General features: G+C 49.2%; 8 protein-coding genes across 11 annotated transcripts in view; 5 read left to right on the top strand and 3 right to left on the bottom strand.

The window, feature by feature from the left end:
• The window catches only part of LOC112897183 (patatin-like protein 2), a 2,681-nt gene extending 935 nt beyond the window's left edge, over nt 1-1,746 (top strand). The window contains exons 4-6 of the mRNA XM_025965425.1: nt 608-769; nt 860-1,159; nt 1,269-1,746. Coding sequence (XP_025821210.1) covers nt 608-769; nt 860-1,159; nt 1,269-1,499 — 693 coding nt within the window. The 3' untranslated portion in view covers nt 1,500-1,746. The remainder of the gene's footprint in view (nt 1-607; nt 770-859; nt 1,160-1,268) is intronic.
• A 12,877-nt stretch (nt 1,747-14,623) lies between these two features.
• Nucleotides 14,624-17,306, top strand: LOC112897522 (patatin-like protein 2). Its single transcript, XM_025965830.1, has 6 exons — nt 14,624-14,772; nt 14,861-15,039; nt 15,139-15,328; nt 16,246-16,407; nt 16,513-16,812; nt 16,906-17,306. Exons 1-6 carry the CDS (start codon nt 14,629-14,631, stop codon nt 17,167-17,169), a joined length of 1,239 nt encoding a protein of 412 aa, XP_025821615.1. The 5' UTR covers nt 14,624-14,628; the 3' UTR covers nt 17,170-17,306.
• A 2,946-nt stretch (nt 17,307-20,252) lies between these two features.
• LOC112897303 (patatin-like protein 2) lies at nt 20,253-22,545 on the top strand. The gene is made up of 4 exons (XM_025965579.1): nt 20,253-20,883; nt 20,985-21,165; nt 21,269-21,430; nt 21,743-22,545. The coding sequence occupies exons 1-4, from the start codon at nt 20,471-20,473 to the stop codon at nt 22,286-22,288; spliced, it is 1,302 nt and encodes a 433-aa protein (XP_025821364.1). The 5' UTR covers nt 20,253-20,470; the 3' UTR covers nt 22,289-22,545.
• A 4,470-nt stretch (nt 22,546-27,015) lies between these two features.
• On the top strand, nt 27,016-29,191 carry LOC112897352 (patatin-like protein 2). Its single transcript, XM_025965634.1, has 4 exons — nt 27,016-27,634; nt 27,730-27,907; nt 28,020-28,181; nt 28,461-29,191. The coding sequence occupies exons 1-4, from the start codon at nt 27,228-27,230 to the stop codon at nt 29,010-29,012; spliced, it is 1,299 nt and encodes a 432-aa protein (XP_025821419.1). The 5' UTR covers nt 27,016-27,227; the 3' UTR covers nt 29,013-29,191.
• Nucleotides 29,192-37,886: 8,695 nt separating this feature from the next.
• On the bottom strand, nt 37,887-38,654 carry LOC112898619 (protein MIZU-KUSSEI 1-like). The gene has a single exon (XM_025966974.1). The coding sequence runs from the start codon at nt 38,652-38,654 to the stop codon at nt 37,887-37,889; it is 768 nt and encodes a 255-aa protein (XP_025822759.1).
• Nucleotides 38,655-40,189: 1,535 nt separating this feature from the next.
• On the top strand, nt 40,190-43,821 carry LOC112897327 (phosphoglycerate mutase-like protein 4). The gene is made up of 6 exons (XM_025965604.1): nt 40,190-40,536; nt 42,068-42,118; nt 42,192-42,302; nt 42,447-42,578; nt 43,123-43,198; nt 43,405-43,821. Exons 1-6 carry the CDS (start codon nt 40,240-40,242, stop codon nt 43,635-43,637), a joined length of 900 nt encoding a protein of 299 aa, XP_025821389.1. The 5' UTR covers nt 40,190-40,239; the 3' UTR covers nt 43,638-43,821.
• Nucleotides 43,822-44,291: 470 nt separating this feature from the next.
• On the bottom strand, nt 44,292-48,146 carry LOC112897328 (uncharacterized oxidoreductase YoxD). The gene is made up of 5 exons (XM_025965605.1): nt 47,517-48,146; nt 47,119-47,396; nt 46,925-47,018; nt 46,732-46,843; nt 44,292-44,985 (listed from the first exon to the last, which is right to left on the bottom strand). Exons 1-5 carry the CDS (start codon nt 47,653-47,655, stop codon nt 44,784-44,786), a joined length of 825 nt encoding a protein of 274 aa, XP_025821390.1. The 5' UTR covers nt 47,656-48,146; the 3' UTR covers nt 44,292-44,783.
• A 1,470-nt stretch (nt 48,147-49,616) lies between these two features.
• On the bottom strand, nt 49,617-54,209 carry LOC112898548. 4 transcript variants are annotated; one of them, XM_025966882.1, is made up of 10 exons: nt 53,788-54,209; nt 53,116-53,259; nt 52,916-53,032; nt 52,383-52,817; nt 51,921-52,291; nt 51,669-51,768; nt 51,077-51,136; nt 50,866-50,949; nt 50,643-50,753; nt 49,617-50,006 (listed from the first exon to the last, which is right to left on the bottom strand). In XM_025966882.1, the coding sequence occupies exons 1-10, from the start codon at nt 53,878-53,880 to the stop codon at nt 49,722-49,724; spliced, it is 1,800 nt and encodes a 599-aa protein (XP_025822667.1). In that variant the 5' UTR covers nt 53,881-54,209; the 3' UTR covers nt 49,617-49,721. The 4 variants fall into 4 exon arrangements, with proteins under 4 accessions (XP_025822667.1, XP_025822670.1, XP_025822669.1 ...); XM_025966885.1 differs by having other exon boundaries at nt 53,784-53,803; XM_025966884.1 differs by lacking the exon at nt 53,788-54,209 and adding an exon at nt 53,636-53,695.
• Between the last annotated feature and the right edge of the window lie 13,093 nt (nt 54,210-67,302).

Here is a 67,302-nt window from a genome sequence, read left to right as displayed (position 1 = left end):
TAATGTGAGGAAAATTCAGTTACCCTAGAGCGATGATAACCCCTAAAAGAGGGCAACAGGGATTGGGAAGGAGATTTAAAGGAACTAGATCTCGAAGAAAACCAGCGTGCAAAAGAGCCGTAGTCTCGTAGAATCATAATAGGATCCCGGAAGAAGCAATTTTCTTTTCAGACTAGCCAAGCCAGTGAATTGTTGAAGCAGTTAGTATATAAAATAAAATAAATATTCATAGTAAGCATGATAGGTTGAACCTCCTTCCCCCTGATCTAAACTACACATTTTGTTGGTTGCCCATTTATGTGAATTCGTAGAAACTATCGCACGTATATCACTGTCTGCTACTGTATGCAATTGGGTTATTCTGTCTCTCCAGTCTCTGTAGCTTGCCCTTTTGGAAAATCCAAGACATGGTTTGATGGGTTATTAACCAACTAACTAGTATTTTTCTACATACCTTGGTCAGCCCTTATGATCGGATCACCGTCATTAACAGCTAATGCTTATCATCTATAGTCGCAATAGTGTCAATGGAGAATCTTTTTTGTTGATTTCTCAATTATTAACTCGTTGCATGTGTGCTGCCTCTGCCCTGGTTTAATTTGATAAGCTGAAGCAACGGCCGGACAAAAATGCACTCCTGTCGGACATCTCAATCGGCACCTCCGCCGCTCCAACCTTCTTCCCGGCACACTACTTCGAGACGAAAGACGCGAACGGCAGTACCAGGGCCTTCAACCTCGTCGACGGAGGCCTCGCCGCTAACAATCCCGTAAGCACCTTGTTCGCCGCAGCATCACACGCGCGCCTCACTCATGTCAATGCCTTCACTGATCTCATGAACTGGCCGGCGTGTGCACAGACGCTGTGTGCGATGAACCAGGTGACAAAGGACATCATCCTTGGGGACGGCGACTTCTTCCCGGTGAAGCCGGTGGACTACGGCAAGTTCATGGTGATCTCCCTCGGCTGCGGATCGAACCGGAAGAGCAGGTACAGCGCCAAGGCCGCGGCCAAGTGGGGCATCTTCAACTGGCTCATCAAGGACGGCACGGCCCCCATCATCGACATGTTCAACGCCGCCAGCGGCGACATGGTCGACATCCACCTCTGCGTCCTCTTCAGGGCCCTGCGCTCCAGCCACAACTACCTGCGCATTCAGGCACGCATTGGAAAGATCCTTTTTTTTCATTTTGTTCTCCACATGCTGTGAGCATGTGTGACTAATAAAGAATGTAAGTTCTGACAATTTGTCGTGTAAATGGTTGCAGTATGATCAGTTGACGGGCAGCGCGGGCTCCATCGACGACTGCTCCAAGGAGAACGTGGACAAGCTGGTGAAGATCGGGAAGGACCTTCTCAACAAGACCGTCTCCCGGGTGGACCTGGAGACCGGCTGGAACGTGGACGTTCCCGGCGAGGGCACCAACGCCGAGAAGCTCGCCAAGTTCGCGAAGCAGCTCTCCGCCGAGCGACGCCGGCGCCAGAAGCTTCCAAAGTAGAATTAAATCTGATGGCACAGTTGACTGTGTTTTCAACGTTATCTAGCTAGCCGCACGCGTTTCCATGATTTGTCGTCATTTGCATTCCATTCCATTCATTTCCCCGTGTTGTCGTCACGTACCAGTTTGATGTGTATTGTAAATAAGCTAATAACGGGTTTATTTTATTTTACTTGTAATAAAGCAATTCTGGACGAACGTCTCGAATGTTGTTTTGAAAGATCTCATCATGCTTGTATTTTTCAAATCTGTGTTCGTTCCGTCCAATACTAATAAACTCTGGAATGGTGAGATTCTGAAATGGCAGTTCCCAGAGCTTTTTTCATTTGTTAAAACCCCTCTATCCCACTTAAGCTTGCAAAAAAAAAAAACTCAAATGGGCCGGCAGATCTTTTTCACTTGGCATTTACAACTGAAACCTTCCAGCAGTATCAGGTGATAGCTCAAAGGTTAAATGACTGGCAGCCCACAGAAGAACATGATATCTGGAGTTACATCTAGGGAAATGTCATCTTCTCTACTGCCAAAGCTTATCAGGCACTCATAGGATTCATCCCATCTTCAAATGGCTTTGGAAAGCAAAAGCCCAAATGAAACATAAGGTTTTCTTCTGGCTGCTCCTCAAGGACAGGATTAACACAAGAGATCTACTGCAGAGAAAAGGAATAACCTTGGATTCGGTTACCTACGACCTTTGTATCTTACAAAGAAGAGAGACTTCTGTCTATCTCATCCTCAGGTGTAATTTCGCCAAAGCTTGCTGGACCTCAATTGGGGTGTCAATTACATTACCACTAGACCCCTTCCTCAGATTTTTGTGAGAATAAGAAGAAGCCTGGATGTTCCTTTTGCGTTGGAGATCATCATTCTTATGTCCTGGTGTATTTGGACAACTAGGAACGATTGAGATTTTGATGACTTGCACCCAACAGTACAGGCATAAAAAACAAAATTCACCAAGAAGTTCAAGCTCATTCTGTTAAAGGCCAAACAAAGCAGAGTAGAAGAGATGGAGTCGTGGCTTGAGGCGAGGCTTCCCTAGTTGGTGTTCAAGATCTTTTTGTTTGTTTGTTGTTTTTGTCCCTTTGCTTTGACTTTTCTTACATTGTCTGCCTTTCATTAACCTTGTTTAACTTTCTTTTATTAATATAATCAGTAGGGGCTTGCCCCTCCTGTTACATAAAAAAGATACTAATAAACTCTCAAATTCCAGCAAATTCCGAGTAGACGACGGCCTGACACGCTCATTCATAGCCGTATTCTTTTCCCACAAGAAATCTCACCCAACGACGTGGCTAGCTCTATTGAGTGTTGACGTTGCCACGTTGTATAACAGTATAAGTTTGAGATAAGGATCTGATTTGGGCTGGCATTAGTTTGGCTTGGGTTGAGAACAGCACAGCAAGCTCATTTCATATTATAAACCATCTCTGTTTAATTTGGAAAGACACGGCACCATCCAGAGTTCCAGACATTAGCAAACTTATTTTAGCCATTTAAGGAATTTTGATTGTAATTTGTAAGGTCGCTTGCACGTACGGTACATAATGTAGCAGTGATGCACACGTATCCAATTAAACAGGCCACAGCCACGTCATTAGGGGAAAGTTGCACATAAGTTGAATAATAGTTACATCTTCTAGTCGTGCAAAAGTTTAAACAAGAGCCATGGAAGAAACCCGGTAATGTGCTCTTGGTGTGGTTGTCATAATGATAATAAAATGGTCGTCATCATCCACGGAAGCTAACACGTTCACGCTATTGATTATATTCTGGAATATGGACTAATAATGCTATTATTACTACTATGCAAACCTTGATCCAGTTGATTACAAGCTGATGTGTGGAAACCTACTCATGTATTATCCAATCTTAATTAATTTGAAGTGGTAGTAGCTGCACAATGCGTGGCAAACTAATTAATCTCAAGAATCAGCCGACTCAGTCTTTATGTGCCTACAGGGGTAGAGTTGCGTGAGTGTATTTATAGGGGTGAGTATGCGTGTGTGTGTATGTGAGCGTTGCGTCTATACTGTATTTCGTAAAGAAAAAACTAAGACACATGATAACTTCCCGCACAAGATTTGGAAAATGTGATAGCTAGAGAAGTCAAATATGAGCAGTGGTAGTATACAAAAAGACACAAGTATAAGCTTCTATGTTACGGAGAATCAATACTCTTTTGTCTTTTCGTTTAATAAAGAGGGAAGATACATATCCGGAACAACAAGCATTTATGTGGCATTGATATTGTATTTTTGGTGTAATAGGGGCAAAAATGACGGTGGATGTTCTTAGTAGCGAATAAGGAAACGGAAATAAACCCCAGAAATAGAAGTTAGGGGAAATAATAGTGCTACAGAATGTGCTTAAAATTATTTCACATTTACTTGAAATTATTTCCTAAATTTTGGTTCAAATTTTTGAATTGCCATGATCCAACGTGCTCGTTAGATGGCATACTAAGCTTATTTGTAATACTGTGACTTATTTGTAATATACGACATAAGTGCATAACGGTGAATGCATCATACTCGTAACGTGTTAGTAGTGATTCCTAATTGCTCAGTTCATACCTCGTGTAAACTGATACGGAATGGAGAATGTAATTTGCATGCTTGGTCCTTATTTCTCCAATTTTTTATGTTTTTATTGGAAGGGGGGGTGCACCTGAATAATTTTCCATTGATACCGGCAAACTCGGGAATGGAGGGCACGAGGCGCCTATAATTAGGGCAGAATCCTGAGGATACAATTCGGGGGGAAGATGAGAGCACGAGGTCCTTATTTCTCCATTTTCTTATGTGATGCTATGTAGCCAGGTTGTGTGCGTGAGAATATTTGAGCATCAAATTTTTTGGAGGGATATTTGAACATTAAGTTTGCGACCGATGGAAAAACCCTCGGCCCCGTGCCACCCCTAAGGGTGTCTCGGGCGGAACCGCGCCGGATAGACCTGAGTCTACAAGATTGTGCACGTAGCATACTTTTTTTTAATAAGGGATGGGATATAGCCCACGTCCTATATCTGTTTAGTTTGGAAAGACACGACACCATCCAGAGTTCCAGACATTAGCAAACTTATTTTAGCCATTTAAGGAATTTTGATTGTAATTTGTAAGGTCGCTTGCACGTACGGTACATAATGTAGCAGTGATGCACACGTATCCAATTAAACAGGCCACAGCCACGTCATTAGGGGAAAGTTGCACATAAGTTGAATAATAGTTACATCTTCTAGTCGTGCAAAAGTTTAAACAAGAGTCATGGAAGAAACCCGGTAATGTGCTCTTGGTGTGGTTGTCATAATGATAATAAAATGGTCGTCATCATCCACGGAAGCTAACACGTTCACGCTATTGATTATATTCTGGAATATGGACTAATAATGCTATTATTACTACTATGCAAACCTTGATCCAGTTGATTACAAGCTGATGTGTGGAAACCTACTCATGTATTATCCAATCTTAATTAATTTGAAGTGGTAGTAGCTGCACAATGCGTGGCAAACTAATTAATCTCAAGAATCAGCCGACTCAGTGTTTACGTGCTTACAGGGGTAGAGTTGCGTGAGTGTATTTATAGGGATGAGTATGCGTGCGTGTATGTGAGCGTTGCGTCTGTACTGTATTACGAAAAAAAACTAAGACACATGATAACTTCCCGCGCAAGATTTGGAAAATGTGATAGCTAGAGAAGTCAAATATGAGCAGTGGTAGTATACAAAAAGACACAAGTATGAGCTTCTATGGTACGGAGAATCAATACTCTTTTGTCTTTTCGTTTAATAAAGAGGGAAGATACATATCCGGAATAACAAGCATTTATGTGGCATTGATATTGTATTTTTTGTGTAATAGGGGCGAAAACGACTGTGGATGTTCTTAGTAGCGAATAAGGAAACGGAAATAAACCCTAGAAATAGAAGTTAGGGGAAATAATAGTGCTACAGAATGTGCTTAAAATTATTTCACATTACTTGAAATTATTTCCTAAATTTTGGTTCAAATTTTTGAATTGCCATGATCCAACGTGCTCGTTAGCTGGCATACTAAGCTTATTTGTAATACTGTGACTTATTTGTAATATACGACATAAGTGCATAATGGTGAATGCATCGTACTCGTAACGTGTTAGTAGTGATTCCTAATTGCTCAGTTCATACCTCGTGTAAACTGATACGTAATGGAGAATGTAATTTGCATGCTTGGTCCTTATTTCTCCAACTTTTTATGTTTTTTTGGAGGGGGGGGCGCACCTGAATAATTTTCCATTGATACCGGCAAACTCGGGAATGGAGGGCGCGAGGCGCCTATAATTAGGGCAGAATCCTGAGGATACAATTCGGGGGGAAGATGAGAGCACGAGGTCCTTATTTCTCCATTTTCTTATGTGATGCTATGTAGCCAGGTTGTGTGCGTGAGAATATTTGAGCATCAAATTTTTTGGAGGGATATTTGAACATTAAGTTTGCGATCGAAGGAAAAACCCTCGGCCCCGTGCCACCCCTAAGGGTGACTCGGGCGGAACCGCACCGCTTATCAGACACGAGTCTACAAGATTGTGCACGTAGCGTACTTTTTTTTAGATAAGGGATGGGATATAGCCCACGCTCTATATCTGTTGTAACTACTTGTAGTGTAGTAGGACTACTCATACTGTATATACATTACAGTAGCGAAACTAGTCGGAGACGATAGGAAACTACCTAAAGAATACTTGGGTAGGACTCCTGTACTTGTACCCGACTAGGATTTCCATGTAATCCTGTCCTCCCAGACTATATAAGAGCGGACAGGAACCCCATCAAACAGGAGATCATCCGATCACCACCTAAGCCAATACAAACCACACAGGACGTATGGTATTACGCTCTCGGCGGCCCGAACCTATCTAAACTTTATGTTGCTTGCACCTTCGAGTTTCTGATCTCGGCGATACTCTACCTACAAACTCACCACCTCAGAGTATCCCTCGGTAGGCATGGCGGTAAAACACCGACACCACCGACACCTACAGCTCTCCCCCTCCTCTGCCCCTCGCCACCGCCGGAAGCCGGTGGCGGTGCCGGTGCCAGGTCGGCGGCGGCGGGGCCTCTCAGCCATTCACCCGCCTCCCTCTCGTTCCCGACTCCCGAATCCTCGCCTAGCTTTGTGCAGTCCTTTGTGGCCGGATCCGGTCTCTGTGGGTCCTGATCTGCCATAAACCGGGAGGCCGTTCCCTCTCTCTCTCTTCCTTATTGCCGGTACCGAGCAGTGCAACCCTGCTCCACTCGGCTGCTGCTTGCCTCAGCTTTGGGGGCTCCTGCTCCGCGCTGGTCGAGCCCGTAGCTGCACGCTGTGGCCTAGGCGGTGAGGCATGCTCGGTGGTGGCCGTCATGGCTGATGCGCACTCCGTGGTGTTCCGGCCAGAGCAGTTCGTGATGGTGTTAGGTCTCGTCTTGCTTCGCCGGGATTCTTGCAGCCGACGACTTGGTGGCAGCTTGCGTTTCCAGTGGCAGCAGGGAGTGCTGCTTCATCTCCGTTCTACTCGGCTTGCGTGTGGCGTGTTGGATTTTGATCAAGCAGCGAAAGCGCCGCGCTCGGTGTGCGGGGAGGAGTTGCACCTCCGCTCAATCCTCCAGCGCTCGATGCCTGTCCTATTTTTGGCTGATGTGCGGCGAAAGCATCACGCTTGGTGCATGGGGAGGTGTTTCACCTTCGCACTGACCTCCGCTCTTGCCGAGCTCTCCCCATTGTCACCGGTGGTTTTCCGTGGAGCCTCCTGCTTTCTTCTCCGTGCGTTCTCTTTTTAGATCCGTTTGGTGTTGGTTGATGGCTATTGCCGTGGTTCAGCTAGTGTTCATCCTCGGCGTCTCTACTCCGTCGGCATTCTCCTTGTTGGTGGTGTATCAAATTAAATGCCGGGTGGTGTTTCTGTTCACCTCTTCTATTATTCCTCTTTAAGGGTTCCTCCCTTTATTTGGGGTTCGATGATAGTACGTGGAGCCTGGATGTGCTGCAAATGATGCTGCCCCCAACTTCAAGGGAGGTCGTCGTGTCCAATGAGCTGTGGTTGGCGCGCCTATCATTACCTTTAGTCCCCATTCCATTGGGTGGATCCTCGGTTGGAGGGCGACAATGGAGCAGCGTAGCTACGAGGGGTGGTGTGGATGCGTTATGATTGTGGTACACCAGGTGAGCATTTTGTTCGGTGGCGACTCTATTCGATGATCGGTGGTTGTTCCACTACAGGAAAATAGGCTATTTTCGTCGGCCAGAAGCCGACGAAAATAGGCCAAATGCCGACGAAAATAGCTATTTTCGTCGGTCCCCCGACGAAAATAGGCCGACGAAATAAAGGCGACGAAAATAGGCTTATTTTCGTCGGCTGCCGACGAAAATACACGTATTTTCGTCGGCCACGTGAGCCGACGAAAATAACACAGTATTTTCGTCGGCCACAACAGCCGACGAAAATAGGTAAATATTTTCGTCGGCAATGAACAGTATTTTCGTCGGCCAGGTGGCCGACGAAAATACTTGGCCTCCTGCAAAAAAAAACAGCATTTATGCTGTTACGAAAGTCACTCATCCATTACAATCTCTGATCTTCCTTCCAGTTGGGATTTAAATGACTGCAAAGACACCTCGATGTCTTTGGGAACAAAGTGAAGAATAACTGGAATGCAGACCATAGGAGTGCAATAGACCATAGGAGTACAAAAGAATTCTCTTATAAATAGGTATATCTTGTGATGTGGATCAAAATCACATGTCTAATGGTTTATACAAATGGCACAATTATCTATCAGTTTAGTTCTAAACACATTTAGAGTAAGACAGATTAATACCCTGTCTTTGTTTGATACAAATACTGCACAAAGATAGCAATATTAGGAGGTCAATTGCAGGAAATGTCAATCATTCGTAGGTATAAACCACTGACGGATTCACCTGGATGGTGTACTAATTGCAGACTTGGTGGTTCTTGAAGATGCCTGCTATCTAAATTTTCCAAGTTCCAGTTGAACTCCTTTATCTTATCAATGTTTTCCCACTGCAGATGACAAAGCCAAGTTATATAAATTTTTAAAAGTAAGGCAAAGTGCACAGTTTAAGCTGTATGCTATGTCCAAGTGCGCACCACTAACATACACAATACAAAATAAAAGGTAGGGATGGGAACAAACCTCAGTCCCGATAGGAAAAGCGGATAACCAAAGATAGCCTGAACAAAGCGACAAATCATTAGTCAAAACGTGCAAAAATCAGAATAACAAGACAATCATACAGGACATTCATGCACAATTCCAATCACAACGTTGCTTCCAGAACTGGTTGAAACAGTTGCTTTTCAAATAGAAAGAACTGCTGCCATAGAGAAGTAAAAAAAAATAGAATTATTGCAAGCTAATTGTAATAATGCATAATCACAACAAGCTCAATTGTTTCTCTGTCAGAATTATTGCAAGAAACAAGATTTTCAATGTAGTCTCAAATATCTGGTGCTCGTGGTTAAAGAAGGTTCAAGATCTTATTTTCGTCGGCCCAGGGTTAATAAGAATCAAAACAGCAGCTTGCGAGCCTTAAACTACTGTGACATTTACATCTCTAGTAAATTAACCACCAATAAACGAATATAGTAATAGCATGTGAGCTAGTTACAGTCTACCATGAACTGAGGCCAACAAATTACATTAGATAAATATGTAACATATTCAGAGAGCTGAATTGGCAGCATCTGTACCTTCATGTTGTTCTCATCAGCAGCAGTGGTATAGTGGATATATAGTTGTATGCGACCCACAAATTCATGCTCAGGTTCCCGATATATTGACCACCAGCGCAGCTTGTCAGCCTACACAAAGAAATTTTGATGTTTTTAGAGGAGAATTAGTTTTATTAAGGCACAAAAGTTATATAACGCATTGAGAACAACAGGGTATGAACACAAACAAGATGACAGGCATACTTAGAAAGAACTGTTGTCATAGAGACACTCGGTTGGATCCTCCGGTACAAATGCAGATGCAGAGGCAGTCAGTCTCATCCAACCATCTTCTGATCTACAAACAAAAGAATAGCAACCAACAAATCAGTGATAAAGACCCCATGCTGTCACAGTTCTACCGATAAGAACACTACGGGGCAGCGGCGGGTGGCCGCGCGGGGCGGCGCAGCGGAGCCGGCGGAGAGGGGCTGCGCGGGGCGGCGGGGGCCCCCGGGGCGGCGGCGGGTGGCCGCGCGGGGCGGCGCCGGCGGAGGGGGGTGCCTCGGGGCCACGGCGCGGCGGCGAGGGCCTCGGGGCGGCCGCGCGGGGCGGCGGCGTGGGCCGCGGGGCCGAGCCGCACGGGGCCGCGCGGGGCGGCGGGGGCCGCGGGGCGGCGCAGCGGGGCCGGCGGAGGGGGGCCGCGCGGGGCGGCGGGGGCCTCGGGGCGGCCGCGCGGGGCAGCGGCGTGGGCCGCGGGGCCGAGCCGCATGGGGCCGCGCGGGGCGGCGCAGCGGGGCCGGCGGAGGGGGGCCGCGCGGGGCGGCGGGGGCCCCCGGGGCGGCGGCGGGGGCCGCGGGGCGGCGCGGGGCGGCGGCGGTGACGGCGGGGCCGCGGCGTGGGGGGTGGGCGGGGGCGGCGGCGCCGGGGGGGGGTGGCGGGGTCTCGCGCGGGGGAGAGTACGCAAGTGATGGCCGGGTCTTAGATCCGATCGAAGGTTGGTTTATTAGGGTTCGTCTATTTTCGTGGGCCAACTGGGCCGACGAAAATAGATATAGTTTCGTCGGTTCAGTGCAGGCCGACGAAAATAGCCTTTTTATTTCGTCGGCCAGCGTCTAGCCGACGAAAATATGGATCGTTTTTCGTCGGTTTTTGACTGGCCGACGAAAATAAGTTCTAATTTCGTCGGCCTGTACTGGCCGACGAAATAAACTATTTATTTTCGTCGGCTTTATTTTAGCCGACGAAATTACATCTGGCCGACGAAATTAAGCTGTTTTGGTGTAGTGTTCCTTAGCCCGTGTCATGTCTTATCTTTAGAGTTGGACGAGCTGTGTTTTTATTTCTTTGTGTTGAGTTCTACCTTCCTGCTTTGGTAATATGTGGTTTGCCACATAGTATTAACATGTTCAGGCTGACATCTTGCCCGCCGTAGTTCGCGTTAAAAAACATCAAGTTTGTCTTTAGAAAACGTTTGGCTCTGTCTGTGTTTTTTAAGGCTGACTCCAACCGACGGAATCCATTTCCGAGAGCCATATCGCCGTTTACATAGCTTGTCCATTTTATCGGCCCGATTTGCATCACTGCTTCTCCAACGCACGCAGCAAAAAAGCATCAGCTGGCCCACCATGAAGGGTTGTGTTCTCCTTTGCCGTGCTCTGCAGCGTGGATCCACGGTCGTACGGAGGCGCTTTGCATCGCGACCAGGGGAGCTCCATTTTGCACGCTCTCTTACCTCAGATTCATTTTGCATCTCTTGTTTGCATGTCCGATTGGAGAAGATGCCTCCTACTACAGTACCATCGCGCCATCCATTCTGGGTTTGCCTCGCCGGCTGCCTTCCCCGTTGGAGTCAGTCTTAGGGATCATCTCGTCTCAATTGCCACAGGCCGAAGAGTCGGTTTTGTCTTTAGCTCGGCCCAATCGCTAGTTCAGCGGACGAGCCCATATTCCTTGAAAAGCCTGATTGGTTTCCCGCATCAGCCTCGAGCCAAGCCCGCGGGATGCAGTTCCAGTCCGTTTGGTTACTTGCACAAGTACCGAGCCTGGCTCCGGCGATGCAAAAAAGGCTCACGAGCCTGGCTCTGGAGGAACGCAAAAATCGGCCGTAGCTGGCGAGCCTGACTGGGGCGGTGCAGGACGAGCGCTCAGCATGCGCGCCGACGGGTAAAAAGCAGGTGCGCGCGCTAGCTATGCAGGCATCCAAACAACTTCACTAGCTGGCCTGGCTGGGTAAAAACGGAAACCAAACAAACAGCTCTGCACCTGAGAAGCCTGGCCGGCGGGAGCCTGCTTCGCTGGGTACGAGCCAGGCTACAGGCGCAAGGAAACCAATCACGCCCTAAGTAGATGAGGCAGGTTGCGCGCAATGCGAAAACCCGATCACCCGGATCCGGTCCAGATCAAGGCCGTGGGCCAAACCACCAACCCCTCCTCCCGGCGGCCGCGGCAGCGGCGGCGAGGAAGCCGGCATGAGCGTGCTCGGCTGCGAGAGCTGGGCACTCCACGCGCAGAAGCGGGAGCGCCACCTCGACGACCTCATGCTCCCCGCCTTGGCTTCCTCGTCGCGCTCGACGCTTGATTCCGGCAAAGTTCGTCTCCATCCCCAACTCATCCTTTGCTAAACTCACGTAGTTGCCTGTGCTTGCGTGAACAGCTGATGCCTGTTGGACGCTGGGTTAGTGAGAATGCTCGCTTTGAGATATTATATTTCTTCATCTTTCATATATTATTTGTCTCTCTGGCTCTGATTATCGTGAATTCGTGATTGGGTAATGGGTATCAGGTCACGGCATATGTCATTCTAACTGTTGAGAAGGGAGGTTTGTTGATTTGAGACATCGGTGGCTGTGTGCAACTACCAGGTACCAATACGGGTTGGAGTTGATGTTTTCGGCAGTGCGCAGCTGTCTCTCTTGCACTGTTTTTTTTTTTTCTTTTCGTGCCACAATCGCTGTATCTTGCTGCATCCTGGTAAAATTTGATGAAACAGTTATCTTGCTTGTAAATATTGTGCTGTGCCACCTTTATCTTGTAAATAGTATGCAGGAAGCTTCTTTGTGTAGCTTCGTTCGTGGCTTGTGGTACGGTGAACATGTAATGGGCCCCTCTTCCACAACTTTTCATTTTGAACATGGCAAGTTCTATAAGAGAGAACTTTACTTAATATTTTTTAACACAAAATGCGGTAAAATCTTGTGAAACATTTTTTTCAATGGTTGATCTATCAGTATTAATTTCACTCAATTTATATGCTGCTAATAATTGTGTTTGAATTCTAAAAGATCTGAATGCATTTTGTCCACATCAACATCCATTTGCCCTTCTTCCACAACTTTTCATTTTGAACATGGCAAGATCTGAATTTTATATGATACCAGTGGTTCACGTATTCATGTTATCTGTCAGTCATTTAATCTTTTTTTCAATAAATGCGGTCATATAGAATTATAGATCCTTTGTTCACCATGTGCGTGAATTTAATGTTGAATACTTCTTTCACAAGTGTATTCTATAAGCGGAAACCTTGCAGGTTATGCTCTTCTGTTGTTTTACATATTGCCATGGTTGTTACATTTTTATAATTTTCTAATGACAATAAATTAACAGGTGTATAATAAAGGCGCAAGACACATGGTAACAGATTCTAGGCTGAGTGATGAAGAATTTTCAAATCAGCAGGAAATTAACAAGTCTGGCTCTTTCTTCAGATGCTTGTTCTGGTTATCCATGTGCTGGTGTTATGCTTAGTAAACGACAGGAAAACCAATAATTGAGCATACCTGAATGGTTGTTCTGGAGGCGGACAACCTAATCGAACTATTTCAGTGCTAACAAGTATCTTGTGATCAGAAAGAGGATATAGTTCAAAAAAAAAGGAAAAGAAACAGGATATAACAAATGGTTCATCCTGCGACTCTGATATTTCTGCTGGTTATCCAATGGAAACATGACTGGAAATTTAACCTAACACTAGGAAAGGAGAGATTTTTCATTACACATCGAACTCCCAGGAAAAAGAAGTTAAGTTCACTGCTTTGGGCTGGAAACGGGGCTTCCACAGCAAATTGTATGAGATGGAAACGTGAGTTACATGTTTTTGTTTTTGTTTTCTGAAGAAAGTGCCATAGACTATATATTCAGAACTTATTAATTTGCTATTATTTTCCTCTGTATTACTTTGACAATTTAGGTTGATAGTATCAATAAAATGCGCACAGTTATCGTATTTGTTTACACTCGAATCTTCATTTTCTTAAGTATGGTACACATTACATTTTTATTCAGACAAAGTGGTATTAAAATGTAGTATGTGAACTTTCTGACACGATGATCCACGAATAATAGCTCCTTCAACATCGTAAAATGTTCATGCTTCATGTGATCCAGATTTGTATCAGTTTCTTTAGTTTTATTTCTCAGTCATGCTATCCATTAAACATTGTGTGCTGGATGGCAGGTTGAACTTGACTCATGAGGATGGTCCTACTATCTGTCTCAGGAAATCATTGATAAGACATTCTGAATCGATGCACTAAGCAGGAAACTTTTAATTGTTTCATTGCCAGATGAAATGCAACCAAGCCCCTCTGAACTTTGCAAACCTTTGCCGGCAATCTGTCTGATTTCAACTATTTGGTATCAGCCAGTCAGCCTAAGTAAAGAGATACCAGATGGTAACCTCTCTTGTGTTTTGGAGCTTGTATTTATAGACGTCGTGTTTGTAGACTGGCTTATTGCATGATTTGGGAATTCTGTTTTGCCAGTCAGTGAAGAAGCTTTATGAGCAAATCATATGTAAAGGAAAAGAAGGTAAACCAAATGTTTACCCTTGAAATTTGAAAGTAGCAAGCACAAACTTTTATGTTGTGACTGTAAGCATGACTGCTTTTGTTTAAACTGACATCATTTTATACCCCTTCCTTAATGCATGGGCTGTTGCAGCCCGTTTAGAAGTTGCAGGTTCATGCAAAACTGATGATATGAACAGTTTGTTGCTTGTGTCTTTGGCTCTTTGCGTTCCGGATTCTTATAAGGCCATGGAATTAGTGGCGACACTCCAAATGAGTGGAATGGTGGCTGCATATTGGATTGATGTGCAATTGGTGGTTCAACTTGCTGTGATTATTTGTTGTATATTGAGTGCAATTGTTTGGTGGTTGCATATTGAATTGAGGTGCAGTGAATTGATGCTCCACATTGATGTGGTAATGTTGGTTCGTGTGCCATTGGTGGTTCTAGATGTCTGCCACTGGTTGCTTTTCTAACTACAGGCCATTTAAAAATAATGATTCAGCTCGGTGTATAATTTGCTGGCTTTATAAAAACCTTAATGGTCCCTTTCCTAGTACTGGCTTCACGATATATTTTTTTTCCTGTCCCTTCTCATAACTCATAAGTGCATAGCTTGCTTTGTGCCACAAAAAAGGAATCCGAGATGACAAGTGCTAGTTCAGCAGAAGGTGCACGCTGGACGTCCCCTCACAAGCTCAAGTTGATCACGATCCTGAGCATCGACGGCGGTGGCATCAGAGGAATCATCCCGGCCACCATCCTCGCCTTCCTTGAAGCAAAGCTCCAAGTAATTAAGAGATAAGTTCATCTAGTGTTTCATTTATGTCAGGGATGGTGTCTCCTGAGTCCATCCATTGTGCGGTGCCTATGTGTAGGAACTGGATGGGCCAGATGCTCGGATTGCAGACTACTTCGATGTCATTGCTGGAACTAGCACCGGTGGCCTCTTGACTGCGATGCTTACAGCCCCAGACGCTAATGGACGACCTCTGTTCGCCGCCAAGGACCTGGCGCGGTTCTACATTAACCACTCCCCCAAAATCTTCCGACGGAAGTAACCAAACATGCATGACAAAATTATACTTGACAACAGTTTGCTCATCACATGGTGACTGTTCTAAGGATGTGTCTGTGATCATCATGCATTTTGCAGGAACCCAATCCGGTCCAAGATCGCCAGCAAGCTGAAGATGGTGTGCGGGCCCAAGTACGATGGCAAGTACCTCCATGCGCTGCTCCGTCGGTATTTCGGCGACACGAGGCTGGACAGGACGCTGACCAACGTTGTCATCCCGACCTTCGACATTGCATACATGCAACCAACGATTTTCTCCACCCTCGAGGTAACTGAAGTATTGAGCAGGCTCCAATCTGTGGATATTAGAGAGGGATATGGTGATTTTGTGTTCTCTCCTTTTTTTTAACTTTGTTGAGGGTACCACTAACCAAACTTTACTTGAGGCATTTTTTTTATGGACTCACTGGGAAAAACATTTTTTTTAGTTGTTCTACTGTAATACTCAGGGAAATTTTAATTTACCTTGTTGATTTCTTCAGAACTCTAAGGAAAATTTTAATTAACTTACCAGATTCGTTTAAACTCTCGTGGAAATAAAAGTTGGACATTTTTTGACGGCTACAACTATTACTATAATCAATCTTGTTTCTTGATGGGCTCAGTATCGACACACATAACAATATTAAACCTGAAGGATGTTCCCTGATAGGTGAAACATCCCTGTTTTTTTTTCCTGATAAGTAATTTTGAGGGTAGAGGTCACAAATACTTTGACACTGGTAAATTTCCTTATGATCACCCTCAGAAACTGCCATCACGAATAATTTTTTAGGGCTACCAATCAAACAAATATTTTCCTTTGTCGCTAGATCTCTTGTGGTATTTATCTGACGGTTTTTAGCATTTGCTTGTCGGTGTTTGACACCTATGGATATTCTAGTTTCCAGTAATGAATATGATCCCACCTATCTGACTAAGTAGAAATTGTTATATGATTATCTGTGCTACTTTCTTATGCATTTGGGTTTGGGTTATCAGGCGACAGGCCCTTATGGGCTGTGATCCAACCACCTAGCTTTTCCTGTATACCTTTTAAGGGTGCTAGTCTTAGTATAGTCCAATCACGACCAACAACTTCCGTTTCATATGACCACACTTGTTGCTAATGGTTCTCAAAAGAGATTTTGTTTGTGTTTTAGTTAACTCGTTGCTTTCATGCTACCTATCCTGTTTTATGATCAGTTGAGGCACCAGGCTTCGAAAAATGCGCTCCTGTCGGACATATCAATGAGTACCTCGGCGGCACCAACCTTCTTCCCACCACACTACTTCGAGACGAAGGACAAGGATGGCAGGAGGAGGGCCTTCAACCTCGTTGATGGTGGCCTCGCCGCCAACAATCCCGTAAGCTAGCGCCTTGCAGCATGCACCATAGCTCACATATGCATGGAGCGCACCTGAACATTTTTGCTCGTGGTCTCATGGTCCGAGTGAACCGGTCACGCGCAGACTCTGTGCGCGATGAACCAGGTGTCCCAGGACATCATCCTGGGGAACGAGCGCTTCTTCCCGGTGAAGCCGGCAGACTACGGCAAGTTCATGGTGATCTCCCTCGGCTGCGGGTCGAACCGGAACCGCAGGTACTGCGCCAAGGCCGCCGCCAAGTGGGGCATCTTCAACTGGCTCATCAAGGACGGCACTGCCCCCATCGTCGACATGTTCAACTCCGCCAGCGCCGACATGGTCGACATCAACCTCTGCGTCCTCTTCCGCGCCCTGCGCTCCAGCCAAAACTACCTGCGGATTCAGGCACACGGACATAGATGAATTCCATCTCCACTTCCAGTTTTTTTTTTACTGCTGCTCAGATCTTTTACATGACTAGCTATCGTGCAAATGCAGTACGATCAACTGACCGGCAGCGCGGGCTCTATAGACGACTGCTCCAAGGAGAACATGGATAGACTGGTGAGGATTGGGAAGAGGCTCCTGAACATGAACGTCTCCCGGGTGGACCTGGAGACCGGCCGGATCGAGGAGGTGCCTGGCGTGGGCACCAATGCCGAGCAGCTCACCAAGTTTGCAAAGCAGCTCTCCGACGAGCGGCGCCGGCGGCAGAACGAGCTTATTTATTCCGAAGCAGGATTTCAAAACCAAGCTTGGTGACAGTTGAAATGGATCCCGATCGAATAGATCTTCAGACGTTATCTAGCTGTTCGTGTTTCGTGCATTGCTTTGGCATAAGTGTTCCATTTATCTTGTCACATGTTTTTATCACATACTACTTTGATATTATCAACAAGCTAAACGTGTTGTTTTACTTCGAAAGCAATTCTTTGCATTTCTGAAAGATGAAGTGAGTATGCTCCATCGGCTGGCTAATGACTGAAAAGCCCTCCTACCCTCAACCTGAGAATACGAGGTACTTCGGGGTAATAGGTAATTTTAGACAGGTCCTCCTTGTGGGCAAGGGCAAATGAAGAGCACTTTTAGGGCAAATGGCCTCACCTCCCTTCACAACCACATCTTTCAGAGGCTTTTCTGCCAGGGTGGCCTGGTGTTGTCCGCATGATCCTTGTACCTTTGATATCCCAGGTTCTCCGGTCCATTTTCATTGTGAGGCCAAGGGTCTTCGCTCTTCAGGCGGAGTTCCATAGTCCTAACCCTCAGAAAGCTCGCATTTCTTCATGAACAATTCATTTGGCTCAAGGCACTGCTTGCTATCCCGGGGGTGCCGTTGGCCCCTCGAGGTGTTGTGGATACACAGATTTCTTCGTACCTTAGTCTCTGCAGCCTCATTTCCCTCTTCTAAAGCGATAGCATCTCCATGGTATGATGCTTTGAGGTGGGGGGAAGTCTTCGGCCTCATTTCCCCAACATCTAACTTTTTTTGAAAGACCCAACATCCAACTTTTCTTTTCTGGCTCTTTAATGTGTTTATCCAGCTCAATGCTACTCTTTGTTAGATCTCTACAAAAATTCTAAGTAAATGACGGACTAACATTCATAGTCGTACACTTTGCCCACAAGAAATCTCAGTAAACCAACAGGCTATACTACTGATCAGTATTGAGTATTAACACATATGGGACAATGCCTGAACGTAACTGGTTCTGGTTTAGCCTGCAGGTCAAAGAACAGTACCCCAAATTCACCATTGCTCCATCATATTTTCGTCAACCTCCACAAGTATATACATTGGAAAAAGGACTGCATCCACAAATTAATAAGACCATTTCAGCCGGTTGAACACTCTAGACACTGCAAAGAAAATGTCGCATTGTAAGCTGCTTGCTCCATGGCAATGACACACATCCAAACTCACTGTTATCTAGCTTTAATAACATTGTCCACAGAATTCTGTTTATCGGCCTGTTACCATACTCAACTTCTTTTGTTTAATTTATGATAGCTATCGTACTCAAAGCAAGATAGCGTGATGGGCCATCAATTCACACTAGCAGTTAACACGTCCACGCTACTGAAGATAATAGACCGATTTTGCCCATCCTTATTTTGAAGCGGTACACGCACGGCATCGTGGCAAGATCAACCAAGTCCAAGACACGTGGGAAGTCAGTTTCCACTCAAGGAAATGTGTACACATGATATAGAGAAGTCAGAGAAGTTATCTGAACCCAGCAGGAACAGCCAGTAGAAATTCAGCAAGTTGTACTGGCTGGTACAAGAGATGTTCTGCGGGTGATGCATGCATGCATGCCTTTGTCATGTTTGGCACTCCTGTCCTTTTTTTTGTTTAAGGAGGAAATTAAAGCTGCGTATGTAGACTGTGTGCGGCTACCCCGTTTACGACCAACGTCTTACACGCCGTGAGTGGGTTCAGCTTCCGTTTTCTATGGTTTGTGAATGCTGCCTTTTGAATGTTAATCCATGCATGGTGGATGGAGCTTAATTAGCTTGTGGTACTCTCCCATCACGTGTTGGATCAGGGTTATCTTTGTTTGCCTTTTTATTAAGAAACGCCGTCTTGGCAGTAGAACGTTCGTCTTGGAAAGACGCGACGGAATGTTCCCCGAACCGCACGAGGTAGATTTAGTGTGCGAAAAGACGGAAGCTTTCCGTGCAAAAAGATGCGTCGTCGCCGGCGGCGAGCTTTTGGGGGTGCTAATCACGCCTCGTCAAATATTAAAATCTGGCAGACAGCAAGCGCGCGCACGCGTGATGATGGCCAAACTAACCCCAATAGAACAAGGGTAACGACAATGGCTGCTTCTTCTTTTTTTACATGAGCGTCGTACTGATGATTCTGAAGCGTAGAACCAAGATCAAAGGCGAAGCCTCCTACCACATTCCTGAAAACTAAAAAAAGGCAATAATTTTCCTAAACGTTTGATCAAGCATGGGTACTGTGCGTACTTGACACTTCAGTAGTGTGGATGTTCTTCCTTCTCTTGTTTGAGTTGGCCTCCAGTTACTTGCAGTCCATGATTTGAGAAAAAGAAAGTGCAACAGCTAGCTATATATGACCGGAGGAACGAAAAATCAGCGGTCAGAGCTCAGAGCTCCAAACTGTACCACGAGACCGAAGCAAAATTGGACGGACGGATCGTCATCTGAAGCAACTAGTTCGTCGTCCCCATCCGCAGGGAGCATGGCACCAGGAGACTTCCAGCCGCTTCCGCGGCGTGGATTTCCTCTCTCACCGGTCGCCGCCGCTCGGCGCGCCCATACCTCCACCCGTGTATACCGGCGAGGCGCCGGCGGCTACCGCCACCCACCGGTGCGGCCAACCATGCGGTAGCGTGGCTGCGGCAGCCTCCGCGCCCAATCGCCCCCGCCAAACTCGCCAGTCGCAAGCGGAAGCAAAAGTTTCCGGCCCATCCCGCCGAAGCGGAAGCGCGGAACCGGGCCGGACTCCCAGGTTAAGAAATTCGTGTGCGACCTTTTTGACCCGATCCGATCGTCCCGACCCACCGGCCTACCGCGGCCCCGCGACGGCGACGGGATTGTCCTCCTCGTCCCCTGGGCCCGCCCGCGTGCTTCGCGCCTCGGACTCGGCTGCTACTCTGCTTGCCTTCGCGCTGACCCGTTCAACCACTGACCCGCCCGCCCGTACCATCAGCTCCGTTCCGTTCCATCGCCAGGGCACGGCGCAGCAGGAGCGCGCGACCATTTCTTATCGGGAGGCGCCATCACGCAGTACACCGTGTTGCTCCGTTCTCTCCCACCCTGCCCTGCAGTATAAGTACCAGCTCGAGGGCGTCAACCCAGGATGCACTCAGCTCCACACGGACACAGAGACCAACCACAGAGAGCGCAACACAGCCAGGGACAAGCGCGAACGAACGGGCCTGAAAGGCGCCGGTTGCCAAGGCATCTCACGCACAACAAGTGTTTGTTTAGCCCTAGTACAACTAGCTCTCGAGGCTCGAGATCGGAGGTCGGTGGTGGTAGCAGGTTGCCGGTTGCTACTTGAGCTAGCTAGCCTGCCTTTGAGGCCGTGGTCATGGCGCCGGTGCACGCTGCGGAGCCCGGCACCAACGGGTCCGCCGACGGCCTCACCCTGAACCCGGCGGCGGCGCAGCGGGCGCTCAGCCGCGGCGCGTCCGCGCTGGGCACGCCCAGGTCGCCGCCGCCGGCGTACGGGAGCATCGTCACCGTGCTCAGCATCGACGGCGGCGGCGTGCGCGGGATCATCCCGGGCACCATCCTCGCCTTCCTCGAGGCGAAGCTGCAGGAGCTGGACGGGCCGGACGCGAGGATCGCGGACTACTTCGACGTCATCGCCGGGACGAGCACCGGCGGGCTGGTGACCGCCATGCTCACGGCGCCCAACAAGGAGGGCCGCCCGCTCTTCGCCGCCAAGGACATCAACGACTTCTACCTCAAGCACTGCCCCAAGATCTTCCCGGCCAAACGGTGAGGACTATTGCTCTGCAGCCATGCATGGTGGACGTACACAAGATCAGCCCAGGCGCGAAACAGTTTGATCTGACTGCTGTGCCGTGCGCGTCGTGCAGGGGCGGCCCTCTGGGTCTCATCAAGAGCGTCGTTCTGGGGCCCAAGTACGACGGCAAGTACCTCCATGGCATCGTCCGGGAGATCCTCGGCGACACCAAGGTCAGCCAGGCGCTCCAGAACATCGTCATCCCCACCTTCGACATCAAGCTCCTCCAGCCAACCGTCTTCTCCAGATCCGACGTACGAGCACGGACAAATTTTTTTCGAAAATACACACGAAAGCTGCGTATTTTTGTATTAAGAAGAAAATAGTTCACAACGTGACTGCTATTCACGCATGCAGGCCATGAACGATGTCTCCAAGGACGCTCTGCTGTCGGACGTGTGCATCAGCACCTCCGCCGCGCCGACCTACCTCCCAGGCCACCAGTTCGAGACCAAGGACAAGGATGGCAAGCCCAGGGCCTTCAACCTCATCGACGGAGGCGTCGCCGCAAACAATCCGGTGAGTGGCCGGCTGACGACCATGCTATGTGCTAATGGCAGCAACCTGCATATAGATCGACGTACACAAAGAACACTTAGCTACACACCAAATTAAACCAAGCCTAAATCAGGGCAGATGGGTCGTGTTGTCATCGTGCAGTGAAGTCCACATTGTTGCACCACAAATGCATGGATCAGCAGCCTTTGAACCTAGTCTGACTTATTCAATTTGCTCTTAGACAAACAATGAAACAAACCAAAAATATGCATGGCTGTTGACTTTCTAGGAGTGTGACGCTGATGGTGTGAACCAAAACTTGACAATCTGCAGACGCTGCTGGCGATGACGCACGTGAGCAAGCAGATCCTCCTGGGCAACAAGGACTTCTTCCCCATCAAGCCGGCGGACTACGGCAAGTTCATGGTGCTGTCGCTGGGCACCGGCTCCGCCAAGGTCGAGGAGAAGTTCGACGCCGTGGAGTCCAGCAAGTGGGGGCTCCTGGGGTGGCTCTACAAGAAGGGCACGACGCCGATCATCGACAGCTTCAGCCAGGCCAGCGCCGACCTCGTCGACATCCACGCCTCCGTGCTCTTCCAGGCGCTGCGCTCCAACGACAGGTACCTCCGCATCCAGGACGACGAGCTCAAGGGCGACACCTCGTCCGTCGACGTCTCCACCAAGGAGAACCTGAACCGCCTCGTCGACGTCGGCAACGCGCTGCTGAAGAAGCCGGTGGGCAAGGTGAACGTCGAGACTGGCAAGAACGAGCCAGACGGGAGCAGGGGAACCAACGAGCAGGAGCTCACCCGTTTCGCCGAGATGCTGGTGGAGGAGCGCCGGGCCAGGCTCCAGAAGAAAGGCTACACGTCACCGTAAACATGGATGGGCCGGGGTACCTAGGTCAAAGTATTTGTGCAGGCAATATAAACATGAATACATGATAGCCTAAGCATGCTCTGTAATTCATTCATTAATTCATGTTCTTTGTAGGGACTTTAATTATACATCCAAAGTGTCTGCCTCTGTAATACGGAGTACATGTAATAAACAATAAACTAGCTTAATTATGCATTAATTAAGTTATGTTATTTTTCTGCCCGCAAAAAAAATCATGTTACTTTTCTTTGCCGCCACTTAGCTTCATTTTTTTTATAATGGTCAGCTTCATTTTTATCAATCAGGTAGAGGTATTTTGGATTGATTTCTTTTCATGATAGTGGTGAGTAATCGATGATTTATTGTTTTCAATTATTTTGATAATTATTTCTACATTTTTTAAATTATCCGTCTTTGCCATTATAAAGAATTAGCCCAAACTCAATTAACCAGCTATTCCATTGTTAAAGGTAATAAATCATCTGCCTTTATTGCATTTACATGCATTTTGAGTTAAACGTTGCAGCACAAATAAACATTTTACATAGAATATAAAAAATATAATGGCAGCCGCTTTGACTAAGAGATGCTAGCTGCTACCCGTTCTATAACGATGGAGGATGGGTTGATGGCAGGATGCATGGGAGAACATTGACACTAAAGATGTCACAAAACATAATAATGTTGAAGTGGGATACGAGCCTGGACAATGCATCCAGCAGTGGGTGATTGCAGCGGGTGACATGAAAAAGAGAAGGCCGACAACCCATACGAGTACGTATTGGTAAAGATAACAATCATTATGGGAGGATACATGCATTTGTTGGATAGGGCTTAGACTCATGGCTTGAAGTTTAAGCGTCAACCGTGAAATAGAGTAAGATGTAATTGACCGCAAGAACTGCTGGACGGAAACGGCCGATTAGAGGGAAGGGGGATGAATGAGAGCCTTTAAAAAATTCACCGACGAGAATAAGGTCTATGTTCCAAATTCGCCTAACGAACCTCTCTTCTAGAATTGTCAAGCCCACATAGCCATTTAAGATGCTATTGGACCTACAAATAATACTAGGAAACTTTAGAGATAGCGGATGTAAATACGACAAGCCGGGATGAAAAATTAACACTTTTCAGAGTAAAATCGGAACTCAATTTGGAACTCCCACGTTCGAAACCGGAACTCAGATCCAGAACTTCTCGGTTTCAAATCCGAAACTTTCGGGTTGTTCAGACAGCCAACAATTACGTCAAGAAAAATAGCAAAACTATAGCAAACAGTGTCCAAACTTGATGAGATTTGAACCAGAGGTTCGCCTAGCCATCATGAGTCTTCTCCCAAGAGATTTCCCCAAATAACCACTTGGTAAAATCCAGAAGTTCCGAGTTTTAAACTCAGAACTTCCTAGTTTTTCCTGGGTGGAGGAAAATCCAAAGAAAAGAGAAAACTCAATCAAATGGCGTCCAATCTTCGTGAAATTTTAACCAGAGCTTTGCATGTTCATGGTGAGTCTTTGTCCAAAAGATCTCCTTAAAAAGATAAGACTTCACAATGAATTTTGCGAATTCGGTCAAGAACACTAGAGAGGAAGGGTTTCGGGAAAACTCAAGATTCAAGGTGCTCGTGCGTGGATTCAGTGGAGGATCACTCTAGATGATTTTGCACATCTCCTAGCACCAAATTGCACCAAGAAATCCAAGCCAAATTGTAGCAAAGTGAAGAACGAACAATCACTCAAAAAAGGGCTCCGAAAATCACATAAAATGAAAAACGAGAAGATTAGCCATGAATGATTAGATTGAAACAAAGGTCTTATAAGATCCGAGGCTAGGAACCTGCCATCATCCTTCCCACTTAAGATTAGAGTCACTAATCTAAGGGTAATCACTCTCTAAGCCTAGCTCCTCACCATTAAGCAAACCCTAACCTTTTGTCTTAAGATGGAACAGTGAAACAGTGAAATCCAGCTCAAAATGGAGAACACACGCCAAGCATCCCCCGCAAACGAGCAAATGTTGCTTGGTCCAAGGGCTTGGTGAGGATATCGGCCAGCTGATTTTAGGTTTCAACATGGATAAGCTCTATGTCTCCCTTTTCTGCAAGATCTCTTAGGAAATGGTAGCGTACATCAATGTGCTTGGTTTTTGAGTGGAGGGACACATCAGCTAATTTGGTGATATTGCAAAAAATTTAGGAGAGAGAGGAACCAATTTCATCTTGATGAGTCATGAAACTAAATGTCATATGGAGTTTACGGAACAATAATATGAAAATACATAAGAAGGACAATTTTAAAAACTATTTTATTTTCTTCTTGTTGATTTGGCTATCTTGGAAACATCGATATGAAGCCCCTTGCTGGGATTAGCTTTATCAGGAAGCTCAAGGTTTCACTTGTGAATTAATGCATGTGCCTATCAAATGTTCAGTCCAATTAATACTACAGGTCAAAGCTCCAAGAAATTCAGAAGTACACGACAAGACTTACACATCCATGGCCGTACTCTTTGCCCACAAGAAATCTCAGCCGCCAACGCACCGAGCCAATATTTTGTGTCGACGTGTAAGAGTTTGTCTTTGGGATAAGGATCCGAGCTGGTTTTGATTTAGCTGGAAGCTGCTTAACTAGGTCTAGTACCGCTAATCACGACCAAATGTCATACTTTGTTCATCAGTCATTTATATTGTTAATATATCTTGGGAAACCATGCATCCACAAATTAATGAAATTTGTCACTCAAAACTAAGAGTAGACTACACTCCATTAACAAAAATGTTGCAGTGTAAAAAGTTATTTCCCTAATGGCCATCATACACATCAAAAAGACATTCAAGTCATCACTAACTAGTTATCAAAGATGGCGTCATTCATCATTAGTTTATACAAGCTATCACGTTCACGATATTGATTATATATGGAGTATGCAAACCTTGGTCTTGTTGGTGAAGCTATTGATCCATTCGTATTTTTTGAAGTGTGATATACATGACATCGTGACAATTAACAAGTCACGTCAGAATTTTCCGCTGGAGAAAAATATGATGCCTAGACAAGTCAAAGATGTGCTCTCTCAACTCAGAAACTGTGTGGAGTCCTGGCACAAATACTACTTTAAGAGAGATTCTACGGATGATGTATCTTGGTCTGAAGGAAAAGCTAGCTCCATGCGTATCTGACTGGCTATCACCAATCAACGTTTAATATTGCCCGCGTCCATGTTTAGTTTCTCTATAGATGAATTGAATTTGATACCCCACTGGCGACGCGATTAAATTATTTGATAGTTAACAGAGAACATCGTTAGCTGCACGTTAGATAATTAATTTTTCCGAGGCCTATGTTAATCCACCGTGAGCTTGGGGTAATCTTCCGTTGTAAAAAAAAAATCATCGAGAACAGTAACGAACGACTCGGTGAACATAATGCTCTTTACCTGCATGCAGTAACCCGTTCAATACTCACGTGGTGGGTGTGGATAGAAATGTTACTCTCTCCATTTGAAAATATAATCCATGGCGGTTTCAAAATTGTTCGTTTGATCTATAATTTATCTTACGCTATTTTATGTTTCTAGCAAGAAAGTTGTGCCCTCAGGATAGAATTTTTGGCGTGGCCAAAATACGGTGGAATATTCTTCGAACTGCACGAGATCATAAACTAGAGCAAAAGGACAAGATTACAAATTCAGTACGAAGCCCCCCACCACATTCCTAGAATAAGCAAATTAAAATTCAAAGAAAAGAAAAGGAAAAAATGCATGTCTGAGCTAGTGTACTGTGGATACATCGGTTTCATTTTCTTACACTTGATTGAGTTGAGGTGTGTGCACATGTGATCACACACTTGAACTTCAGTGTCCATGCATGGTCTCCTTTCTTCTTCGAGTTGGCCTCTCCAGTTAATTACTTGGTCCAGTATAGTGGTTGAGAAAAAAAACAGAAGATAGCTACGACCAGTGGATAATTCAACGGTCAGAACTCGAAACCGGAACAGTCCGACAGAGATGGAGGTCAGTCAAGCGGCTTGATCCTGTCCTCAGAAACTGTTGGGGCACACGGTATACGAGCCATCCTGTAACCGCCAGACACACATTTCGAGATCCTCCCCGTTACGTTCTCAGCGGGGCTTCCCGCCGCTTTCCCCGGCGCGGAATTCCTCGCCGCTCGGCACACCGATACGCTGTACTACGTCCGCATACGTCCAGTTCGACCGCCAATGGCGGCGGCCGGCGCGCGCGCCCTCGCAAGCGACAAGCCGCCAGCGAGCCCGGGCGGCAAGTGGCAGCGCGGGGTGATGGGCTGCCACGGCCAACGGAGGTGGAGTACTGGAGTGCGGAAGGGGGACGGAACCGGCCGGACTGCTTCCAAGGGGTTTCCGCTCGTGCGCGACCTTGACCCGATCGATCTGGAGATCGTCGCCGCGCCGCGACGGCGGCAGGGATCCTGGCTCTCGCTAGCTCGTCCGTGGCCCGGCTCCAGCTGCTTGATCCGGTCAAACTCTCGCCCGTGCCTTTCCAGTTCGGCAGTTCCGTCGCTGGGTGCACACGAGTACACGGGCACGATCGCGACTTCGATGGCACCGGCGGTCGACGGATCCGTCATGTTTTTTTTTTTTGATCCGGTAAAAACTAGTAGCTGCGTGTTGTCCCGTTCTTTAGCGGCCCTTCCTCTCTCCCCCGGTTATAAATCGGTCGCTCGTGCATGGACCTTCGGCACACGCACCACGAAGCGCAACAGCCAGGGACAAGCGGACAAGCGGGTCCTTTTGTAAAGCCTAAAGCTAGCTAGTGATCGAGAGCATCGAGCCATCGATCTCCTCGATCTCGAACGAACGAGCTCCCGATCGAGTCTTTGTTTACCGCGGCGGCACTGCACGTACTCGGGGCTCGAGCTAGAGGAAGGTTGTGAGTTGTGCTTGTGCTTGTGATTGAGGCCGTGGGCATGGCGCCGGTGTACGCTGCGGGGCTCGGCGCCAGCGGGTCCGGCCTGACGCTGAACCCGGTGGCGGAGCGGGCGCTCACCCGCGGCGCGTCCACGCTGTCCACGCCCATGTCTCCGCCGCCGGCGTTCGGGAACATCGTCACCGTGCTCACCATCGACGGGGGCGGCGTGCGCGGGATCATCCCGGGCACCATCCTCGCCTTCCTCGAGGAGAAGCTGCAGGAGCTGGACGAGCGGCCGGACGCGAGGATCGCGGACTACTTCGACGTCATCGCCGGGACGAGCACCGGCGGGCTGGTGACCGCCATGCTCACGGCGCCCAACAAGGAGGGCCGCCCGCTCTTCGCCGCCAAGGAAATCAACGACTTCTACCTCGAGCACTGCCCCAAGATCTTCCCGGCCCGCTGGTGAGGATCCATCCATTCCAACGAAGCCTTGCAGCCTCGAAACGAAGCAAACCTCCTATACTGATTCGTGTATGCATGTTGCGTGCGTCGTGCAGCGGCGGTCCTCTGGGCCTGTTCAAGAACATGTCGGGCCCCAAGTACGACGGCAAGTACCTCCGCTCCATCGTCCGGGAGCTCCTCGGCGACACCAAGATCAGCCAGACGCTCAGGAACGTCGTCATCCCGACCTTCGACATCAAGCTCCTCCAGCCCACCATCTTCTCCAAATACGAAGTGCGTGCATCCACAAACAAACACATCTATACTGATTCAGTCCTTGCTGCATGTTGTTTTTATCTTGTCCTGCGCCGTTCGGTTCTAACGCGACTGCTATTCACGGCTGCAGGCCATGAACGATGTCTCCAAGGACGCTCTGCTCTCCGACGTGTGCATCAGCACCTCCGCCGCGCCGACCTACCTCCCGGGGCACCAGTTCGAGACCAAGGACAAGGACGGCAAGCCCCGGGCCTTCAACCTCATCGACGGAGGCGTCGCCGCAAACAATCCGGTGAGTCATCATCGTCTGACCACGTATCAACACAAAAGAACACGTTCACACGAAACCATGCACAATTGGAGCCAAATGTGCTGCTGTCTCTGTGGTAAATGGAGTGTCATCCACGGCGTTGTACCCTTGTACCACAAGTAGTGATCATCTATCGACCGTTGAGACTAGACTGATTAGTAATTTAACTGTACATACAATAAACAAAAAATGATCTTGATGAGCTGCTTATTACTTGTCTGAATCGTGAAGCTGATGAAATGTGCACAAATTTTGCCGCAGACGCTGCTGGCGATGTCGGACGTGAGCAAGCAGATCCTGCTAGGCAACCGGGACTTCTTCCCGATCAAGCCGGCGGACTACGGCAGGTTCATGGTTCTCTCGCTGGGCACCGGCTCCGCCAAGGTCGAGGAGAAGTTCGACGCCGTGCAGTGCGGCAGGTGGGGCATCCTGGGGTGGCTCTACAACAAGGGCGCCACGCCCATCATCGACAGCTTCAGCCAGGCCAGCTCCGACCTCGTCGACATCCACGCCTCCGTGCTCTTCCAGGCGCTGCGCTCCGAGAAGAGCTACCTCCGGATCCAGGACGACGAGCTCAGGGGCGACACCTCGTCCGTCGACGTCGCCACCAGGGAGAACCTGGACCGCCTCGTCGGCGTCGGCAGGGCGCTGCTGAAGAGGCCGGCGTGCAAGGTGAACGTGGAGACCGGCAAGAACGAGCCGGACGTCGGCAGGGGCACCAACGAGAAGGAGCTCATCCATTTCGCCAAGATGCTGGTGGATGAGCGCCGGGCCAGGCTCAAGAGGAAGGGCAGCAGCACCCTGTCCCTGTAAACGTGGATAAGCCGGCCGGGATACTCGATTCGTCTGCCAAATACTTGTGTAGAAACTAGAGAATATACATGAGAGGCTAAGCATGCTCTGTAATCCATTCATTTATTCAAGTAATCAAATAATATTTTTTTTCTAAAGAATGGAATGACAAAAAACATGCATGGTATCGGTGCGTGGAAATAAATAGAAACAAAGTGTGTCGGTTAGAGCATTTTCAGGAGACTTTCTAAAATCTACTCTCTAAATCATCATTTAGAGAGTCACTTGAGTAAAAATCATTTTATGTATCTTTATACTATTCAACAGCTTTTCTATATCTTATTGGTAGTCTAGAGAATAATTTTCGCTTTCCATATTTGGCTAGCGAGAAATCCGAAATAGAGGAGACCTATATTTAAATATCCAATTGAAGAGATTGTTGAAGGGTGATTTTTAACCAAAATCTTTATTCCTAAATATATAAAGAGTCTCTTGAATATGCTTTACACATGCATTTTTAACCTTCAACTACAAAAGTCCAATTTTTAACATTCCATTATAAAACTGGATAATAAGGTACATCCAACTGTCGAAACCAGAAAAGTTTGGCCCATTGGGTGGTTTCAAATATGGTTTTATATTTTTTAAAAAATTAAAAAATTCTGGTTAGATATAAAAATCAAAACTAATTCATTTTAAATCAGAAAAATATAAAACTAGTACTATTTTTTTCTAAAAATATCTATTTGCATCTTATTTTTATTCAAAATAGTATCATAAATACAAACAAAAAAATACTAGGAACATAAAAAAATTGGATCCAAATAACTGACAAATAGACTGCCAATAGATATGTTGCATTTTTAGAAAAATACTAGCACCTGTTTCACATTTTTTCTGATTTAAAATAAATTACTTATGAATTTTTTTAATTTAAACTTGAATATTTTAAATGTTCATAAAATAAAAAACCACCTTTAAAACCATCAAAAGGCTAAATTTATCCGATTTTGACAGTTGGATGGTCTCTGTTATACAGTTTTGTAGTTAAAGGTTGAGAATCGGACTTTTATGATATATAGTTTAAGGGTGTAAATTAGATTTTTTTTCTTTCTTTCTAAAATAAAAACAGCATATTAATTATGTGGCACAGAGTGTACCAAAAGCAATCATTAACAGTCTTCAGCACCACAGTCAAGGCAGAAACCCCACGTCTTGGCATCCTTTTCGTACTTGCCATGTGAAATGACTCGTGTGTGGTCGTCTGAGCTGCTGTGGTCATTGTACAGAGACACTGAGCGTCCGAGTCTTGATTGGGGAAATTGTACCGCCCCCCCCCCCCTTTCTAAGGGTTTTGGGCTAGTTTTCCTCCCTTAAAAGCTGATGAACCAACACTTAATTTCATTTTGTTCCCAATAAAACTTGCTTAACTTGCTTCAAAGCTTTTGCCTCCCTTAAAAAAAAAGCTCATTATGTGATGTGAAATCCTATCGGCCGGTCGCCGATCACCGTGTGTTGCATGGCCCATGGCGCGGCCGTGCGCCCTACAATTGCGAGGACCACCTTTACTGATGGTCGGTCGATCAAGCAGCCCGACCTAAAGGTGGTGGCAACCATCGTTATAGCTTCCACGAGGGGGACCTGATCCGGTCCGGACCCAGCCGGCCTGAGTGAGCTGCGTATGGACCGGCCATGCATGCTGCCCAATATTTTAAATAGCGGTGCTATAGCAGCGCTACAGCGGTTTCACGGAGCTGCCGCTATGATCATCACAGTATAAAATAGCGCGTTATAGCGGCGTTAATAGTGTTTTGAGGATCCTGCTATTAAATCCTATAGTCCATTATTTAAAATATTGATACTGCCGGAACGGATTCGATCTGTATTCTCCTCTGGCGTTGATCGCTCTTGCTCGTGCAGGGTTGTGGACCTGTGTGTGGTGCCGCCGGCCGGGCCGGCCGGCCGACGCAATCATACTGCTGCTTTGGCAAGCAAGACACTTGCACGAGCAGCTAGCCAGCTACAATGAAGCTAGCCTGCATGCTGCCGGGGTTCGTGGAACCCCAGGCAGCTGGATATCCGTGGCGTTACCCCCAGTTTGAAACGCAGCACTTTCATTATTAACTGCCCCAGAAAACTATCGCGCCACACTGCACTATGGAGCGACACTAATTTTTTGGTGATGATACATGTAAGTTTATGATCCGTTTGGATCTCTTTAATTCCTGGACTAAACTTTAGTCCCTATCTTATTTAGATGGAGAGACTAAAGGTCATTAAACCAACTGTAAAAATTCATGTTGCCCCTATGGCGGGAGAGAGAGAAGCAAATCTCGTATATGGTTGGAGAGGGGCAGGAGTAAAAGTGCCACTTTAGTCTCCTTTAGTCACCCTCTTGGGAACTAAAGGACTACCTTTAGGCTCTCTTTTAGTCTATGTATTTGGATCCCTAGAGGCTAAAAGGAAACTAAAAGGGGTGACTAAGTCTCCCATCCAAACAGGTTCTTATTAGACTGAAACATGTATACATGCATGAGCTACGTGCGTGACGTGCACAATTTTTTATTGGATGTCCACGTCCTATCGAAGGGCCTACCACGCACCGCCGCTAAACAAGGACGTGCACACCGTTGGCGTCCCAATTATTATTTAGTGCATGCATGGGGCAATGCAGCAAGGGCCATGGAATAAGAGCAATCAGTCGTTGCACGTACCCTCGAGCCAGCTTCCAGTGAGATGTTTGGTCCCCAGCGTGAGGGCGAGACTGCTGGTGTTGTGTGTTATTACATATATATATACCCTAAGTACACACATGGCGCTCTCATTGCATTATTGCTCTTACTTTGGACTACTACTTGTGACGTGTATACTGCCTCCGTCCTAGAATATAACAACTTTTAAACTTGCTCAAAGTTAAATATTTTATAAAAAATAATAATATTTTTAAAAATAATTAATTCTAAATAGATAAGGTTACATGATAGTTGGTTTCATATATATGAATCAGTTAATATTATTTTTATGTAATTAATCTTTATAATTATTTTACTATCCATAGTCAAAGTTTAACATATTTGAACCGGAAAAAAAAATCTAAATATAACTATATTCTAGGACACAGGGAGTACATATAAAAGAAAATGAGGAGGTTGAAGGTAAATGGTAAAGTTAGTGTGGAGAACTATAATATAGCCTTAGAACTGTATGTTTATGTTAAAGTTTTGTATTCTTAAATTTTATTAGCAAGTTTCAAAAGTTGAATATCAATGATTACAGCCCAAAAGCACCCAAACCACAGGAGCAAAATTCCATAATTGAACAATTTTTCCATTAAGTTGAGTAAAATGTACATTTCTGTATTTTCACTGAAGAACTCATCATCACCTCCTAGGAAGAAAGATGGGAAGCATTTCCTCAAGCACACTAATTGCTATATGGATGTAAAATCTTATCCTTAAGTACATCTGAACTATTGAGGGAGTTTTGTTTAAGAACTGAAGTTAGACCAGGAGGATGTATACTACCAGAAAAATGAGCTGTTAGTACCTGTCGGAGGATTTCTCCAGCCGGGTGGCGGAATGCACCCGCCTAATCCTCGCACCTCTCAGGCTGGATACTCTAGTAGGAGGTACCCTGTCTGTACGTACCGATAGAGACCCCCGGGGCCACCTCGGGTGAGGTACGAACCCGCAGGTGGGGCCATAATCTTGTGTTGCGCTGGGTGGACTGGTTGCTCCCATTGCGAAGGGGCAAAGAAGGACTTTCTCCTCCGGCGAGATCTCCGAGGCGACGTCCACTGCTCGCGTTCAGCGCGCCTGATGGTTCAGCTCCCGTCTTATCCGCGCACGTCCCGTTGTACTGGCGGTTCAGATTCCACCTTTTCTTCCCGCCTCCAGCGACCATGCCTATGACTGGCGGGCCCGGGCCCACCGGTCACAGGGTAAGAGGCAGGCGCTTGGTGCGATCGACTCTTCGGGTTCCCCCTGGTCGCCGTGGAGTTCAAAGGGGGAACAACCTTATTAAAGGCATGTGCCGCAGGGATTGGCTACCTTTTCGCACTTGCCTTCTCCAGACGCTACTGCGCCCTTTCGTCTTCTCTCGCACCTTTGCGATTTGCTCTTTTCGCCCGGTGCTTTTTTCCCTTCCTGCTTTCGTACGATCCTTTCCCTCGCATCTGCGGCAATTTCCACCATATTTCCTCTCAGCCATCCTCGCCGCTTCCAGCGACAAGAGAAGCTCGACTTGGTGCGCCGCCTCCTTGGTTGGACCACGCCGGAACTTGCCAGGAAGATCCGGGCAGGTTCGAGTTCCCTCGACGACCTGGTCGCGGGGGAATTCGTCCTCTTCAACTCGTATATCACCTGCGGACTAGCCCCTCCGATCTCCTTCTTCTTTGTTTTGCTTATGGAGGAATTCAGGCTTCAGCTACAGCATCTCACCCCCCACTCCATTCTCCTCGTGTCGGTGTTCGTCCACTTCATGGAGATGTTCGTGGGAGTCCACCCCTGCGTCACCATCTTCAAGCATTTCTACGCCCTGGTCGAGTCTGGGAGGAGCAGGTGCGCCATCTGCGCCTACTACTTCCAGCTGCGGCATGGGATGTCCAGCTCCTACATCAGCGTCTTCTCTAGCGCCAAGTGGGAGGACTGGCGCACGGACTGGGTCATCGCCATGACCGACGCCAACGACCGTCTCGAGCTGCCGACCCAAGGGCCCCTCCTTGACCGCAACAGCTGGAAAGCCAGGCCGTCCCTAGCGGCAGAGCTTGACCCAGTACTGGACCGGGTCAAGGTTCTGGCGAGGGGCGGCCTTACATCAATGATGGTGCTGGGCGACTTCCTGAGCCGCCGCATCGCTCCCCTGCAATAGCGATCTAGGATGGCCTGCATGTTCACCGGGGTGAACGACTTCAGCAGAATTGAGCGCGGGGCCGGCATGGATCTGTCCGACGCGGAGCTGGAGGTCCTGATCCGGGGGATGACTGGCGAGGCGTACGCCCCGAAGCTGCTGGTGCTCCCGAGAGGGATCAATGCTCTGTGTGAAGACCAGAGGATGCGGACAGCGATCCAGGCATCACTGCCTACCCTCGACGATGGCGGCCTGGCGGTCTGGCAGGTGAGGGGTGACCCCAATCGCGGCATCTGGATCCCTGGCGCCTCACCCGACAGCCCTCGGCGCGTCAATCCAAACTCCGGCCAGTCCAACCACGGAGCCCCAGCACCCTCCGGCAGAGGGAAGGAGCCAGAGGCAGGCAGCTCTCGGAGCAGCAGGATTTGGCGCGCCAGTTAGGGGAGTGCACCCGCCTAATCCTAGCTTAGGATGAGTTTGGGGATAGTCAAGGAATGCTCGATCTAGAAGCGTACGAACACGAGTAGCACACACGGGTTTAGAGTGGTTTGGGCCGCCTAAGCGTAATACCCTACATCCACTGTGTGATGTATTGTTTGTAACCTTGGGGGAGGAACTCGTGACCCTGCGTGAGTGTGAACCTGCATTCTAACGTACGCGCTCCCCCTTTTATATGCTCAAGGGGAGCGCGTACACTGAGCGGGCCCCGACAGGTGGACCCAACGATATATTAAATAACGTACACATTGGGGTCTTAAATGCCTCAGATCCGGAGATCTTCCTCGTCAGCCTCCGTGTGTATCCTCCGTCTTGATATGGTCTTGTGCCATCTTGATATGCGTAGGGGGAAACGTGCTGCAGGTGTAGAGTCAGCTCCCGCTGATAGGTGAAGGGGCTATACTGACCTGCCGAGATGTAGCCTTTGCGCACTGTAGCAGCACACATTGTAGCCTTCCTGCAGCAGGTCATAATAACTCTACGCCCACGTGCGCGGCGCTGTGATGTGACCATACGTCCTAATGTCCTGCTAACCGCCTCGATAACTCGCGCGTCGTCTTGGTAACTGGCGGGCTTACCGTGCTGTCACCCATAACTGCCCAACGTGTCAGAGGGCAGACCATGCCCTGTCTTGGGTGCGCGCACCCCAACCACCCATATTTAATGCGGTAGTTGGGCTGGCTTCTCGCAAAAGGCTAGTATCCACCGGACACGTGGCGGTGCTGGTGTAGCTGCCGCTTCCTCAGCGGCACGTGGCGGCAGCGGACCCTCTCCCTGGTGGGGTGGGAGGTCCGGGCCCTGTCGCCCAGAAGTTTAGTGCGAGGTTACGGATAACCTCACACCCCTCGGGCTGGATACTCTAGTAGGAGGTACCCCTATCTGTATGTACCGACAGCACCGGTTAGCTTTTGATCCTATACTAAAGTTGCCACAGAGCCATTTTAGTATCGGGTCCAAATTTGAAAGCCCCTGAAGTCATTTTAGTACTGGGTTACAACACCAACCCGATTGGTGTTTTGACCCGGTACTAAAATGGCCGAGCCATTTAGTACTAAATGGTTCCGGATGGTGTTATTGACTGGTACTAAATGGTTCTCTACGGATTACTTCAAAGCATCTCCCACTTAGGGGGTGTTTGGTTCCAGGGACTGAACTTTAGTCCCTACCACATCGAATATTTGATTACTAATTAGGAGTATTAAACATAGACTAATTATAAAACTAATTGCACAGATAAAGACTAATTTGCGAAATGAATCCATTAAGCATAATTAGTCCATGATTTGATAATATAGTGCTACAGTAAATATGTGCTAATGATGGATTAATTAGACTTGATAGATTCGTTTCCAAATTAGCCTCCATTTGGGTAATTAGTTTTATCATTATCTTATATTTAGTCTTTCTAAGTAGCATCCGAAAATTCGTTGTGACAATGATTAAACTTTAGTTCCCAGAACCAAACACTCCCTTAGTTACATGAGATGTATAAGTAAGATGGTAACGAAACTACACGCGAGGCCGAAGGTTGTGGGTTCGAATCCTCGAGGCCGCGCACGTATATTTACGCTTGAAAATTTTGTGTGACTTGTGAAAAATTCGCGCACACCTCCCAACGGTTCGTAATATTTGTTTCATTTTTCTTGAATGGCGTAACGTACAAGGAGCGCGGTACCGGTCAACTCAACCGATGCCAAAGACGCCATATGTCCGCTACTAATGCTAAGTCTTCTAATAGTGGTACAGGTCCCTTAACACTACATGGTTGCAAGCACAAGCAGGGCCAAATCTTGGATCAGGTCGGGATCGGAGGGCCTAGCCCGAATGAGCCCAATATTAAGCCTAAAATTCTGGATCAATGGATACATCAGGTTGGATTTTTTTTCCGATAGTTGTATTACACTAGACCGGCAACTAGTCATCATCCACCTAAGCTTCAAATCTTAGGGGCTGTTTGGAATCACGCCTAAGGCGCCACAGCCTAACGTTAGCAGGTTGCCACACCTGTGGCGTGCCTAAGCTGCCTCAATTTAGCCTTGTGTTTGGTTCGTTGCCATAACGTTAGGCGTACGTGAAAAAAGTGTGGTGGCCGTTTGGACTGCTGCCACAACTCGCCACAACTCCAGTTTAGTTCGTTGCCGCGCAGCGTCGTTAGCACTTGGCCGTGGTCCAGTGCCTCCTCTTCCTCCTCGCCGCGGGCATGCTCATCGCGCTCCACTCCCTCCCCCGCCGTGTCGCCCTCCGCCTGCGCCGCTCCGGCGGCAGCGGCTCCTCCGCGGCCCAGTCGCGGCGGCACTTCGCGCAGGGCGTGCAGCTCCTCGCCCCCGCGCGCGCTGCGGCACCCAAGCCCCCCGGCCCGCTCGCCCGCACGGCCGTCTCCGAGGTCGACCTCGCCATCGCCCTCGACCTCCAGGGCCACCGCCTCCCGGCGCTGCGCGCCCTCGACGCCGCCCTCGCCCCGCTGCTTGCCCGCTCGCTCGAGGGGGGCGCGGCAGGCGGTGGCCCGGCGGCGGCCTTCCGTCGGGGGGGTGGGGGGAGGGGGGCGCGGCGGGCGGCGGCCTCTGCCCCGGCGGGGTGGGGGGCGCCGGGGGGTGGGGTGGGGGCGCGGGCGGCCGCTCGCTCTATCGGCGGCGGACCTTCCGCGGGGGTGGGGGGTGCGGGCGGTGCCTGCTGCGGCGGCGGCATTCCGCCGGGGGGGGGAGGGGTCCGGCCGGGGGGGGGGGGGCGGGCGGCGCCGGCGGCGGAGTACCTAGGCGGCGCGGACGGGAGGAGGGAGGAGACCGAGCTGTGGCGCGATTTGGGTGTGGCGGCCAAATCGAGCGCCGCAGCTGTGGCGTTTTTTTGTGTGGCGAGCGAGCTGTACCTCGTCTAAGATTGTGTGACGCGCTAACCTTAGTATAGGATCCAAACGCTAGCCTAACATTGTGTGGCATGCCTAAGGTTAGACGGTGGCGGCTTAGGCAGAGCTCCAAACAGGCCCTTAATTGGCCACACTTCAACATAGATTCGGATAACTTTTAGAAAATCTCGTCGAACACTTGAAGAATTTTCAAATAGCTCACGGTAGCAAGAAATTTGAAAAAAAGAAACTTGCATTGCAACGAGGCCGGAACAATATTGCAGAACTGGTACTGCCATGCCAACCATTGTGTCAGTATCTGTTTCCACGTGCGCACCACTTTACAGAAAAAAAATAATTTTGGGTACGCATATGTCCCATCACGATTTATGGCATGCGATCTCTTGCATTGTGGAACAGTGGAGAAGATGTCAACTGGCCGAGCAAGCGAGCACATGATCAGAGCAGTGATGTTCACGTACCATACTATTAGCTAGTAGCTACACTGTGTTCCAAGACTATTCGAGCGAACAGTGATCAGTGTACACTAAACAATCTCACTCCGGTTACTTGCATTGTCAATTAAAATAATTAATTTATATAGTTTGCATATATCTATATATGGCTGTCTTCACACACAGGTATATGTACATGCACTCACAAAGAAGAGTGTATGTATAGATACGTACTGCTGCCGTGCGAATCCATTCTCACTTGTTCCTCACGAAGAAGATGCTTAGCTCCGGCGCGCTATCGCCGCCGCGGGAGGCGTTGTCGCCGCCGCCGTCGGGGTTGATCATGTAGAAAGCCTCCGAGTCCCGGGACCCGACGACGCGCTCCACGCGGGCGCGCATGTACGTGAGCTCGCCGTCGGGGCCGGCGCCCGCGCCCGCCCTGCCGTCGGGCGGCGGCGGGAGCACCCCGGCTCCCATGGACACGCCGCGGAGCAGGCGCAGGACGTGGCGCTCGTCGTCGGACGCGTCCTTGCGGCGGATGGCGTACCCGGCGCTGCGCCCGTTGCAGTAGACCGCCCAGACGTACTCCTCCAGCAGCGGCCGCCTGCGCCGCGCGGCGGCGGCCACGCCGCGCGTAGTGTCGCTCTCCAGCGCCAGCCGGACGGTGCCCGTGGCCATCTCCCGGTGCATCGCGGCGGCCAGCATGGGCAGCTCGATGAGGAACGCCGGCGGGGACCGCGTGTCCTCGTGGATGGCCAGGCTCAGCCGCCCGCGCCGGTGCCCGAACAGCGTCACCGTCGGCGCGTGGTCCGCCAGGAGGGCCCGGCCGCTGTGCCGCCCCAGCATGGCCGCCATCTTGCAGCCCGTGGTGAGCACCGGCAGGAGCTTGAACATCTTGAAGAGCCCCAGGGCGCCGCCGCCGGACCCGGCCCCCGACAGCTTCGCCCGCCGCTCATCGGTTGTCGACGACGGCCGGAGCAGCGACCGCAGCGCCGCCGGGCTGTAGTCGATAAGAGATGGCATCGGCTTCGATTGATCGATCTCCGCGGATTTGGTGCAGCTGATAGCTGCAGGCCTGCAGCTTTCCACCGATCGATGGATCAGCCCCGAACCAGGGGGGGAAGGAGGAAGTCGATCAGCCACCTCGTTATTTATGTGCTGATGATGAGGGAGACGGGACGTTTGGTGGTCGATCGTTTCGATTCTGCGCCTTGGGCTGATCTGAAATGGACTGCGCATGTTCTGGGCTTGCTGAGATGATGTCTGGTTTCGTAGTACATGCAGGCTAGTCAACTGCTGCAAGGACGGATGTTCATCAGTACGGCCCAATGCTTTCATATGCTCGGGGACTTGCACAAACTTTCCCGGTTCGCTTTTGCGGAGACAAGTGATGGTAGTAGTCTAGCAGATGCGTGGCTTTGCGCATCAGGTCATGGGAGGCGTTAAAAAACTTAAAACTCTGTACTGCAAAAGCCATGGTTGGGGGCAGCTCACTGGCCATCGGTGTTCGCTGGTGCATGAATGCACCAGTGGAGTGGAGTTGCAACTGTATTGGACGGTACAAAGTGCGGGCGGATCCCAATAGCGCAGCCCAGTCCAAATTTACGGCCCAGTCCAAACCTAAGTCTCAGTCGGGCCGGCCTTTTGCCAAACATGTGGCCTATCTACTGAGTCGGGCTCGGCATAAAAACTATTTAAGCCCGGCCCGGGCTGTGCCCCCTCATCATCAGCCCCGCCGTGCAACAAACGGGCCCATCTGAAGCTTCTGATCACGTGACTCGCTTAAAGATGGCAACGGATAAACTATCCGCGGATATTGTCTCTGGATATCCATACCCACGATCTAAAAACTATATCCGAACCCATACACATTACCCGTAATGGATAGCAAAACGTATCCATATCCATTACCCGCAGGTAACGGATATCCGTGGATATATCCGCGTGGGGGTCGGCGCTGGGGCCCGGGGGCCGGACCCGGGGGGGTGGGGGGGCGGGGGGGGGGGGGGGCCTGGCGCGGGCGGCGGCGGGGGTGTGGGGGGACGGAGCTGGGGCCTGGGGACTGGATCCGCCGCCACCCGGGCCCGCGCGGGGACGGCGCTGGAGCCTGGGGCCGGATCTGGGGAGGGGGCGCGCGACGGAGATGGGGTCTGGGGGCCGGATCCGCCGCCGCCGGGGGGTGGCGGACGGAGCTGGGGCTTGGGGGCCGGATCGCCGGCGGCGGGGAGGAGGGTGCGGACGGAGCGCTTGGTGCGGGTGGACCGGGGGGCTCCGGCGGCGGGGATGGAGGGGCCGGCGGCCGGATCGTGGGGTCCGGGGGGCCTGGAAGGGGGGCGGCGGCTGGAGTGGGAGTAACGGATATATATATATATGGATCCACATGTTAGATGCGGATTTCGGATTTCGGATATAGATATTAATTTTTGTTACCCGTTTCAAAAATATCCGTAAATATTTTTTATCCGTACACGTACCTATGGATAGTACCCAAACTCTTAGTCAGCGGTTTTTTTACCCGCGGTTTCGCGGATAACTCGTGTCGGTTGCCATCTTTAGACGCGCTGGTCGTCGGCTCGGCGGAGTCGTGCGTGCCCGGCGTGCCCCGGATATGCTCGGGCGCCTCCCAACGAGCACGCCTCTGCCGCCGCTGCCCGCGCCTCCCGCCCCCTCGGTCGCGTCCCTTGCCGCCTCCCTCCCCTCTCCGGTTTCCGCCGTCGCCGCGTCCCGCCCTCCCGGCCCCGCGAATTTCCCGCAGATCCGCCGGGTCCGCGCCCCTGAAGCGGCTACGGGGATGTCGTCGTCCGCTTCCAGCGCCGAGGGGTACCCCGCCGCTGGCGGCGACTTCACGGAGGTCGTGATCGTGCGGCACGGGGAGACGTCATGGAACGCCTCGCGCATCATACAGGTGCCGCTTGCTTTTCGTCCCCCATCCATCGCATAGGCCTTAGAATCTTCACTGCGGGATTAAACTGGAGACCTAATGCGATGGAGGAATCCTGTAGGACCTAACATGTGGCGCATTAGATTTTAATGTTTGGACTAGCATAGTGTCTGTGCGTTAGGTAATATAAATTTACCTGATAGGTTTCTCTAAATCCTTGCTACATGTAGGGACCTTGCAGGGAGCTCCCGAAACACATCTCCCGCCGATTCTCTCTGAAAAATGCTTTCGCGCCACCTCACCCAGCTTCGCGCGCCACCACTTCGTTCCACATCTCGCGCACACCCCGTTCCTCTTCCTCCCCTCCTCCAGAACGGCTCCCTGGCCGAAGCGGTCAAGACGGCGCCGCCCCCGCGGCGTGTATTTGCGGCTGCGGCAGCTAGTACATAGGTACGTATTTGCGGCACGAGGACAAACAGCCCAATGGATTGACAGCCCACATAGAAATTAAATGGATTACCAGCCCATGTAGATTTCAAATTTGATTTACTCCCTAAATATGAGGAACTGTTGGAGACCAACCTTTTTTTGACTTCCAATACTGGTTTAGCAAATCCCTAAATATAGATTTAGGGAGCTAAAATTTACATAACTATTGGAGCTGCTCTTAGTGGTTTGTCCTATGCTGGGGTAGAGGCTAGTCCACAGTTTTGGGGGTCCGTGTTGGGAGGACAACAAAATGATTAGACTGCATATCTGCCAGACTGTTACTAGTATCGCCTTGATTAGTTGATTTTGATCTAGTCATGTGGCCAATTAAGTGTTTAGTCAACTAGCTAAGAGATGTTGGTTGAGTCCCTGCTTCCACTGCATATAGTACGGTTCAAAAATCAGTAATGCTTCTGTGCCTGTTGAGACTTGGAAGCACATTAACAATCTTTGCCTAACAGCATTTAGTTCTTATTTTAATTTTCATTCTGAAACTAGTGATGTCATTATTCAGGTGGTTGTATCTTCAGTCTCAACTCTATCCCTAGAAAAAGGTCTCAGCTCTAATATAATCAGAGCAATTGTTTGCTCTTTATGACCTATTAACATTCATCCTCATATGGTGCATATGTACTTTTCTCAAATAATCCATGCCTCATGTGATATGTCTATGGAAATCGGTAATATTTTCCCACGCGTGCATTGCTAAATTTATTTGCTAGGCCTTGGGATAAGTTATCTTATTTCTGCTCTTGGAGTACGTTGAGTTTATCTGAAAGTTGTTGGGCAGTACTGCAGTACATAGCATTACTAACACACTAATACAAATCAAAAGAAAGACAATGGTCCTGATTCACAACTTAAATGTTTGCATGATGGAATGGAATGCATGGTTTTTTTCCCGTACCATAACCAGCTAGTTATAATCACAAACCTGGTATCTTGTCTTAGATCAGGAAATTATAACTTGCTAAACCATGTATTGTTCATCTCTTTGATTGTCAACATAATAGCTTTCCTTTTCTACTTACTTTATACTGGTATCATATCTGAAATCCTGCACCAGGGACACATGGATGCAGAGCTGAATGATATTGGAAGGCAGCAAGCTGTCGCGGTATGGTATGACTTATACTGATTTTCGCTAGACATTCGTAGTAGCATTTCTTATGTGGAATTTTATTGAAAAGGTCGCCCATCGGCTTTCTAGAGAAGTGAAAGCAGCTGCTATATACTCATCTGATCTAAAGCGAGCTGCAGAGACTGCGCAAACAATTGCAAGAATCTGCAATCTACCAAATGTATGTGTATTCTACTCATCCCTGCTTATGTTACGTGGATATTTTAGCATGATACATTTCTTCTGTGCTTGGAAGTATACTGCTTGTAAATAGTTCAGTTGTTTGTAATAAAATTCTTAACAAATGCAATGCTTAATCGTCCAGGTTGTGTTCGATCCAGCACTGAGAGAAAGACACATTGGGGATCTGCAGGGCATGAAGTTTCAAGATGCTGCTACAGAGAGGCCAGAGGCTTACAAAGCTTTCATGTCCCACAAGAGAAACCAACAAATTCCTGTAAGTTTTTGTTACAGCCTATGGACAAGTATTATGCTTAGCAATGTTGCACGTGCTAAATCGTGTTGCACTTGTATGAGTAATGTTGAGGATCTTCTGAAGCATAGATGAAGAAACTGTATGCTTTAAATGGCCAGTGATCAACCTTATGTAGGTAGTGACAAGTCAGACTGGAACATTGAGTAATTTTGCTCAACCAAATTATGTGCGCCTAGTAAAATGTATTGGAATAATACCAACCTTTTTGTATCCTATCACAGGCTTTATTGCTACATCTGTAGACAACTTGAACTAATCAATCTAGTCAGTCCTCATTGGTTATACAGTTGATCTAGACAATCGAATCATTACACAAGCAATTAAGTTAAGAAAAAAATCTTATTGGTGGAAACTGTTTAGCTAATATGTGTCTTGAAATAAAGAGCTTTAGTTTCAGGGATTATCACATTTGGTTTCAAGTTTTTCTTTAACTAGATTTATGCATAGTTTATTGCTGTAGATTCTCTTATGGATTGTTTCCTGAGTCCTTGAGTTTGTTTCTCAGGGTGGTGGAGAGAGCCTTGATCAACTGTCAGAACGATGTGTGTTGTGCTTGTACAACATTGTCGAGAAACACAAAGGTAAACTGTGAGCTTCATTCTTAACTCCTTTTGTCCCGTGATAAGTCCTTCATTACAAATTCAGGTTACTGATATTTCCATAGACATGATTACTTTGATTGTTTTAGACATGTCGCATCGATTCCATTTAAGATGATGGTTTACCTACACATGCATGTGACATGCCGAGTTACCTACGAGCTGACGAAGTAGTTCTCTGTTAACAGGTGAGCGAGTGATCGTGGTCTCACACGGCGGCACCATCAGGGAACTCTACCGGCACGCCAGCCCCACGAGGCCGCTCCACGGTAAGATCCACAACACGTCGGTGAGCGTGATCCTCGTGTCCGACACCACCGGCCGCTGCATCGTCAAGACGTGCGGCGACATCAGTCACCTTCAGGAGGCCGGGGCCGGCGTCCTGGAGAACGCCTTCGGCGGCGATAAGAACTCCGCCTGATTGCTCCGGATCCAGGACCATCGTGTACTTGCCGCGGCATTTATCACGTGCGGGGACGTCAGTCCTTTTAACTGTACCAATCATCCTGTTCCTATCATTTGGCCGGGCGATTGATGGCGCCCGATTCGGGAACGCGAGGGAATGAATTTCGCAGGAATAGTTATGATTTTGGCTGCTGGACTTTTATGCATGTGGATCGGAGACGGTCTGCGTTCGTCGCTGCGCGCCATGGGGATCGGAGGCGGTCTGCGTTCGCGCATGCTCGGCCTCGTCACCCAGTTTCGGCTGCTGTTCGAGCACAGGGATGGCGTTGCATCACTCGGATCGCAGCGGTGCGGATGCATGGCGTGCGACGGGGCACGGAGGCGCCCCGATGGGGCAAGGGCCGAGGAGGAAGTGGCGAGTCCCTGTCGGATGGGGGGACGCCGATCGAAGCCATTCCCAGCTAACCGATCGCAGGTGGCAGATCGCACCCCGTCCCTTTCGTCCAAAAGAACACCATGATTGCGGTGGTGTACTGGCTAACCACTCGTAGCGCGGCCGCAATGCCGATGACACAAACGCGTGCCGTACCGGACGGCGCTCTCTTTCGGCCTCGAAGCCTCCGCGCGACCTACCTGTACAACGACCGCCGCTGCCATGTCAGCTCGAGTCTTGGAGGCAACTTGCCAGCACGTGTTTACAGTATAGATGTACGCATGTCTGCACATGTACAAGCTCGGAATCAGATGCAGGTAGCTAGCAACCATATGCATAGATCAGCTCATACACACACGAGGAGGATGGGTGCACAATCACATGCATGAACTTGCAGGCCGAGATCGCCGGCGGCGGCGATCGGGACAGGAGGGGGGCGCGACGACGTCGCGCGCTGTCGCTTTTGGCCGCAATCCCCCTGCGCACCGAACCCACGGCCTGGGGGGAGCGGCGGGCATCACACTAGAAAGCACTAGCTAGGCAAGCGGCGCGAACGTGCGACGCGGAACGGGGACACGATTCCCGGCCCGCAGCCGCGCGCAGGCAACGCGACGATGGGTACAGTAGCACAGGGACGGCGGGGCCGGACTGGATCTCTCTCTGACTCCCTCCCCTGCTCGGAAATTCCACGGGGCCACACGACAGTCACACAGTGCGCGGCAGCTGCTGCTAGCTCGATCGGCCGTCGTCGATGCTACTAGCTGCTTGCTGCACGAAGGACGACGGCGATCGGATGTCCATCTCCTGCGTCCACGCGCTCTTGTCCTGGGCGTGGACGTGCCAGTAGCTCTTCGCCACGGCGTCCGGGTCCGCGCCCGCCGCCGCCGCCGCCGCGTCGCCGCCGCCGCCGGCCTTGCTGCTCCTCGGTGACCTGACCAAATGACAAGAGGAAGAAGATCAGCGTTTCTGTCATCAGTATACGAGCAATGCATCTCACTGCCAGGTAGTAAATTCGCAGCGAGCAACTGCGCGGGGCGCGATGCCAGTCAACTGTCAGAGTGACCGTGAGGTTGCTAGGCTAGGCGACCGTTTCCGGCGCGCTGGTTGGTGATCCGGCTACGCGCGCGCGTACGTGGACGACCGCGACACGTCCGTGTCTCAGCGGCATGGAGTTCAGTCGCGCGGAAAGCTCGAGACTTACGCTTACGCACGTCCATCTCGCGCTGACAAGGTGCTCGATCGCTCGTCGGGCGCGGGGGACAGAAAACCCCGCCGGCAGCCGACGGCCCCGGCACATGGCGCGACGCCTCGTGGCCTCCTCCGCCCGGAAAGCGGCGCGCACTCGCGGCGTGCCGGCGGCATAAAAGATCGGCAGCCTCTGGCTTTCCGGGTGGCGGGGGTACGTGGCGAGCCGGGGTCTCCGTCCCGGGGGCCGCCGGGGGAAAAGGGCTCAGGGTGCGCGACGTGGCCGGCGGCGGCGGGAGCCATGTGCCGGGGACTCCGAGCAGGCCGGAGGGCGCGGAAAGTGCGTCGCGATTCCGTTGAACGCCTTTGGCATATGCAGGTGAACCGGGAACTTACACGTACCGGCGGAATATAAAATCTGAACTGGACTTAGAGATTCGTTGCTCCCATGCACAGGCGCACACGAGCTGAAGGATGGAAATATCGCGGTCCCTGCAGGCAATAATGTGCGCGGCCAATCTAGCTGCTCGTTGGTTGGAAAACGAGGTGCCTACCTGCAGTGTTGACAATATTCATTTGGTGGCACATCTTTTACAAAAGCCAAATTAAATTGGCTGCACCTACAAATTGGGTATGGTCCCCTTTTTATTGGACGCCGTGATGGTTTGGCCGACAGAATTTATAAAAAAAAATATTACTTATTAACGGAACATATTGTATATTATGAAAAAAAATCATAGTGACAATCTAGTAAAATTCAATGTTTTTTTTTGCCAATTTATGTAAATTTTATATATTCATCATGATCAAAGGTAGTGATGTTTGATGTAAGACAAACCTTGATAACTTTATATTTTTGCTAAAGAAAGTACTAACTTATTATTACTGCAGCTGCTTACTTATAGGTGTGTCTAGCAACGGCTAGAGTGCGAAACCGTTGTTAGTGCCTCTTGGCATGGAATACACATCGGCCAAATATCTCGTCAACTAGGTTGAGTTTGTTGAGGTTCAGCAGTCGTACATATCCGCGGCACCGTTCGGGAATGGATTCTTGCACATTAAGTTCCTTTTTGTTCGTCTTTGCTGAAAATGGCCTCCGGGCGGATCAGATCTACACGCTGGGATACCGCTTGGACCACTTCCTGACTAGGGGAGGGAGGCAGCGATGATGGATAGCTCTCGAAACTGTGGCGCCCCTCTCCCTCCCTCCCCGTTGTCTCTCACAGCTCAGCAGGGACAGGAACAATATTCCCTGCCGACTTGGCATCTCCGGGGCCAGATTTTCCCAGCTCCCTAGTCACTAGTCTGAATCTGGCAAACGACTAATTCCGGGAACAGAAATGTACTTGCAGATGGAGCAGCCGAGATGTTTTGTTTTATTTTGTTTTGTACGGGAGTTTTTGTTCTTGTTAAGAGATCGGAGGACGCGCGAATCGAAACGGATTGACAATGGTGAATGGATCAATAGGAGGAAGAAGGAGCTCTCACTGACCTCCTCTCGCCGATGACGCCGTCGATGATCACATGCGCAATGTGCACGCCGGCCGGCTGGAACTCCCTGGCCAGCGACTGGGACAAACCCCGAAGGGCAAACTTGCCGCAGCCTGCACGCGTGCGTTCCAAGAATTAGCTTTGCCAACAGAAGCAAGCAACCAGCAGAAGCGCCACGCCGGCCGGCCACTTACTGAGATCGGAGTAGCCGGCGAAGCCGGTGACGGACGCCGAGGAGCCCGTGAAGATGATGGTGCCCCTGCCCCGCTCCACCATCCCCGGGATGACCTGCCGCGCGTCCATGTGCATGGTCAGCGCGCGCAACCGGAGAGATCGAAGTTGGGGTCAAGGTCGAGTGGACAGATTGGAAGGGAAGGAAGCGGCGTACCTGCTGCGCGCAGTGGAAGGCCCCCGCGGCGGAGACGGCGAGCGAGCGGTGGAAGGCGTCGGGCGTGACGGCGAGGAAGGGCGTGGGGCGCGGCGCGGGCGCGGCGTCGTCGGCGGGCGGTTCGCAGGCGATGTAGACGAGCACCTCGACGGGGCCGAGGGAGAGCACGCCCTCGAAGGCCTCGCGCACGGACCGGGCGTCGGCGCAGTCCACCCGGAGCGCGAACACCTGCGCCTTGGCCTCCTGCGCGATCTCCTCCGCCAGCTGCGACAGCTTCTCTGCACGCACACGCGCCAACAAGAGCCGTTACTTGCTAGTGATCCACACGGGCGCCGACAAGAGCCGGCGGCGGCGCGCGGCCCTGAAGAGAAGGGAGGACGATGAAGCCAGGGACGTGCCTAGGTCGCGGGAGAGGATGGCGATGGTGTATCCCTCGGAGGCGAACTTGCGCGCCACCGCCGAGCCGAGCCGGGGCCCGACGCCGACCACGGCGGCGATGCCCCTCGAGGAGTTGGAGCCGGACACTGACCTCAGCATATGGGGAGAGGGAGAGGGAGAGGGAGAGGGAGAGAGAGAGAGAGAGAGAGAGCGGAGGCGCAAGCGCAACTTGGCCGAGACAGCAAGCAGCTCCCGTGTCCAGCAGCAGCTTTGAACTGCGATTCGTTGGTTTTGGACTTCGGAAAACAAGGTGGCTTGTCCCCTCGGTTTCTCCGGTGCCTTTTAACGGCCGCGCCGGAGCACCGAACCAGCCCAAAAATGGCGTCTGGTAAAGAAGAGAGGAGATTCTGGCTGAGAACACATTCTGGCTAGCGTTGGCCTGGCCTCCTGCCCTGCTCGACCAGAGAGATCTCGAGCACCGACTGCACAGCGCTGAGCTGCTGCTGCTGCTACCGCCGGCCCCTCTACCTATTCGGACACCGCCCTGCTGTACCCTGCGAAGTACAACTCATGCTGACGAGATGCATCGCCGGCGCCGTGCATGGACCATCATATCTCTGGCGTTATCCGTTCCGCCATTTGTTTTCTTGGCCAACAGCCAACAGCTTGGACCACAGTAAACTCTTAGTATTACGCTACGGGCAAGCATGGTTTCCTTGTCCTCGCAAAAGAAAAAAAAAGGAAGGAAGGAAGAAAAGGGTATGGTATGGTTTCCTTGTGTAGTCCTGTATGCTTAGCTTCCTCGAAACACATCACATCAGCACAGCCTTTGCACCGATAAATAAGACGACATGCTGGTTTTCAGCTGGCTGAAAACAGAAAGCTTTGTTCGGTCAAAGACCTCACATCCTGCAATAAGCGCTCGGTAGTACTCCTATGTGGGTTTGAATGTGAGCAACTGAGCATGTATTTCTCAACCTCGAACCCAATCACCATTTTGCCACTTTGACCGTCATTGTCTTTGTATTTCTGTTTGTGCCTTGTGACTGAAATTATCGACAAAAAATATTGCCTTACATTCTACCCATGCCTATCCCTACGAGCCTCAAGGCGTAATACAAACATTAAGGTTATATTTAGCAGAGCTTATAGAGCAACTTCTAAGCTGAATACAGGAGAAACTCTACTAAATAGTTTTTCTGAGAGATGTGATTCTATGCTGATTCTAAGAAGTGGTTCTGTGAAATGAACTAAGTAATTGGAAGCTGGAAAAAATAGCTTCTTCGTTCTCTCTCACACTAAATTTATTTTCATAAAATTAATCTTAAAGAATCGTAAAGAATCACTTACTTTTAGCTAGCGAATCACTTTCTGTGGAGAATGGAATCAGATCGACCCTAACATTTCACCGCTCATATTATGAGATCGAGTGGCACCCGTTTTACTCAAACGGTGTGTGAGCATAGCACCAAACACTACCAGCATCATGGCAGACAATGAGACAACTAGGATAGGAGCGGGCAAACAGAAACAGCATGGCTCATCGCCGATGGATCTCCCGTGCCAGCGGCGGCCGGGACCCAGGGAATTGGGATCGGGATGGGGATACGAATCCTCGCAAGTTGCGACGCGCTCAGGACCACGGCCCCCCCGGCAATGGCAGCAGCGCCGAACTGTAAGCCCGAGTACGCCGGCTGGACACACTTGTGACTGCCGGATCCAGCGGGGATTTCGCGTCCGCTGTTCCTTTCTCGGCTGCCCGGGGGGCGGGGTTGGGGGGTTGGGGGGGGGCGGGGGCGGTGCGGCGCGGCGCGGGGGCGCGGGGGCTTTTCCTTCTCTTCGATGCATTCGTCTTCCAGCGAAGAAGAGCGAGGAGAAAGGAAAAACAGATGGGCCGTGGGCCGTGGACGTGCAGGCCACCAATGGGCTTCCTCGGCGGAGTCCCCCCATTGGTAGCCCAGAACGCATGCAGGTGACGGGCCGGGAGCCCAGAGTTGTTACAGTGGCATGGCTTGGCCCGTTAGGCCCGTTTGTTAAACGGGCCTAGTGGACCTGTCCTTTACCAGCCCAAAACTTCTTGTCGGACCATGCCATGACCAATCTCTCACACACAGGGGGGACGAAACAAAATCATCGGTTGAAAGAGCAAGAGTCTCGGCCCAATCAAGCCTGCGTACAAATAGAGCGAGAGCGCATCCACGACGTTTGTATTGTACTCGTATGCTCTACGAGGCCAGCAGGTATCGGAACCTGAACTCGTACGGCAGGACACGCACGGGCGGGGCGGCGGCGGCGGCGCGGACTGCGTCGCGCTGCAGCTCGCGGGGCAGCTGCAGGCACACCCAGTCGACGAGGGAGCCTGCGTCCTTGGCGAAGTCCGGCAGGCACCAGTGCAGGAGCTTGGGTATCGCCAGCCCGCCCGCCGGCGACACGCCGACCGCGGCCTCCAGGTACTCCCGCTTCGCCGCCTCCAGCTCCTCCTCCACGCGGCCGGCCGTGTAGACCCTCACCTGCACGGACAAGAAAGGAAAATATGAGGAGGGGTGAGCGAATTATGCCGGACGGCTCCGCGGTTAAAATCATTTGCGCCGAGACAGCCCGGAGGACAGAAGCGGACATCGGACATTCAGAGCACCTAAAAGTGTCGCCTGCTTTTCTGAATGATTGCCTACGCCATGACTGAATTCTTGCACTGAAACAAAAGTACTACTGAAGATGAACGAGGAGCTGTCAAGGCAGAATTACGACAGACTGACTAATTGGGAAGAACACTGAACGGACTTGGTTTTGCTGAAACTGCCAAAATGTTTCTGAAAATTCACTTTCCAGTAGATCTCCCCGTAGTGGCGGACGGCAACTAGCTTTGAAGCACCAGTAGCAGTATCGGCTGTGTTGTATTTTATTGTACCCTATTTAAACTGTGCAGTACTAAAATGCGACTTGATCAACACCAGCACATGCTTCGATCGTTAGCTATCACGTCCTGTCCCGTCAGATGATAAATTCTAGAGGAAAGATTTCACATTGTTGCAGTTGAAAAGATGCACCGCGACAGCACCTTTCCTTCTGTCAGTCCTGTATCGGGGTATGGAGTTGTACAGTGCGAGCGAGCAAAAGAAGTTCAGTGGGGCCAAGCAAGAACTCACCGCCGGCGAGGACCAGCTGCCGCAGGAGAGCGCGAACGTCACCAGCGGCTCCGGCCACTCCAGCCCCAACACGGCCATACCATACTCGCTCTTCGCCCCTTCCGCGTTCACCTGCCCATCCATGTCAGAATTCCATCGTCACAACGCGATCGTAGACGATGATGGTTCAGAGTTTTTCAGCCCCTTTTTTCAGCCAGGCTGGGGACGATGATCGCGGCCTTACATGCTTTGCGTCGTAGGGCAGCCTGAGGACGAAGTGCTCGATGGTCATGGCGCTCAGCACGCGGCCGCCCACGTTGATGGTCGCCTGCGGGGAAGAAATGAACACCAGCCAGTTCACTCATGTCAGAGATTTCTCAGGCAGTATTCCCTGCAAATGCTACGCGTGCAAGTATCGAGAGAGGCGAAGGAAGGAAGTGAACATGGGATGGGACCTTGGTCATCATGGCCACCAGCGTATGGGGGTTGGTAGGTGCTCCGTGCTCAAGAAATGCCTGGAAATGCAGAGTAAACAGGCAAGCATCAGTGCCAGGTCAGGACATGCCGCTGGAACCTCTTAATGTATCCAGTGTTCCAGTTAGGCTGCGAGTACCACGGAAGACGTGCTGCGGTCAAAGGCTAATGCTGCCAGGATCGCAATTATTTAGGGCTCTGCTCATGATTAGGGAGACAGGAAGCATTTTCAGAACTAAAGTTTAGTAACTGGTACTACCAATATGCTGGGCACAGACATGCTTTGTCTTTTGCTCAGTATTCAAACAGAAATGGTTCAAAATTTGAACCTACACACATCATCACAACCGCCTCCAGTTTTACCTTATGTACAGGTCTACAGGATGAACATGCTTGTGATTCACAAGTTGTGAGTTTAAATTTCGGACGGTCCCCCCAAATTATATACACACTTCCTGACAATGCGAGTTGGCCATCGACGGCAACGGCTAAGATGAGTTCTAAAGCTACGAATCATGGATGCTGAGGGGAGAAGCAAAGGGAGGCCTCAATGATGGGCGACAGACAGCTTACGTTCATCATGCAGGAGTTGTAGGTGTTGATCCAGAACGCCAGCCTCTGCTGGTGGGAGAGGCCCACCAGGTCAACCGAGGAGAGCTTCCGGAGCAACGCCCTGATTTTTTTTGGCAGGTACACGACGATCATTCCATGATTCCATCAGCACGCGGAGTCAAACAGACTCCAGCTCACCACACCACAGCCACATCTAAGCTTGCACGAAACAGACTACCAGTAGTAGTTACCGATCGATCAATGGGAACTCACTTCAATCTCCGACCGAGAGCGGCGGCGGCGGCGGCGTCGCCGGCAGAAACATTCGTGTCGAACGAAGCGGCGTCGACTGATCGGAACTGCTTGTACCGGCCAATGTCTCGCCATCCAAATTTATCTAGGACCCCGTAGGGATCTCCGGTGCCGGCGCAGGCGCCGTCTGAGCTGCTCTCGCAGGAACCGGAGACCGACGGCGACGATGCTCGCTCCTCGTCTTGGCTGCCGGAGGTGCTCATCTGTGACAAGATGGTCAGCAGGCACGTCAGTAGCTCCTCCGAGACTTTGTTCGCCGCGGTTGAGGCCGTGTCTGAATCAATGCCATTGCTGCCGTCGATAGCTTTGTGATCTTCCACCGTACTGGTTGTCTGAAATGGAAGATGAGCATGCAAGGACATCAGTCTGAAACTCTGAATACTGAATTCAGATTCAATGTCAGCTGAGAATTAAGTCTGTTACCTGAACGCCAGCGCATTTCTCCGCTGGCGGTGCCCGGCATTTTGGCACATTACTCAAAGGCGCCCGGCCAAAATCTCTGCACGAGTTCGTGCCACACGATTGGTTCTCCTTGCCCGGACAATCACCGTGGCTCAGGGAACGGCCGGGCCTTCTCGGTGTCTGCTTGACATTGGTGGCTCGCTTCAAAGATGACCAATCGGCGGCATCTTGATCGGAAGCCTGACGCGACGAGGTGGACACCTCTGAACTCTGCACCTGGGCCGGAGTCTTGTGCCGTGCTGGCGTGCACCGGTCGCCGTCCGGGAAGTAGGCGCTCTTAGCCATGGAGGTGATGATGGCCTCCTGGTACAGTCCCTGCCGGAAATTGACGACCTGCTCCTCGAGCCGGACGACCTCCTCCTCCAGGACCGCGACTTCGGCCAGAAGCTCCAGCGTCTGGGCACAATTCGGATGAAGCGGCGATCAGAATGAAATCAGTTCGAAACTGCAGCGGATTGTGAACTGATGGAATTGCAAGCGAGCAGGGCAGTAACCTGAGACGGCAGATAAGGGGGCAGGCGAGGCAGAGCGCCCAGCGGCCTCGTGAACGCCCGCTCCAGAGCTCGGTGGACGTTCTCCTCGTGCCGTAGCTTCTTCCTCAGCTTGTCCACCTGCACCCATGAATGGAAAACGCTGGATTTTCTCAGCAAAAACGCAAAGAGCAAAGAATCAAACGAGAGATGGGACGCTGTACATCTTGCTGCAGCGCAATTTTCCTCTCTCGCCGCGACTGGCTCCTGTTCCTGATGCCCTGCGCCGTCGCGCTGGCGGAGGACGCCTTCATCGCCACCGGCGCCGTCCTCGAGACAGGCGGCCTCCTCTGCTCCTTCTCCATCGCCTTGAACAGAACACGAAATTCGAGTCAGAGAAAGAGCAGGACTCAGACGCCGGCAGCGATCATAGATGGGAGTACCGAATTCGAACTGCTCTCTACGGCGACGGATCCGACCGAGCCCATTTCAAACGGTTGCTAGAACCAAGCCAACCAAATTTAGCTCAGAAAAGCATGGAAGAACAAAGTGCGGAGCACACAAGCGGCGTACTACCAGTCCTTGCTGACAGCAGAGAGCAAAGCTCATATCTCGAAGACACCAAAAGCAGCGGAGAAAAGACTCGAACGCAAAGAATTCGAGGACCCATCACCATACGGTGGCTTGAAAGCCGCCAGCTTTCCGATCCGAGGAGCACGCAGGACGCCGGGAAACCAAAAATACCTTCTCGGAGACCGCCCGGAACGGAGACGCAGAGAATATCATCATCGCTCGGGCGCTCAGCTCAACGAAAGGCGCAAACTTTCCCGACGCCGGAGCCCAAGAAAAGTAGAGGGACGGTGGCATGGCAGCAGCACAGCGCAAGGCTTACTCACTTTCTCGTTCCTCGGGGCGGCCCTGGTGCCGCCGCGCGCCGCCGCCGGCCTCCGCGCCGCCCTCCCGTTCATCGTCTCCAGCGGCGTGTGCATCCGCCCCGGCCCCTCGACGCGGCAGCGCGGAACGCGCGGGCCGGGGGACACGAGTAACGGAGATGCGTCGAGCCGCGGGCCGAGGCGGGTGCAGAGGAAGAGAAGAGGGGGACTAGCGACTACTAGGTGGCGGGAGGAGCCTTGATGGGTGGCATTGATGGCGGGCAGAGCAGGGCGCCCCCCTGGAGCTCCGGGGGCGAGCGGTTTCTATTCTTGCGCGGAGCCTGGAGCCGGACGGCCGGACAGAATTTGGCGGCGCGGGATTAGGGTTCGGGACTCGGGAGGCGTGCCGCGGCGAGGAGGTGGGCGTGTCGGCGACGGCGACGGCGGCTTGGCGTCTCTCGTCTCAACTCTCAAGCGCGTGGCGCGGTGGGTTCGTTCGAGACGCCCTTTTTGATCTGGACCGGACCGGACCGAGGCACTCGGCGGCGGCAACGTACGTGCGGGCGGTGCGGGTGCGGGGCGGGGCTCGTTATCTTTTCCATTTCTTTTTGCCGTGCCGACTTGCCCGGCGAGGGAGAGGCGATCACTTGGCGGGGTGGGGCGGCGGGGCCGGCGCGGGGCGCGCGTCCGCCAGCGTGGTGGATACGCGGGCGGTCCGGGCTCGTGCCGGCCAGAGCGGCCAGAGCTTTGTTTCGTGGCGGCGCGGGGTGGCGCCGTGCCGCGGGCGGGTCAGCGCTGGGCGCCGGTGCCGCGCGGCCAATCATGAGCGCGGCGTGCGCTCGTCGCGGCCGGCCGCGGTAGCTTTCCAACCGGCTCCCACCACCCTCCCAGGAGGAGGAGAGGGATCATCAGCCCGCCTGCCCAGCGGCCACTTCCATGGTTTTTTCACCTTCTGTTTCCTTGGGTGGTGGAGTGGCAGCTCTCGGTTTGACTGTTGGCACGCTGTAAAAAACAAGGGTGCCTTTCGCCTTTTACTGAAAAAGGAAACTGGGGTTGATCCCTGCACGGTCTCGGAAAAGCTGACGCAGAGGGTTGGCTCAGTGTTTTAAGCGTGTGCTCCTGGTGTTAATGTCGTGTCATGAGCAATGTGTCAATTACCGTATTACCCTAATTTTGGGGCCTAGCAAACCGAAATCAATCTCAACTTGCCTAATGCCTAGAGATTCAGATTTTGTTTGGTGGGATACTGAGATCAAATCTCACCAATGCAATTTGGCCCACCGTGGCACCATATGTTTATGCTTGATGAGCCCAGAAACTCATAGGTGGGGTTTTATGAGCCTAGAAACTCAATTAGGAAGATATTCTTAAGGTGTTTGGAGGTTCAAATTAGTTTATGATCTGACAAAACGAGTATCACCCGATCGAGACAGTTTGGCTTACCATGCATTCACGCATGTGTGCTGAGACTAATCGCCAATCCTGCAGAAAAGAAGGGGAAAAAAAACCTTGCATCTCTTGACTGGCAATAGCGGCATATACCAGGTATTCATGTGTTCTAAGTCGTTTGAGTAGCAGGGGAGGAGCTAGAGGGTGGACCATGTGGGCCACGGCCCACCCTAGAAATTCGGCCAAAGTCTTTTACTCCTCGATCTTTACTCTCGTTCATACTATTTCGGCTGGTTCGCTGCCCAGCTGCATTAACCGTACGCTTCTACTTTTTCCATCTCTTTTTGCAGCTATAGTTCTCACGTATATGTTTTCGATTTGATCATATTGCATCCGACAAATGATACACTTGTACATTGGCATGTTACATATACAATGTTAAAATAAAAGTTATGTTAAGTTGAACCATCCTAATATGGAATGCTAGCTACGCCACTGCTAGGTAGGGTGACAATCTAAAGGTACTAAAGGCTCCGAAAATTGGTTGGAGAGTGGAAACATCTTCGTTCGTTCAAAACAGTTTTGACCTACCATCATCCATGGACACCATCACGCTCTCGATCATCGATCGGTGCATGTGAAGCAAAGACGCGTTTGTCGCCGGCGGGCCGGCCGCCGCTGCACGGCCAGGCTCGCGGCCACGTGCTTCTGGGCGCCCCCGCGGCGCTGTTCGTGCAGCCGTTGAGCCTACCGCCGGCCACCGCACCGCCGGGGGCCTTTACGCGAAAGGCAGCCGTGGCGAAGTCAGCACCACGTCTCCTACTCCGTCTCCATCCCTGCAAGGCTACTTACCACCAAGCGGACAGGAACAAGAGTGGCAGGTGAAAAGCGTCGGATTTCGCATTGCAGAGAGGCGAAATTCTAGGTCACGATCGGTCGAGATGATCCTCCGCTGGATAAAATCTGAACAGGAAAAGAAGGTGAGAAACCATGATTCCTGCCTAGATGCAGGACAAGATAAGGATCAGTGGATCAGGATAAGCTACCGTACGTTTGGAAATCGGTGCCTTCATGTGCAAAAACGTAAGCTCTGTTTGCTGATTTTATTTTTGTTTTTCTTTTCAGGCATTAGATTGGGTTGCTAATTGCATAAGTTTCTGCACTGCATGGGGGGAGCACATGACGGTCGCGGTGGTAGCAACCCACCCCTATTTTCTCTGTCGACAGAATTTCGTTACGTGCTGACAGAGTGACAGTGTCGTCCATGTGACATGGTCCACATGGGCAGTGGCACATATCCTACTAGTACTACTACCCGGGTCCAAGGCTGCAACGCTGAACAAGGGCGTCGCGTTTGGAACTTTGGAAGCATGCGTGACCAATGCGGCACTGTTTTCACACACCGTCATGTGAGGATTAGTTGTAGGCCAAGGATGCTTTTTATGCTGTAAGGAACTTCAATGTAACAGTGGGTACAAAAGTTTGTTTTCTTCCATTTATACAGGTAACGTTTTGCCGTATCTGAAATATCAGGTGTATAATAATGTATTGATGCACATGCAAACGAACTCGTAGCCGTTAGGTTTAAAGTTTAAACAGATTCATGGTATTGAATTCTGAGCCCTATCCTTCTGCCCTGTCAAGAGGCAGAGGATCCATGTCCAACTGCAACCGGATTAAACAACATCACCGCTGCCGATTAAACTGATGCAACGCCGGTCGTCTTCTTCTGAGCCCTCCGCGGATGCTGCTCGTTTGAGCAGATTCAAACCAGGAGCCGTCCAAGCTTTGCAGCTGAAAGGTCGGCTGGCTGGCTTGACAGTGCATCAGAGAGATTCAGGAGCAGGAAGCCGACAACAATCCTTCTCCTAACCCCTGGAATCCAAAGCTGAAACCTCCTTGCAGCTCATGGTCATGGCTAGTGGCAGTGTGCCACTGCCGGACGCCAGCAGCTACTGACCAAGAGAAAGGCATTAACAAGGCTGCGTTAAAAAGTATTTTACTGGTTCAGCTTGTTCAGAAAATGCAGGAAAGCACTGGCCGTACCTGCTAAGAATGCTGCTTGTCGTGCCTAATGACGTTTTTGCAAGCGTGTGGGTCTCTGCTGATTGGACGGCAGAGGGGCCGTGGTTTCAAATTGCCTAACCGTGCTCATGTGACCTCGCTTTGCTGCACCCAGTGAGCACTTAGTGCTTGTGTTAACTACTGCTGAACCGTCAGTAATCTGGAAGCAACTGCCGTGCAGCATTTGAACGAAAGCTGGCGATCAGTATAAAAAATTATAAACTACTGCTAGTATTAGTTCAGAGAAAAGGATATAAGCATCATCACTCCCGGTTGTGACACCCTGGCTAAATGATGGTTTACCTTTGCAAAAAAACAAAAGCTTTGCTTCAAAAAAAATGCAAGAAAATCGTGTGTGTGTGTGTGTGTTTTTCTACTGTGAGACTTGCAGTTGCAATTTCTTCAAAAAAAAAAAAAGACTTGCAGTTGCAGCCGTAGCTAGTGGCTTCATTTGGAGGGAACAAAGGGACTGTTTTGTAAAGGATAGGATGTCACATGCTCATCGACTCGAATTATCGGTGGCCTTTTTTAGGCTTGTTTACAGATCACAGAATTGCGTTGTGGTTTGATGGCCGTCTTCACCTGGAAACTGGAACTGTTCATGGAAAGGGAGGTGACAATGGTAGACACGGATGCCTCACTGCTAGGATTTATTGAGCAAGTATGGATCCCATTCATTCTTGTAGCTTTCCTCCTGTAGGAAAAAGACGTTAGTAATGGACGTCGAAAAAACCAGATCGCAGCGGGGACTTTTGAATTGTGTTTTGTTCTGTTGTGTTGCTAACGTTTTCTTTAGACGCTGGCAAATTCAGAATTCAGCATCTGTCAACGACTGTTTTGCGGGAAGACGAAAGCAGCTTTAGCGCAGCAGCAGCAGGCTGACCCATTTCTTGTTGGGAAAACAGTTGCAAATGGACCGGACCAAAACTACAGTAACCTAAGCCAACAATTTTTCAAGAATCGCCCTCGAATCTGCCACACTGATCCATCCGGAGCGTTGCATTTTCGTCGACCCCTCGATTGTTCATCTTGCAGCTGGCTCAAGCCCATCCCTTCCTAGCAGTAGCATGAGACAGTGATAGGAAGGAAGTGATATCATTAGCAACGCAGCAATCAGAGCTGCAAGGACATGGCTACTCAACCATCAGGCCATCACCTACCTCACAGCTCGCCCAACACATGCAGAAATAACCGAGCCCTCCTAAGATTATTCGTGGCCCACCAGACGCCTTTTCACTGGTGTCGACCTGCTTCAGCAGCAGAAGAAAGTTGCATGCATCTGGCACAGGAGGCCCGCAGAAGGTGAGCCAATGGCGGCCACAGCGCAGCAGATCAGAGCAAACACTGAAGAAATCAGAAATGGGCCAGTCAGTCAGTCAGTCAATCATGTGCCAAAAAAAGTTGTCAGCTCGCTGCGTTGCCTTTGCCTGCATGCGTCTGCCTTGCTGACACCGTCGCGAGGCAGCTGAAATCTCGCACCTAAAAAGCTTGCATTGTCTCTCCTACTCTGTCTAAATCTGAGGCTCTGATGCAGTGTTGCTCAGGTCACCGTGTACTGTTTTCCTCTGTGTTTAGCATGGCTGTAGCCCTCAAGAGTTCAGCACGACAATGTTATGATCAGGATCCAAAGGTGGCTTGCTCTCTGGATCCATCCGTTTGTCTTGGTTGATTGTCAGCCATCAGCAATTAGCATGCTGGTGCAATCCAATTTGTTGCTTAAAATCTTTGTCAAATCATGGTGCGCCCTTATGGTACAGACTGTTAGAATGATTGGGGGCGCATCTATCCTGCTCCTGTAAAGGTTAGCAGTGGGCGAAAGGTCACATAATCGTTGGACAAATGCAGAGTGATTCTGATCTGAAAAGACAAAAGACCGAATAGACTTCACTCCGGATTTTCTGTAAGTTGGTTTGAACATCGATCGGTGGAAGAAAAAACCATGGCAAATACTCCAGCTGGACAAATGGAGTGCAAAAGAGCAGTCTTTTAGTTTCAGGCCCATACCAAAAGTCTAACCAACCAGGTGGAGTCCACGAGCGGTCATGGCTCAAAAGCCCATTCAGGTCTGGATGAATCTACCTAGCTCACACCTGGCTGGACCCGGCCATTGCGGTCAATGGTGCCAAGAGGCCCATGGAATCCTTTGAAAAAGAAAGGTCCATTATTATTTTTTTATTTGCCGGCTTGCTCCTAAACTGAAGCAACTTTTCACTTCGGCCCCTCCCTTTTATATTCCTCTTTTCTCCTGTGTTTGTCTTTTGCAGTTCACTGATGCAATTATGCAAAAGGTTAATTTTTCCCGTCACAGATACACGCTTCGACTAAGATCCGATCAAATTTCACTGTCGATAACGAGGGTCTAAAGAAAAATAGATGCGTCACCACTTATGACTGATCACATATATATGTTTCGCCACTGAGCGCTTTCACATTCACATGTACCTGCACAGTTTCCAACCGTCACAAGAAATCAGTGTCAGTAAACAGTTTCATTGCACAATTACAAAAAAGTGCCGGCTGGATTTTATGACGATGAAACTCCTCTCACATCTCATGAAGCTCTCTGCCATCTCTTCCTATAATAGCACTACCAAATTAGTAAAATTGTTGATGTGGAATGTTATTTAATGTTTATGAAATTTTTGATGAAACTTCTATTAAGACTGATCTTATCGATCATGAGATTTAATCCTGATCAAGAAATATAAGTACCTGTACTAAGTCTGCAGTTCGAACCCGAATGTACAAGTTACTAAAATACCTTGAAAAAATAATCTATGCTAAGAGCGGACTTAGTCAAAAGAATTCTTTTGTTTGATTCTAAACTACTAAATAGACCGCTTTATGCCAAAATAGCTACGAGATCAACACGCAAGCTCGTGAACTCCTGGCGAGATAAGGCCCAGTACAAGCACATGCACAGCCATCGTTTGCCCGCCGCCAGCGCCAGCAGGCTGCGCCACTAGCTCACTAGCTCTATAATGGAGGCCTTCACTTGCTTGGCTTGTGCGCCCAATCATGCCGGGCTAGGGTTGCCCGCAGCACACCAACGGTTACGGAGAATCCAGGGGCGGCGGGGCTCCTTTTACCCCCCTCTCCTTTTTCGGCGGAGGCGCGGACCGGAGCTCGCCACGATCGCCGGACGGACACCTGCCAGCCACAGCCACTGAATGTTCCGACGGCCGGCGCGCTACAGGACAACCAGAGACGACGGCCACGGCGTCAGGAACCCCGGAATATTCCGAGGAACACTGCGAGAGCTCGCCAGGAATCTTGGCGATCTGGTGCATCTACCACATGGAACGGGAAGGCGGCGGTGAGGTAAGTGCGCAGCAGAGGGGGTCTCACGCCTCGATCGTACTCTGAACTGCTGCAGGAGATCTTATCGAGAATCGCTGATCGCCATGCGTGGTGTCAGGCGAGGTACGTGCATTATTGTGCGTGCGCTGCAGCTGCGCGCCTTGCGGCTTGCCAGACTGATCGGTCCACGAGCAGGCATGTGCGAGGACGGCGCGCTTGGTTACTTCTTCGTTCTGAAGATCCGGTGAACTGATCGTGATCCTCTCTCTGCAAAGGTGCAGAGTTCCTGGTCTCGTGCAAATGACAGGACACAATGTCACAATTGCGCGGACCCAATGGGTTGAGAACCTGAGATAGTAGGATACACATGGGACTAGGTTTTCATTCAGTAGTTCGAATAAGTTCGCTTTTTTTGCCGTTCAATTGTCAATAAATTTAAATTTGAAAATGGTGATATGCTCAAGATTCAGAAAGATCCTATCGCTGGTTGATGTTTCTGAAAATTTTAGTTGAAGTTTCTGAGAGTGTTTCCCGTTGAGTATTATAATTTTTTCCTCAATACCCACCGGTAAACTCAGCTTCCCGTCGAAATCCATAAACTCCAAAAATGAGTAGCATCCAGAAAACACTCGCACATAATGAATGTTTAAGTAGACTGAGTTGGTAAATCTTGGTAAATTATAATTGCCGCATCCCGTCAGTGTATGTACCACTAAATAATTAGAGGTATATTTGGATCAACCAACTAAATTTTAGCTGGCTAAATTTAGCTGCTAGGGATCCAAACAGCCTAACTAAAAAATTAGCTAAAGTTTAGCTGAGTTTAACTGTTTCAACACAGCTAAAGCTAGCTAAATTTTAGCTGGTCTATTAGCTGGAGAATCTAAACACTCCCGCTAAATTTTAGCTGGTTAAAGTTTAGCTTTTATAAATTTTAGTTAGGTGGATCTAAATAGATGCTAAATAGACACGTACTGGTAAGATACATGGTGCGTCAAATCTGAGTTTAGATCCCTCAACAGGGTATAACCACCTCCGCTAATCAACCTTACACCGGAAGGGCATTCTCTTATCTCATTCTTTTTAGAAAAAAGAAACGTTTTTAGCTTCTGCAACCGCACACAGCCAAGTTTTTACAAAATTCTTCCACATAAACTGAAAAATAGAGAAAAGAGTACGCAAACGATTCGAAGAAATCAAAAGCAAAGTCTATTATTGCTTCTCCATCCATTCTTGGTAAAGATTTTCAAGGCGACATCCTCCGAAGCCTTGCTCGCCAAATAGACAGTCTTTCTTGTATCCTCCAGAAGGGATCAAAATTCACAGCCAGTGAGGACAGCCTGCATAAATTAGATAAATTATTTTTTGATAATATATGATAGATGCAGAAGTGACGCCGCTACAGCATCAGCAAAGAAATGTAAGCATATGAACTTTTCTCAGATACGTCCTCCACAACTGAACGTTGTGCGCGGTCCTTGTAAACTAAACTGTACAGGAGCATAATGGATTAATGGTTTCTTTATTGCCGACAGGCATGCATGCAGAATCATTTTAAGCAGCGTCGATCGAATCTGTGCGGACGGGGGCACGTAGGCAGACCTGCCGTCATATTCCCTGGCTAGCTCTTCTTATTTTGTGATGTGCTGATTCCTGGCTTTTGCTAGCATTTCTTAAAACTGAAAGTGTGGCGACAAAGAAAACCGCAACTTGAGCCTTCATGGGCTTATGTTCTTGTCAAATCCGGCAATGTTTCACTCAAGATAGAACAGAGAATGTGAGGGCAGAGAGGCAGACAATGCCATATCTAGCTAGTTCAGGTTCAGCCTTCCAAGTTCCCCTCTTCTCAACAGCTCATGCACTTTAATCTGCCGCACAGCACCAAATAGTATAAAACGTGCATGCATGCAGCACATCCTTTTGATCTTGCCCTTCAACTTGTTAATAGTTTGTTAGAGTTCAGACAGTTATTCAGTTATCTCCTGAGAGGTGGTTACTGGTTACCTACCCAAGAATACAGGAGCTGTACAGAGTATACGTGATGAGTCTCTCCGGTGAGGACACAAAGGGGCTGCAGAACTTTATCTATGCGAATCATGCATGGTTACAAAATAGCAGTACAAAAGTTCACAATGCATAGTGAACTAACTGAACATTGTACACAGAGCAACGAAAAACAAAAATGAAAGGAGAAATAAACAGAATGGTAGCACTAGCAAGTACCGAATTACAAACCAGTACGAGTACCCAGCTCGATTGGACCCTTAGATGGGAGCATAGATGAGAGCCGGCACGCTAGTTGTTGATCTTCCCTCTGTTGCCGATGCCGGGGCTGTTCCCGGGAGCCGTCGGCCGGGAGTCCGTCGTCGTCATTGGCATCCCTTCGCCGGGTTGCTCGGTGCTCGTCGCCGAGACCATTTCTTGCTTCGACGCGACGCTTCCGTCGCCTTCAACGGCGATGCCACCCTTGCATGCTCCTTCCTTGCCGTAGGACGTCGCCGCCATCAGCCGCCTCGCATCAGCCTGGCTTGAGATGACAAGAAAGATCATAATGCAAGCGCACACAACCTTGGAACCAGCCATCCTATGCAAGCTACTAGGTTTCACGTTGGCTCGGTGAGGGAGAAGTATATGGAGCTACAGAGCTGTGTGTCTAGCACTACACCTGTGAAGTTTCTTGGGGGCGATTTGAGGAGGGTGTCTGCGACAATATATATAGGGGCCGAGCACCGCAAAGATGCGGTTTGTTATATATATATGTGCCAATTAGTGTACGTTAAGGCTCAACGGTTGAAGGAAAGAGCGATCAGGATCCCAATTTTTTCACATGCCCTTGATGCAGTCGGAAGCTCTCTCCCTCTATTCATCTAGATACATTATGTTATCTGTAAATCTGTAAAAAGAGAACAGAGTATATAAAAGAGGAGTCACTATGTTTCTGTACATCCAAAAGAGGGTGTCGAATTTCTCACTGTTGGAACTCGGAATACCTTGTGATTCAGTTCGGCTGCATCTCCGGGTTCGGCAAGGTTTTCAGTGTCCACAGGGAAAAAACAGGTTGGTCCATTTTAAGGTTCAGGGAGGGAGATGATCCTTGAAATAGGCCCAACTGTCCAAACTTTGGTTGTTCTCTTTCAACAAGAAGAAACAGTAAAGACTTGTCGTTAAGAACAAGAAGAAACATTAAAGACTTGTCGTTAAGTGAACAATTAGAATAACTAATCAGTTACCCAATTTCACCAACTCCCAAGTGCTTGTAGTATATCCTATTAGTTACTAACTACTGGTAATTTTCTATGGCATATCAGACGTACAAATGCGATGACAGAAAATACTCGTTTAAATTCTTATACCTTTCGAGTGACGCTAATTCGTTGCTTTGGTTCTTAAAAATTGAACGCATCGTACGGGGTAATCAAGGAATCCCATTGATTGGGCCAGAGGAGGAGCCTTTTGATGTTATGTCGTTTCACCCGCATTATGCTCCACCACCAAAATAACCATCTTTTGACTGGCCAAGGAAATCAGTCCTACATGTTCAGGAGATCACCTTAATCATTGCACAAATGGCAAATCTACCGAGAAAATCGCTGTCAACAACAATCTTCAAGAAGCATGGGCCATGAATGGGCGAGGGACCTCCTACAAGCTCTTTGCTTGATGGCTGTATATTTTTTGCTGCCGTCCAACAAAAGGGCTAAGATTCCTCGGCCAATTGCCTTTGTCTCCTCAGTATTAAAATGCTCATATATGTTTACGGAAAGGGCTATGGTATTTTCTAAATCAGCAAGTACACCTAAGATCTGCGGTGAAGAGAGGTCATTTGTTGCAAATTTGTTAGGTGGTAGATTGCGATATGCCATTTTTTTCATCTCAAGGAAAGTGTAGCACAGATGTTCGGTTGGCTTCACGAAGAAATGTTGAGCATATCATTAGTATCCTTTTTTGAAAAAATAATGAAATAGAGAATTGGAGTCAACATTAGTTTGTCTAATTCGGGACGTTCTTTATGTAGTCTTATAATATTCATCTTAGTTTGAAATCGATCAACTCCAGTATATGTTCAAATTTTAAAATGAGGCTTTCATACAATCAACAAGTACACCTACTACCTGTGATGGGTGGTCGTTTTCTGCAGTTTTTTTTTGGAGTTCTGAGTCGCTACAAATTTGTTTGGTGATAGAGGCCCTTTCTCGTAACAAGAAAATCTTAGCATCTATGTTCATGGTTGGCCTCACTAAGGACTGTCACACGTAGCACTGGAGTCAACTTTAGTTTGTCCAAATTGGGAGAGTCTTTTTGTGCTGTCTTATAAAATTCAAATTGGTTTAAAACCAGTTATGGATTAAGTAATGAGAGGTCAATAGAGCGATTTGTAGTATAAGTAAATTTTTAAATGAGGCTGTGTCATATAGGACCTCAATATATATATAGCATTGGAACCAACTTTAGTTTGTATAAGTTAATCCTTTTAAGAATCATATCCAAATTGGAGTACTCTAATAATGTAGTCTTATGAAATTGGTCTTAGTTTAGAATCTTCAAAAAGTGGTTGATGAATGATGAGAGGTCAGTAGACCAACCGCCGTATATGCAGATTTTTAAAATGTGCCTACTTTTATACAGCTCCACTGAATATATGTATCAGCATAAAAGAAGCGATTGAATGCTTAAGGTGTCTGGAAAAACTGAAACTCGAGTATCTATCCTTAATGACATCTCAGATAAACAAATAAAAGAGGACTATTCGTTGTGTCTATTGTTGTTCGTTGTGTCTGCAGAATTTCATCTCTATGGCACCAAGACTGTATCATCATCCTACAAATTTCCAATACGACACCAGCGCCTAAAACAAGGGCAATCACTTTTCATCCATGCACTAAAGGCAAAGAACACTAACACAGCTCCTAATGGCCTCCCAAGTATTAAAATATCTGTATATGTTTATGAAAAGGATAAGTGTATTCTCAAGATACAAGTGCTCCTATTATCTATGGTGAGGAGAGGCAATTTGGTGCAACTTATAAGGTGATATATGGATATATGCCATTTTGTCATCGCAAGAAAAGTCTAACATCGATGTTCTGTTGGCCTCACAAAGGAATGTTATAGCAGAGAATGGGAGTCAACTTTATTGCTCGAAATTGGAAAGTCTTTTTGTTAAGTCTTATGAGATCAACTTAGTTATTAAATGTAGAATATTTAATGGGACACCGGAGCAAATGTGGTATATGTAAACTTCTAAAATTGGCCTCAATCAGACAGATGCCCTGAATATGTGAAGAATTGGAATTAACTATAATTTGTCCAAAATTAACAGGTATGTGTGCTATCTGGAGAAATGAGGAGAGGGCATTACTGCAAATTTTTTAGTTTCTCATTTGCTAAGTATAAGTTTATGGAGAGCACATTCGTATTTTTAAAACAAGTAGACCTACCATCTGTAGAGAGGAGAGGTCATTTGCTGCAAGCACTTCGGAGTTTTCATATGCTGCGAAGTATTTGGAGTTTTCATTTGCTGCAAACTTGTTTGCAGATAGATGTTGGGGCCAGCTACTGTTTGTAATCAGGGACAGTCTTTGTATATCTTAAGAAATTCAACTTAGTTTGAAATTAACTGCTGATTAATTAGAGGTTGACAGAGCTGCAGAATATCTAAACTCCTAAAATGGGACTCTATCGTACAGATACCCTGAATATAGTAGCACTGAAACCAACTTTAGTGTCCCTAAATTGGCCCTTCCCAGAAATGGTGTTGTCAAACTGGGAGCATTATGAAATTCAACTTGGTTTAGAATCTTGGAAAAGTGGTAGATGAAGATATGAGGCCAGTAGAGCAACTGCAGCATATGTAAATTTTAAATGCAGCTCCTTTAATACCTCGTCCCTGAACATATGTAGTAGCAGAAAAGAATTACCTCATTGCTTCGGAGTTTGAAAAGACTCTGACTTTTTGCTGAAACTGGAGGAGTATCCATCCTTTTGTTACTGAGATTTCAGATAATCAAACCAGTGAGCACCACTCGTTGTGTCTTCTCATGTTTTTATTATGCCTTTGCGTATATTCTCCCAAACACGATTACTTCGTCAAAGATGAAAATTGGTTTTGACAGCTGTAGTTTTACATGATTTTTCTTCTGAGACCTTACTCACAGATAATAATAACAATGAACAATTACCAATTTACCACGGCTGAAGACCCGTAAAAACCTGGTTCAGAAATCCTGTCATAGAATGCCCTTTGAATCAAAAGACAGCTGATCAAGGTCTGCACAAAAGTGGAATAAGCAGCACGTCTGTGGGAATGTTCGTTGAGGAAGGCCTTGTCTAAGCAGGTGTTGGAGAAAGTTGTTGCTCCATGCCTCCATCACAAGAGTTAGGGCCTCATCAGGCAGTAGTGTGCCAGCAAGCTAATGTCATGCTTGCAAGATAGTGGGCGGCTGGGCCGAATCCGAGACCCTAGCTAGATGGCTTTTCTGATAAAATTTAAGCCCGTCTAGAAAATGGGAATGCTCCCACAAAAAGTCTCCCAAAAAGAATGAGAAAGCAGTTCAAAAGAAAAAAAAAAAGAAATGCACTAGTTGAAGACAGTTCTGTTTTATTATCTTGAAGCTTCTATAGCATCTCTGAAATTAAAAGGTGGGACATAAAATAGTGTGCAAAGCCATTGACTTTCGGCCTTCATTAGTGTAATAGTGTGTATCCTTTCAACATAGGCTAACATGGCGCAACATGGGAAGCAGAAGATGATGCTAACATAGGGTACTAAAGTTGATGCAAAGGCAT

The sequence above is a fragment of the Panicum hallii genome, chromosome 6 (assembly GCF_002211085.1).
Source record: "Panicum hallii strain FIL2 chromosome 6, PHallii_v3.1, whole genome shotgun sequence".
Lineage (NCBI taxonomy): Eukaryota > Viridiplantae > Streptophyta > Magnoliopsida > Poales > Poaceae > Panicum > Panicum hallii.
Note: the sequence above shows the minus strand (reverse complement) of the source record. Positions and strands in the feature narration are given on the sequence as shown.

Coding starts and splice junctions, on each gene's coding strand:
- LOC112897352 (XM_025965634.1), top strand. CDS start 27,228: ATGGCGCCGGTGTACGCTGCGGGGCTCGGCGCCAGCGGGTCCGGCCTG. Junction 27,635..27,729: donor AAGATCTTCCCGGCCCGCTG/GTGAGGATCCAT, acceptor TGCGTCGTGCAG/CGGCGGTCCTCTGGGCCTGT. Junction 28,182..28,460: donor GCGTCGCCGCAAACAATCCG/GTGAGTCATCAT, acceptor ATTTTGCCGCAG/ACGCTGCTGGCGATGTCGGA.
- LOC112897327 (XM_025965604.1), top strand. CDS start 40,240: ATGCTCGGGCGCCTCCCAACGAGCACGCCTCTGCCGCCGCTGCCCGCG. Junction 42,303..42,446: donor GAATCTGCAATCTACCAAAT/GTATGTGTATTC, acceptor TTAATCGTCCAG/GTTGTGTTCGATCCAGCACT. Junction 43,199..43,404: donor CATTGTCGAGAAACACAAAG/GTAAACTGTGAG, acceptor CTCTGTTAACAG/GTGAGCGAGTGATCGTGGTC.
- LOC112897328 (XM_025965605.1), bottom strand. CDS start 47,655: ATGCTGAGGTCAGTGTCCGGCTCCAACTCCTCGAGGGGCATCGCCGCC. Junction 46,844..46,924: donor CGCCGGCTACTCCGATCTCA/GTAAGTGGCCGG, acceptor GCACGCGTGCAG/GCTGCGGCAAGTTTGCCCTT. Junction 44,986..46,731: donor GGCGTCATCGGCGAGAGGAG/GTCAGTGAGAGC, acceptor TCATTTGGTCAG/GTCACCGAGGAGCAGCAAGG.
- LOC112897522 (XM_025965830.1), top strand. CDS start 14,629: ATGACAAGTGCTAGTTCAGCAGAAGGTGCACGCTGGACGTCCCCTCAC. Junction 14,773..14,860: donor TCCTTGAAGCAAAGCTCCAA/GTAATTAAGAGA, acceptor GCCTATGTGTAG/GAACTGGATGGGCCAGATGC. Junction 15,329..16,245: donor CGATTTTCTCCACCCTCGAG/GTAACTGAAGTA, acceptor TTTTATGATCAG/TTGAGGCACCAGGCTTCGAA.
- LOC112897303 (XM_025965579.1), top strand. CDS start 20,471: ATGGCGCCGGTGCACGCTGCGGAGCCCGGCACCAACGGGTCCGCCGAC. Junction 20,884..20,984: donor AAGATCTTCCCGGCCAAACG/GTGAGGACTATT, acceptor CGCGTCGTGCAG/GGGCGGCCCTCTGGGTCTCA. Junction 21,431..21,742: donor GCGTCGCCGCAAACAATCCG/GTGAGTGGCCGG, acceptor GACAATCTGCAG/ACGCTGCTGGCGATGACGCA.
- LOC112898619 (XM_025966974.1), bottom strand. CDS start 38,654: ATGCCATCTCTTATCGACTACAGCCCGGCGGCGCTGCGGTCGCTGCTC.
- LOC112898548 (XM_025966882.1), bottom strand. CDS start 53,880: ATGCACACGCCGCTGGAGACGATGAACGGGAGGGCGGCGCGGAGGCCG. Junction 52,818..52,915: donor CCCCTTATCTGCCGTCTCAG/GTTACTGCCCTG, acceptor AATTGTGCCCAG/ACGCTGGAGCTTCTGGCCGA. Junction 50,950..51,076: donor TGGTGGCCATGATGACCAAG/GTCCCATCCCAT, acceptor TCTTCCCCGCAG/GCGACCATCAACGTGGGCGG.